Below are 72,089 nucleotides of genomic sequence, written 5' to 3'. Positions count from 1 at the left end.
ACATTGGTTGAGCGAATTTGGTAAGACGACTCGAACGACCCCTGCTTTTTAAGCAATGAAATTTATGGCTCAAATATAAGTCCAATGCACTGACAAAATATGTCAAAAAAAACCATATCAGTATTCCGAAGGTCCGATAGACAATGTTCATATAACACAGGTACATAGTTCCTCGAGGTGTATGATACCTAGATAACGTTCATACAAGACTTATATTGTGTTCAAAGTGGTGTATGACCCCTCGGCAACGTTCATATTAAACTGCTACACAGTTGTTCAAGGCGTGTGACTTTACCAGATATCTTTCATACAGCAAAAATACTTACAATTTAGTTCCAACAGGTCTATGACCCCTGGGTCACGTTCATATAACACTGGTACACAGTTGCTCGAGCAATATCACCACTAGATTTATGGATTATAACATTGAATTTTCCATACCGGCCAGAGCATCAACTCGAGACTCCCATATATAGCCCGAGAGCTGTGCGCGAGGGCTGATATGGGTCAAGGTGTGATGCGAGGGATGATATGGCCTTTTTCATATTGCCCTTGTTATCAGCCCTCAACTGATATCGTCCCTCGGACTAAAGCCCTCGGGTCCGAATTCAATGTCTTGGGCTGATAACAAGGGCAATATGAAAAAGGCCATGTATTAATCTATTAATGCAAAGTCATTACTTTTTTATCACATATTTTCAATGAAAATGCAGTCTCATACGGACTACGTCAAAGCGTTTTTGATTCGAATTCATTCATTTATATACACTTTTTCAGATTTCTAGTAAGAACGTTGCTTTCCTTAACCGATGACATTACAATTGACGATGGGCTGATATCGATAACGTGGCTATTATCGACGGACCGATAACCGGTTATCAACTCGGGGTGATATCGGCATGCAATTTCTGGTCTATAACCTGGGCAATGCATCCATTTTAAATAAACTGATATTAAATGCTGATAAAAACGTTTTTGACACTGATAATGAGTTCCTATAGACGTATAACCCTTCATAACATTCATATAACACTGGCACTATAATGTTCGACTCGCCTGATCCCTAGATAAGGTTTTTATACCTGTCATACTGTGTTTCTCGAGGTGTTTGAACCACAGACATCCTTCATATAAAACTGGTACTGAGACCTTTGTGGTGCCAGACTCTATATAACGTTCATATAACAGAAATATTGTGTTCCTGAAGATGATTGATCCCCCGACAACGTCCATATAAGACTGATAAAGAATGTCTTGAGGCGTATTACCTCAGATGACGATCATATAACAGTGATACGAAGTCTTCGAGGTGATTGACCTCATGACAGCGTTCATACGATCGACACTCGTACTGAGATACTCGAGTTAAAAGACCCCTAGATAACGTTCATGTAAGTTATCCTGACCTCCTCGAGGTGTATGACTCTTTGATAACGCACATACAACAGTGGTACTGTGTTCCTTTGGGTCTATGATCTGCAGAAAACGTTCATATTACACTGATAAAATGATGCCCGAGGTTGCAACTCCTTTTCTACAACAGATATACTTAGTTCCTCGAGGTGTATGATCATTTTATAACGTTCATATAACACTTATACTAAGATTTTTGATCCCTAGATAACGTTCATATAACACTAGGACTGAGTTGTTCGATGTGTACGCCCCTAGATAAAGTTCTGTAAACAGTTATATAGAGTTACTTAAGGCATTCGACGGTTAGATAACAATAATATAACATTACTACATAGTTATTCGACCCCTTCAGTGTACCATTCACATATATAATCCATGATATTAAAATGTTTGAGAAGTATTGATTGATTGATTGATTGGTGTTTAACACCACTTTCAGCACTGTTGGCTATTTCGTGGCGGCCAGTTTTTATTGGTGGAGGAAGCCGGAGTGCCCGGAGAGAACCACCGACCTTCGGTAGGAAAACTGACAATCCTTGTCAATTAAGATTGGAGTCGAACGCACCTGCCACGTGCGGGAATCGAACTCACAACCTCAGTGTTGACAGGCTAGCGATACAGTAGTTGAACTACTTAGACCACTCAGCCACCGAGGCCCCTTGTTCGAGAAGTAGGATCCCTAGATATAAACATGTTACGTTCAGCTAACAGTGGCACTGAGGGCAACAGGCACATACGGTTAAATGGAGACTTTTTTTCAAACTGAGGACATTTTACACACTGAGGACATCTGTCACAATCGGAAAAAAATATACATTGGTTGAGCGAATTTGGTAAGACGACTCGAACGACCCCTGCTTTTTAAGCAATGAAATTTATAGCTCAAATATAAGTCCAATGAACTGACAAAATATGTCAAAAAAAACCATATCAGTATTCCGAAGGTCCGATAGACAATGTTCATGTAACACAGGTACATAGTTCCTCGAGGTGTATGATACCTAGATAACGTTCATACAAGACTTATATTGTGTTCAAAGTGGTGTATGACCCCTCGGCAACGTTCATATTAAACTGCTACACAGTTGTTCAAGGCGTGTGACTTTACCAGATATCTTTCATACAGCAAAAATACTTACAATTTAGTTCCAACAGGTCTATGACCCCTGGGTCACGTTCATATAACACTGGTACACAGTTGCTCGAGCAATATCACCACTAGATTTATGGATTATAACATTGAATTTTCCATACCGGCCAGAGCATCAACTCGAGACTCCCATATATAGCCCGAGAGCTGTGCGCGAGGGCTGATATGGGTCAAGGTGTGATGCGAGGGACGATATGGCCTTTTTCATTTTCCATACAGGCCAGAGTATCAACTCGAGACTCCCATATATAGCCCGAGAGCTGTGCGCGAGGGCTGATATGGGTCAAGGTGTGATGCGAGGGACGATATGGCCTTTTTCATATTGCCCTTGTTATCAGCCCTCAACTGATATCGTCCCTCGGACTAAAGCCCTCGGGTCCGAATTCAATGTCTTGGGCTGATAACAAGGGCAATATTAAAAAGGTTATGTATTAATGTATTAATGCAAAGTCATTACTTTTTTATCACATATTTTCAATGAAAATGCAGTCTCATACGGACTACGTCAAAGCGTTTTTGATTCGAATTCATTCATTTATATACACTTTTTCAGATTTCTAGTAAGAACGTTGCTTTCCTTAACCGATGACATTACAATTGACGATGGGCTGATATCGATAACGTGGGTATTATCGACGGACCGATAACCGGTTATCAACTCGGGGTGATATCGGCATGCAATTTCTGGTCTATAACATGGGCAATACATCCATTTTAAATAAACTGGTATTACATGCTGATAAAAACGTTTTTTAATACTGATACTGAGTTCCTATAGACGTATAACCCTTCATAACATTCATATAACACAGGCACTATAATGTTCGACTCGCCTGATCCCTAGATAAGGTTTTTATACCTGTTATACGGTGTTTCTCGAGATGTTTAAACCACAGACATCCTTCATATAAAACTGGTACTGAGACCTTTGTGGTGCCAGTTCCTAGATAACGTTCATATAACAGTGCTACTGTGTTCCTTTGGGTCTATGATCTGCAGAAAACGTTCATATTACACTGATAAAATGATGCCCGAGGTTGCAGACTCCTTTTCTACAACATATATACTTAGTTCCTCGAGGTGTATGATCATTTAATAACGTTCATTTAACACTTATACTAAGATGTTTGATCCCTAGATAACGTTCATATCACACTAGGACTGAGTTGTTCGATGTGTACGGCCCCTAGATAAAGTTCTGTAAACAGTTATATAGAGTTACTTAAGGCATTCGACGGTTAGATAACAATAATATAACATTACTACATAGTTATTCGACCCCTTCAGTGTACCATTCACATATATAATCCATGATATTAAAATGTTCGAGAAGTAGGATCCCTAGATATAAACATGTTACGTTCAGCTAACAGTGGCACTGTGGGCAACAGGCACATACGGTTAAATGGAGACTCTTTTTTCAAACTGAGGACATTTTACACACTGAGGACATTTTACACACTGAGGACATCTGTCACAATCGGAGAAAAATATACATTGGTTGAGCGAATTTGGTAAGACGACTCGAACGACCCCTGCTTTTTAAGCAATGAAATTTATGGCTCAAATATAGGTCCTATGCACTGACAAAATATCTCATAAAAACCATATCAGTATTCCGAAGGTCCGATAGACAATGTTCATATAACACATGTACATAGTTCCCCGAGGTGTATGACCCCTAGATAACGTTCATAAAGGCGGGGGATTCGACATGGAGTTAAAAAAAATGTTCCAGTATGTTATTGAGAAAATTTTTTTTTTTTTTTATTAAAGTATAGTGAAAAAATTGGTTTGTCCTTCGAAGAAGAATGGTCTGTACCTTTAAAAAAATCGTTCCATTGATTTGGGGAACTTTGGGCGTTCTAAATTATGTCACGATTACGCACGCTAAAGCAGCGTAACAATAAGCGAAAAAAAAGGATTTTGAAAATGATTGATCGATTGATTATTGATTGCTTAACGTCCAGTGGCAAATATTTCATACATGTTCAGGACGAGAACAAATTCACAAATCTAGAAAATTTGGACAGCCATTGGAAAATAAGAGTATGTTAAATAGGGTCAACAATTTGCCTGGCAACAGGCCACCTACGGACCCCTTAAAGAGTTGTTGCAGGAGTTCTTAACGTGACGAGAGCGTGGCACTCTCTCTACACGAGGGATCGGATTTACCGTCCCCAATCTGATCATACGTGGCTGCGTACTTGTACATCCCGCACAGCCAAACAGAGGCTCCGCTTTGACAACGGTTTTACTGCCGATCGGAAGAAGACCTTATTGACCATATTTCTATTACCCAGTCATTCTTGGGGTGATTTTGGAAATGAATTCTAGACTGGTACTTACTGTAAAATATAACCTTGCCCAAGACAAGATGAAAATGAATATTTTGTCCTACAAAATGCAGGACTTTGCAAAAAATTGTTGTGTACAAAAAGCGAAAATACTTTTCGCGCTAAATAAATAAGTCGAACTATCAACAGGTGTAAAAATGAATATTCCATCAGCAAAATATTCCCCCTCCCACTGAAAATCAAATGGTCCACTAAGGCTATTTAAATTCAATCATGTTTTTAACTGATCAATTTTTTTGAGTTTTTGTCATATAAATAGGTAAAACACTTAATTCATAATATTATTATAATCATTTTATTCAATATATGTAACTTCCTTAAATATTCATAATAAAATTCACGTTCTTAATATCTAGTTTTATGTACACTTAACCCACACAAGGCCTACATTGAGTATCGACTGCATGTGGTCAAAATCTGATTTAAACTGCATGTAAACATTGATTTTTATCAATAGGAACGTAATAGAGTTTAGTTTTAGTGTTAGTACACTCACACCACATCGAGTTATCTCAATGTGAACACGGCCTAAGTGCAGTGCAGGTTTAGTCTTCATAAAACAAAACACAACAGATTACAATAAAGTCAATTTCTTTGATACAAATGATAATTTTTTGAACGGATTAACAAATTTTTTGCAATTTCGGAAGTTTTTAGAACACTTGTTAAGTACCGACCCATATATACCGGGTAAATTCAATAAAAAAGGGGGAACACCCAATATCTTTACAGGAGATTTTACTTCAAAATCATACAACCAGAGGACAATGATAATTTTTTGAACGGATTAACAAATTTTTGCAATTTCGGAAGTTTTTAGAACACTTGTTAAGTACCGACCCATATATACCGGGTAGATTCAATAAAAAAAGGGGGAACACCCAATATCTTTACACGATATTTTACTTCAAAATCATACAACCAGAGGACAATGAATTCCGATTCAAAGCTATTTTGATACTTAGTACGTAATGTAGGATAAAACGAACTTCATAGATTTAGTAAAGTCCTTATCCCTTTAAAGCATTTTCTACATTTTTAGTATGTAAACGTCTTTCGATATAGATTCAAGCCCGTGCCCCGGAATTTTAATTTACTATTTCGCACCCCTTTGTGTCCGGTTCCAGGTTCTGTAACGTTGTGAAACAAGAGCATAGCTAAACTTTTACAAATTTCTACAATTTGTGTTATAAAAGACAATCTGGACAGACATTGTGGCACAGCTTAAAGTAAATCGCGGGATCAACGTATCGAAGCCATAGGGCGCATTGCATTTGTGCACTATTTCTTTTTTTTTTTACATTTGTGCATCGACCGAAATGTCGTTAAACATGAAAGTTTAAAGCTTAATGGTAATTTTCTGGTCTTTGTGCCTAATATATTATGTCAGAATGTAAGAAATTTGCTGATTATTTAGTTACATTACCACCGATTACAAGTTCCCAAGTGAACCATGAGAAAAAAAAAAAAAGAAAAACAAAACGTAAATATAATGGAAAAGAAGAGTAATGGCATTATATATGAATTTTTATCATTTACCCATATTCAAATATAGTTTATTATTACAAAATTTCAAAATTTTCATTGGATGAAATGCTGACACATGACATTCTGTAACTTCTGATATTGTTTAATTTTAAAAATCATATTGACTACCTTTCACTTTCAAGTTTTCTCTCATCAAAAAATAGAAGAAATGTATCAGATAAATGTGGATTTCATGAGATATAATAGTATTATATCTGCTACATATCAAGCATCAAATTCATTTGTGGGGAAAATCACAAATTAGAACTACCTGTAATTGCATCTGCTATTAAAAGACTTGTAAAAAGTTCAAAAGGATCTAAAGATATGTATTTTGTTTTAAATAAAAATAAAAGTGTTCCCACTTGTCAGTTAAGATGGACTGAAATTTTTGGCTTTGATCAAAATCATTGGGAAAAAAATTATAACACATTCCAATTACATTATGCATGACGTCATAATATCTTGATTTACTTGGTTTCACTTTCATATCAAATTGCTATTTAATAAAACAATTAAATTCTTCTGTATTAGTCAATATGAGTTTTATGGAATTTGAAATCAATATTAACCTCACCCTACTAATTCGGTCAATATCAATTTCTTTGGTCCATAAAATCTCATATTGACTTCTACAAAAGACTATAATTGTATAATATTTGCTCCAAGTTAGGCTACCGGAAGGGATAACATAATTGTTTTCTGTAAAAAAGCCGCAATTGATATGAAAATGAAAGTGCGCAAACGAGAAAAAAAAAAGGAAAAGCTATACGAAAGTGCGCAAATGTTAATTTCCCACGCAATATGAGGTTTGAACTCACATTCTTGCAACAAATAAAAAAAAAAAACACTGACAAGGAATGGGACATCACTTTAACATGCCCGAGGGATTCGGCATTGATCGCGGCTGGTCGTGGCAAAAAGTGGTCGTACTAGCATAGTGATAAGGTCGTAGAAAGATCGTAGTGGCAGCGGCGAATAGCGTAGCAACGTCGTGGTGTCTGCGTGGCATGATTGTCTATTATTTCAGTCAGTTTCTGATTACGCTCGCCCTACGATCATGCCAAGACAGCACAACGACCTGTACGATATTACTACGCTTTTACCTCGTTTGTGTAACGTTTTCACTTCGCCCCCCCCCCCCCCCCCCCCCCCCCCCCACATTCATACCACGTCCTTACTACGAGTATGACGATCGTGATACAAGTTTTCTTTGACTTTCTGAAAATGCATCAATTTCCCGAAGATAACCTTGGCCTTATCCAAACTATTTAGTGATTCTTTCGTCTACAGTTTCTTCAGCTCGAAAAATAAACAAAAAATTATTGCAACGGCAAGGCCAGTTTTCATTGCATATTATTAGTTTAAAGAAAACTGTATTATTCATTTGTTTCCATAATAAACATAATTTATTTTTTATCTTTTTTATGAGATAAGCAAACTAGATTTTTTTCATAAATGTGACGGGAAAATAGAATGAGGTCGATGTGAACGTGGTACAACCGCGTGGTACACTTAGGAGAAACGTGATGCGTGTGGTTGAGACGTATAGATCGTAGCTGTACCGTTAAAGGCAGACTATGGCAAGCCGTTCTCGTCAAAACTATGTTTAAGCCATTTTTCGAAAAAAATACACACTGAGATTTAAGAAAAACACACTGAGATTTCAAAAATACACAGTGAGATTAAATAAACTGAAAAACACACACTAAGAATTGAAAATTACACACTGAGATTTGTGCGCATAAAATGTGCGCACAAATCTCAGTGTGTAATTTTCAATTCTCAGTGTGTGTTTTTCAATTCTGAGTGTGTAATTTTCAATTCTCAGTGTCTTTTTTTTCAGTTTATTTAATCTCAGTGTGTAATTTTCAATTCTCAGTGTGTGTTTTTCAGTTTATTCAATCTCAGTGTGTATTTTTGAAATCTCAGTGTGTAATTTTAAATTCTCAGTGTGTAATTTTAAATTCTCAGTGTGTGTTTTTAAGTTTTTTAATCTCATTGTGTTTTTTTAAATTTCAGTGTGTAAATTTTTCCAAAACTGGCTTAAACATAGTTTTGACGAGAACGGCGTGCCATAGCAGACGCGGTAAAATCGTGACATAATCGTGGTAGAAGTGTACTGGTTTTGTGTAAAACGTGGGCAACAGGAGAAAATTAATTGTAATGTAATTATATAGATTCAAAAGTAGACTAGATACATGCTTTATTTAGGGAAGGAAACTGTTACAATGTCTATTACTAATGACTAACTACCACAAAACCAAATTAAACATAATATACAACATCCTCAACATTACTCAACGTTTCAATAGGGTTGTCCATGTTGCTGGTAACTTCCTGTGTTGTAGTTTCAATACCGGAATACACACATTCACCGATGTCCGTGGTTCTATCGTTCAAAACTGAATGATCAAGATTGTCATTGTTTATTTGTTGTCCTGTTGGCCCTAAATGTGGGATTGATACAGTAGTTTCGCGTCCATCAGACAGTCTAACATGAGCATAAGATGGATTGGCTTCCAAAAGATCTACTTCCTCGACGAGTGGACCATACTTAGTCGCACGCACAAGCTTTTTCATTAAAACCGGTCCAGGGTGCGCAAGCCAAGACGGAATGCATTGGCCAGATGATGATCTTCTTGTAAAGTTGATAAACCTTTTATGTGGAGTAGTGTTTATTGAAGTACATTACAAACTTCGAACAGAGTGCAGTGCATCTGGCAATACAATCTCTCACTGACTCTCTTTCAGTCCAAAAGATTCTAACGCTAGAGTAACAGCTTTCCATATGATACCGTTATAGCGTTCACATTGCCCATTGCTCTGTTGGCTATATGGCGTTGTCTTGCTAGTAGCTACTTCATGCGATTGGAGAAAAGTTTTGAGTTCGGCGCTCATGAAAGACTGACCACGGTCCGAGTGAATATAAGCAGGCATACCAAAAAGAGCAAATAACTGTCGTAAACACTGAATAAAAGTTGCGCTTGTTATATCGGTGCAAGGAAAGGCAAATGGGAATCTTGAGTATTCGTCAACAACGGTAAGAATGTACTTCTTCGTACTAACAGACGGCAGTGGTCCTTTAAAATCAATGCTTAAACGTTCAAAAGGTTGTGTAGCTTTCACAAGAGGTGATGCATACTAAGGTTTCACTTTTGCACAAATCTGACATTGTTTGATTGTTCTCGTGACGTCATCAACAGAGTAAGGTAAGTTCTTTGAACGGACGAAGTGAAGAAGTCGGATTGATGCCCGGATGGCAAAGCGCACTGTGCAATTCAGAAAGAGCATCTGAGCTGACGGAGGAGCAGTAGGCTCGAGAGAAGCAATCGGCTGACTCATTGTCTCGTCCAGGACGGTATTTTATATAATAGCTGTAGCAGCTCAATTCAGTTCTCCATCGAATTATTTTGTCTTTTTTCACTTTATCGTGCTTCTTTGAATCAAACATATAAGAAACTGCTTCCTGATCAGTGACAAGAGTGAAGTGTTTCCCACTAAGTAAGTGTCTCCACAGCTTCTACTATTGCACATGCTTCCTTTTCTACAGGTGAGTGTCTTAATTAATGAGCATTTAAAGTTCTCGAAAAGAAAGCAACAGGCCTTCAGCCCTGATTGAGACTTCCGGCTACTGCAGAATCCGAGGCATCGGTTTCTACGACAAAATGAATAGCTTCATCAATTGCACTGGTGCTTGCGTTTTCAAGATTGGATTGCAGATCATCGAATGCTTTCACTGCAATAGAGGCTAACGGAAAAGATTTAGCGTAGCATTAGCCAAAGGGTTGATTTTGCCTGAGATTCTTGGAATCCATTGACTATAATAAGAAAACATTCCTACGGCTCTTTTTACCGATTTAGTACTGTGGGGAACATGGAGTTCCTTTAGCGGCTTCATTCGCTTAATGCTAGTACTTTACGTGATAAAAGATCTGCAGCCGCAGATGATTAGACCCTACCTACAAGCCTGGATGAACGCTCTCAGCAGTTTTTGACTATGCAGAAGTAGCTCTTTGATCATATCCGACCAGAAGGTGACAGGGAGCTTGATGAATTTGTAGAATGGCTTAAGTCAGCACTGCGCAATCTTGAGCTACCCCTCTGGAGGAGATGACAGCGGGAGCTGTCCGACGTTATGTACCGATGTATAATTGATAATGATGCTTTCAGGACAAAGAACAAGCTTCCTTGTCAGTCTTCTGCCGGTCTATTCAGTCAGCCTGGAAACTACAGCTATCCTGGTACGTCTGTGAGTTTTTTTTCCAACCTCAGCATCAAAAACCATGGCAGCCTGTACAGAATCCGACCTCGGTCTGGGGCTCGATGGACTCACCATGGATCCAGCAACAGTTTCCAAGTATGCAATCCATCTGCCAATCAGAAGACCATGAGGCGACCTCACCCATTTTAGTTTTTTATTCTCATACATTATCACCACTGTGACTGTATGGAAAGTGTGAACACTAATCAATCATTTTCTGGTTCACACTTTCCATACAGAGGTCATTGAACCGTTGCAGCAGTAAGGTTTAAATGTATAAAGAATATAGTTAATTTTTCTATGTCCTGTATTCAGATGTGTGATACTAGTAGATGGCAATTACAGAGGGAAAAACTTTTTATCAATCAAACCATTCTGACTTAATTCCCTGGTACTTGTGCAGAACATTTCATTCAAATTATATTTAATTTGGACACATTTAATTCTACTTCTAAAAGAGAGGCGAAAGATACAAAGATACGAATGATGCCTTGTTAACCTTGCAATAGGACAAGGTGTAGTACAACTTGATAGTACATTTTACACGTGCTTTCTTCTATAAAGCAATATGAAAATGAGAGCGGAGATCCACAAACTTCCCATATATATATATATAGTAAACGTCCGCCGATCATGAACGTATGATATCGTAACAATATCGGGCTCGCAGCGTAATTTGTCGTGGATGATCGACGTAAAGAGCGTGGCGCAGGCGCAGGAGGACGGCGTTGTAACGCAAAGAAAAATACGGAAAAGCTTATTTGTGCGTAGTAGAAGCGTAGCAGTGTCGTTCTAGTCTTCACACTGATGGTGGTTTCCCAAATTTTTCACGATCCCGCTAGCACTGTTCCGGTCGTGGAGATCGTAGGAAGCGAAATAGAGTTTTCGTCCAGTGTGAAGGGACCTGTATACTCCCGGTATACGTCGGAGCTATACGCTAATGTGTAACAGCGACATAACACAAGGCTGCCGTTTCCCCATCCATCTCTAGACTCGTCATTTGGTTCTGCATCTCTAACCCCCCTTTTTACTACCTAACTCACTATTGCACCCACATTTGTATAAATCCCTATAACGTTTAAATGGTAAATATTCGGCTTCGTTAAGAGTAAATGAAGCAAATTTTATCTTGATAACTCTATCTGTGACTTTTGTTTATTGGAACAGGTCATCATATCGAATGGTGAGTGGCTGATCAATAAATATCCTTTGAGCGTCCCCATTTTGAAATTTTTTCCAATTTTTGTTCCGTTGTGTCAGAAGCCATCGGTGTGACACTGTCCCCGTGCATTTTTTAAATGTGCGTCTTAAGTCCCAGGTGTGAAAATGTCCCCACTGTTAAAATGTTTCAGAAGTCCCCAGTGTGAAACAGTCCCCAATTTTATAAGTGTGTCAGAGGTCCTCGGTGTAACAGCGTCCTCAATTAAGTGCACGATGTCATGTATAAAACTGCTGAAAACGTCAATTTAAACTTCACAATCTTATTTTTTGGATCTGATGCTAAGCGTCTGCAAATTGTCTTTGTCGTAATAGGACGAAAAATGCATGTCCTCAGTTGAATGGTAAATTATAGGTGTCCCCACTCACATTCCAACGCTCGTATGTGTGTGTGTGTGTGTGTGTCTTTTTTTTTTTGTTTTTTTTTTTCTCAAAGGATTCTACATTTAACCCTGATCCTTGCTGCCAACTCTCTTTGATTTTGATTAGCACACAAACCTCGAAATCTCAATTCACAATACCAAGCGATTACTCAAAAAATCTTTGCCATATCAGGCAAATTTTTAGCTCCAACTGAGAATTTTACTAAAAGATCGAAAGACTTTTTGAAAACGCACTGCTGTGAAATAAAGTCAAGAGAAGTGGGACTACCAGTTGAAGTCGTAGTTTTATTTTGTCCAAGATATAAAAACCCAACATAAAAATTCTTCCATAAATAAATAATCTTTGATCATATCTGTTTTTGGTAAGACTTGCAGCTTTTAAACATATTGTATAGATAGAATATGTCGACTGTTGAAAACTATTTATTGCCTTCTTATTCGTTGTCTTTTTGTTATTTTTGTCGTGAGGTTGCAGTGTCGTTGACCTATACCGCACTTCTCCTTCTTTTTATATTCATAAAATCTATTGAAATTCACAAAATAGCAATTTTTATGGGGAATTGTAAACTAAGTCGTAGCTATGTTTGTTCTATTCCATTTTCTGGGTTGAAATAAACTTATGTTTTTTAATTGCTTTAAAAAAAAAAGCAAAAAATAAAAACAAACAAAAAGGATTTTAGTGTCATAATGTCATTTAACTTTTTAGATTTGAGGATTTATTTGATATTTTTTCGTTGGACGCACCCTTTCCCCACCCTCTACCCTCCAAAACAATAAAAGACAAATTATAACACACAAACGAACATAAAACAGGAAACGGCTATTCAGAATCAGAATAATTTATTATAGTGTCACAAACCAATATAAAACACAATGATTACATAGTTACATAATATGCAATTAAAAATTAGATATTACAATTAAAATATTGGTACCTAGCCAAATAACTCACTTATGAGACACTTTTAAAAATAACACATACTATTAACGATCAAAATTTAAGCATTAAGAATACAAAAATTTGGAACACTTAACTGAATCATGTCAATTGTTTTAGCAAACCATGTTAAATTTATTTTCGATAAGACGCTTTACGTTTGTTAATTTTCAACAACATCAACTAAAATATTGAAAGTTCGACGTAAAACATTGGATTCAAACAGACATTACTTTTTGTATGCTTATTTAAGAGAACTAAGGCAATCGACCTGACCAAACCATGACCAAATAGACTAAATCATGAAAAAAAATCACTGTACTAAACACTCCTTGATATGACGTGACGACGTTACTACCCGTGTTTATATCAATTTAAAATTTTGTCTTTGACAATTCCTAACTTTACTGTATTACTAGAACACACCCGCGAAATCGCGGGCATTTAGAGCGTGGTTGAAAGTATGTAAACTGTTGTAGGATGATGTTTTGTAAAAAAAATTATGACTGGAGAATTTAAGAAAGGTATCAAATTCTTAGGTACTTGGGGACAGGATAATTTTTTAAGCCCTCCCCTTTTTCAAAATCCGTTATTTTTATTTTTTTTCTATTAATTTCAACTATTTTCGCGTTAATCTGTATACTATGAACATACGTATTCTATAATCTCTATATGATATATGCCCGCCGTTGATAGTAAACTTGGAATTAATAGTAAATATCAAAAACATTTTATTTATAGTATATGTATTATCATAGTATACAGAAAAAGCGAAAATAGACTAATTGTCCTGTCCCCAAGTACCTATGAAAATCATGTGTTATTTTAAACAGTCCTAAATGGAAGTCTTGTCTATGCCTTAAAAAGTCACTCCGTTGACGGAAACAAAATCCGGACGCCTTTATTTTCGTTTTCCTCCCAAAATAACCCAATCGGAATAATCATAAGCGAGGATGACAAATGCGACTATGCATGGTACCTATAGGACTCAAAGGAATGATGATTAATTTATTGTGGAAGGAAGAGAGGCGACACACAAAATGAGCTCTTCTCATTTAATAGTATAGATATCACAGGCAACTGTCTCTGAAAAAAATTTTCGCGAGTAGAAAAATAACGCTAAGATAAATCGTCGCGAATATGTAAAATTTGATCTTTTTTATTCAACTTTATCAAGTAAATTTGAAAATCGCGAAATTTAATCGCCGCAAAGTGGTCTAGAAAGGGCTGAACGCGAATAAAGTATCCGCGAAAATAAGTTCGTTTACAGTATTTTGATTCCGCTGTTGTCTATCCCACTGAAACTTGTTATGTTGTAAATCTACATTAAATTATCTACAAATTGGTTTATAATACGCCTATTTCTGTTGTCGGAATCATACGTAGCAGGCCTCCTCTGTAGATTAACCGTAAAGTATGTCTTCTTTTCACAATGGCAACGTAAATCTCGCAGTGAATCATAGTTTATATTTTAAACACAAATTTCCACATTCTATCAATATCATTCAGACTACCTTGACTTTACATATAAAATTGAAACAGCTCCATAAAATATCAATTTTTAGCAAGAACATTGACCAATCGGAAACCGAGATATATATTATATATATATATAATTAATCATTAGTTGCGAGATAAACATTGCCATTTGACTGATAGATGACAAAATAATTTACGGTTGACCTAATTAGAAGGCCTCGCGACCGAGTGTCAAATATGAAAATAAGAAGATGTGCTATAATTGCCAATGAGACAACTCTCCACCAGAGACTAAATGACATAGAAGTTAACACCTATAGGTCACCTTACGAAGTTTATAGATAATTTCTTTTCAGAGACAAGTGCCTGTGTATTATATGACTAGGAATTTTCTCATTGGCTTAAAGCTCAGGGAATCTTCTTTGCAAAACACTTTATTTTATGATATGATTAAGTCTATTCTTATACTGATAAATCAGCATGTCCAATACTGGTGACGTTGCCCTGTTGATGTTAATACAACTTTTTGGCCCAGTCCAATACAGAAAAAGTAGTATTGGCACATGGGCTAATTAAGAAAAAAATCATGCAAGCCATAGATTTATTCGAAATTTTCACACGACCCAGGCCATGTGAAAATGATAACAAATCTATGGCTTGCATGCATTATTTCAATTCTAATAGGACAAAAACGGTAATTTGAAAAACGGAAGCGAAGGTAAGATTGCCGTATGTATGACTGTTTTATCCCCCCCTTGTAAGATAAAAGCTACAAATTTCAAATAAATCTGAGGCTTGCATGAATTATTTCTTAAATAACCACTAGAAAAAATGTGTTCAATCCTTATAATTCTTAAAAAATTTTTTTCGTTGGCTACTATTAACTGTCAAATCCACGGTTGACATGTCGTAACTAAGGAGTGAGCCGCCATGATGACTTGCTGAAACCCATGAATGTGCGAATGATGCAATAGAATAGAAAATGAAACAACGCCTACCTCAAAACTTCATTTTGATGCAATATTTTCCGAATTTAGAGAGTACACGTAACGGAATAATCTTCAGCTTGCGAGATTTCATTCGTTTGACGTCATGTTTTGACATTATGTTAATTTGCCAAGATAATTCATGAAATTTCGCGGAATTTTATTTCATTTTGATTTCATACATTTTTTAAGATCTTATGCATTAATAATTTTTGTTATGCATTAGAATAGGAATAACGATTCTGTAGTTTCTTTTTCAATTTCAATTTGAACACAACGAAATCCACATAGTGTTTGCACATAGGTTACGATACATGTGGATTTGCGTGGGAGGTAAATAGTAACATCCATCAATATGTACATCTCTGAGTCTGCAATAAGTATAGATATATCGAGAATTTTATCACGTCATATTAGAATACAGGACATTCACTTTCGGTTGCAATTTATTTACGGTTCACAAAACTTTTGACGTATTATGGTGGATAAGATACATTTTAAAAAGTTCAAATATGATTTCTTGTGCCCTGCTTCACGGTAAGTCTTATTTTGACAACACAATTATAATTATTTTATTAAAGTGTTAAGAACTGACTGTTTCTGTATTCGCCTTGGTATATATTTTTAAACAGCTGTATTATGTAGGAAAGCAATTCCTAGATAATATATAGAAGATATCCGTCGTCGTCAAGCTCTATCAGCACCAATAACAGGAGGAGATAATTAGATGACGATATATTAGTCGACAAAAAATGCGCAAAATTTTATACTTAAAAACTAACGTTTTAACTTATGTTTTGAACTTGTAATGATTCTAAAAAAAATAAATTGTCGGAAATAAATTTATTCAATTTGATATCGCTTCATCGTGTCAGTTTTTTAATCCATTCGATTATCTTTTTTTTTCTGTTTTTGGTAAAACAATCTCGAAATTAATTAACTTGACGCTTGTGTATCCAAATACGGATGATAAGAACTGTTTCATTTAACATCTTGAATAAAACCGGAGATCCTATTTTTGCATGCACATGATTATGAAGCCATCATATTTATTTTACTGATATATTATAATTTCAGTAAACACCGACATGTCATTTTGTTACTTGTTTTGGCAAGCCATTCCTGGTTTGAAACAGTGTAGGATCCGACTTCATTACGTTCTAGCTTATTTATGACGGTCACGAATTAAGGACAGTTACAGGAAAATGGAACAAAAATTAATCATTAGACAAAATATTCAGATAGACAATGATGATGATAATGATTAGGTGGAGGAAGGATATCTGTTTAATGTCCAGTGGCAAATTAAATGCATATTCCTGACGCCAACATGTTATTGTAATATAAATATGAACCCTGCTTTGTACTTGAACGACACACTGAGCCAGGGTTCTAACGTGCTAGTTTACAGGAGGACATGTCACCCTACCCGGACACATTATTCTGATTCCAGACCAACCAGCCTTTGCTCTTACTCATAAATACCACGTTCTTAGTAGAGAAGTATCAAAAATCAATGGTAAATATTTTGTCTTGACATGCTCTGGATTCGAATCCTTGACGTCACGCAATCGATGCGAGCACACTTCTACGAGACCAACAAATCAGTTATCAGCGTTTGAATGCAATTGCTAAACACCATTATGAATTGTACAATGATTTAGCATTTCATGTATTTTTTATTTCAATTTTATGTTGTTATTCAAGTTCATTCGATTCCCACATTTTTGTGTTTTAGTTTTTTGAGATTTGATGATGACCATGATTGCCTTGAATTTTATAGCACATTTTGTTTTTCTTGCAATTATGTTTTCATCTCAAAATAATAAATTAAAGTTTTGCGCAAAGAAAACTCAATAATTCCAAACGTACCCACATACATTTGTATATTGTCAAAACTTGAGATGTTAAAGAATATTTTAAATAAACTCAAATTTATACCCACGCACAAATAAAGGTGAAAAGCTTATCGTAACCTGATGGTATAGTTTTTTCTATTTACTTAATGTATGATTCATTACTGTTTTGATTTAAAGACGGTAAAAGTGTCTTACAAATTGTGTTCTAGTAACTATCGTTCTTGACCTTCGACCAAGTGACTTCAAAATCATTAGGGATCTTCCTCTAATAATATATGATGAATTATCCAAGTAAGGTTCAGTGCCATATATAGTATTTGAATGTGCTAATTTCCGTGTACCATTAACCTCAAAATCAATAACAATTTTTCTTTTGTTATATGTGACCATATTTGCAAGTTAGGTTGTAATCTCATGTGCAGTATTTGATTTAGCATCCGGAAAACAAATGTTCTGTACAAATTTCCATCTATTTTCAGTAATTTAGACCTTGACCTTATATTAAAAGTATTAACCTCAAAATATATAAGTTTCTGTCTCTCCTTAAACAGGCCGGGAACACTACCTTATATGGATATGCATAAATTAGCATACTAATGTCCTCGCAAATATGATTGTTTTTTAACGTATGACGCAATCTTTTTTTTACCTGGGTTTTTGACGAACATTGAGCAATCCACTAAATGAGTAACAATGCATGATGGACTACTACGTGTTTACGATCAACTGAGAACACTTGTTATTTACTGAAATACAACAGATTTTTTCATGCATTGCGGATTAAACAATTTTGCTTAGTTTTTCATCTTTTGTATCTACATTTGTAGTCCGTGATATAAAGTATTCGTTCCATACTCAGATTAACGAATAATTCTTTCTATGCGAAGAAACGAGTGTTTGAAATACCCGAAATGTAGCCATTAATATTATTGATGATTAATCAGAGATTTCAGATATTCGTCCACAAGACAGCAACTATACAACAGTGAAAAATACAATTAGTCATAAGATGAACTTTCATTCAGATAGTTAAAAAATAAGAGATCCTGCAATTTTGAGTGGGTTCGTAAAAAAGGGAAAGACTTAGAGTGTGTCAAATATCTGTTGGGGTCACTAGAATGTCCCATAATTGATGTAATGACATTGTACCTACTTTTATGATTAAAAAAGTCATTTAAATCGAGGAAGGGTATGTATTTATTACTTTGTCTCTAAGAAACAAACACAATTTATTTATTTTGTATTTACATTGTGTCATAGGTCAAATTTATTTGTTCAGTGTATGTTCAATGGTGTTAATATGTCCTTTGATTGAGTTAAGCTATTTCAGTTGATATTTTATAGTGTGTCTTTCTATGTTGTGACGTTACACTATTGTTTCAGAAAAAGGGTGAAGGTTGGGTACCATTAAAACATTTAAACCCGCTGCATTTGTTTGCACCTGTCCTAAGTCAGGAATCTGATGTTCAGTAGTTGTCGTTTGTTGATGTGGTTCATAAGTGTTTCTCGTTTCTCGTTTTTTTATATAGATTAGACCGTTGGTTTTCCCGTTTGAATGGTTTTACACTAGTAATTTTTTGGGACCCTTTATAGCTTACTGTTCGGTGTGAGCCAAGGCTCCGTGTCGAAGACCGTAATGTGACCTATAATGGTTTACTTTTATAAATTTTGACTTGGATGGAGAGTTGTCTCATTGGCACTCATACCACATCTTCTTATATCTACAAACACGTTTCAGAAAGATTGGTTTTCCATCATCTTGAAAAGAGATATTTACTATGGAATTCTGTGTAATATTTATATATTTATAATTTGACAGGTACAGTACATGTATGAAACCTATATCAACTATCATAATTCATCGAAGCTGTTCCAGACATTTCTTAATTCTTGTCTGACAATGTTAAAAATCTACAAGAATTGATTTTTTGGCATATTTCAGTATTTTTGGATTTTTTTTCTATCTCAAAATGTTCCCTTTGTTCTAAAGGTAATGAAGCAATATTTTCTTCAATCATTGCAAGAAGTTGTAGTTTCGTTTTGTTTTCGTCTTTACAAAGTTCATTTTCTGCTATTGAAGATATTGGCATTTTTGATATATTTAACGGACTCGGATATTCGGCAATCTTAATAAAAATCATTTATGATGCTATCCATGTTTATGTGCGACAAGGACGTGAACTTTGATATGTTTTGTGAAAATTGCAGCGTTGGATCTTCTTTCATTTATTCTCGAAACAGGTCCCTTTGGGATTTTAATTCCTGTATTTGACTCGGTTGCTTCATATATTCCATTCTTCCAAGTAAGGAGTTAATGTTCTCCGTCAAATTTCAAGAGTATCGTTAATGTTTAGTTATTGTTTTCCATTTTATACTGTTAGCCACATCAGACGTATGACTTTTAATGATACGATTATATTCCCCTCATATGAAATTTAAACCCTGATGAGCATCTATGCGACCACTACGGGAAAAGAACTCGTGTTTATTTAAACAATTTCGAATTTCTGGTAGCATGAGGAATCTATCGCAAATCCGAAACTGTAAATCCACATGTATTTTGTGTGATGTCTTCCATACCAAATTTGACGAAATATTTTACGAGCCGTTTCTATGTTCTCTCTTACGTTTTTTCGGAACATGAATATCGATTCTAGACATGGTAACATAAGATTACAAATAAAAAGAAAAGATTTGTCATTATTACAATTAAGCCATTGGACATACCATTGAAATTCTCCTCTACGCATTTTTTTTTTTTTTTTGTGTTTTTAAAACTATACACCAATTCCATTCAGGCTGATTCTCTAAATTCAAATAAATTGTCAGAGGCAATATGCTGTTCTGAGCATCCTTTTTGCGAAAGCAAGTGCTTTAGGTGGTTTTATATCCCAGAGTTTCGAAAAACCTTATTTTTAAATATGAAATAAAAAAACATCTCTGTAAAGGATTTTACCATGATGATCTCCTCATGACCATGACCTGTAAGTAGGACGATACAAGAATATTTCTCTGGTTCCTCCATAATAAGTTGCCAAAGTAGTGTCATGGGAGAGCCAGCGCATACAACATACACAAAATGACGTAATCCTATAATATTTCCGGAATCTGTAGCAATTTTTACACCAATTCCATCCAGACTGATTCTCTACATTTAAATAAATTGCCAAGGCAATATGGTGATCTGAGCATCTTTTTGCGAAAGCAAGTGCTCTAGGAGTTTCATATCCCTGAGTTCCAAAAAAGCTTTTTAATATGAAATCAAAGAGCTCAATGTTTTTATACTGGACAGTGGTACAATGCATAACAATGGACAACACATGTTCAACTACTTTTCCAAGGCGGAAAAGAAAGTCGAATCGTGGAGCCAGTAAACAATATGTTTTAATCTGAGCATGACAATTGAAGATTATATTATATATATTGTACATTTAATACATTGGCTGAACAAAAATACTTATTATGAGAGTCCCAGACACTACATACGTTGACAGTTTTCCCACTAATATCATGTGTTTTTAAGTCGAAGTAAACTTGTAGTAGCCCACAATGCATTGTAGTTCATTGAGTCGATTGGTCATTTTTTCAATGCCATGTTTACCATCTATTTGGAAAATAAATATGCAAATATATACTGACGTCAGGAAATCTAGTGTCCCTGACCTGTTATATGTGACCACATATCTAATTTAGATTGCAAGTCCATATGCAGTATTTGATTTAGCATCCGGAAACCACTTTTCCAGCAATAATAAAATTGAGAATGGAAATGGGGAATGTGTCAAAGAGACAACAACCCGACCATAGAACAGACAACAGCAGAAGGTCACCAACAGGTCTTCAATGCAGCGAGAAATTCCCGCACCCGGAGGCGTCCTTCAGCTGGCCCCTAAACAAATATATATACTAAGTCTTTTTTAGTCACTGTGACCTTGACCTTTGACATGGTAACCTCAAATTCAATAGGGACCTTCAATTCATTATATGTGACCATATATCCAAGTGAGGTTGCAATTCAATATAAAGTATTTGCGTCAGCATCCAGAAACGAAATTACTGACTGAAAGACTGAAGACGGATTGGTAAAAAACTATATACCCCTCCCACTTCTGCGTATATTGGGGTATACCAAAAATGTCAAATACCAAAGTTTAGACATGATATGCTTTAGTTTTGATTAATTGATAGTTGGTTATCGAACATACCACAATCTCTATGACAAATCTATCATACACATTTGTGTCGCAGGATTAAGTTACAACCTTAAATTATCTCTATTTGTTTTAGGAAAATTCTTGATGCCAACTATTTAATCACTTTTAGGGACAAGAGGTCAGAAAGTAAGTTGGCAAAATATGAAAAATTACAAAACATATTTAGTTTCACTTCAGTTTTAAATCTTCAAAAAATTACAATGGTAACGTGTCCTTATTTGATAATTTAAACCGCAAAATTTTCATAATATGCAGCAATCAGTTGAGTAATATGTGATTGCACAGGCCGTTGTTTTTTATGTTCTTATTTGTTTTTTTCATCTAAAGTACTAATTAACAACATAAGGACATTAACAGAATAATCAAACGAAACTTTAAATACAATACAATGTAGCAAAGGATCAAATTGTCAGATTATAAAATAGTAAACTAGTAAAAACAGAAAACGTTTGTTAAAAATGTTCAAATAATAGTTAGTAAAAGAGTCACGGAAAAACCACTATCATCATCAAACTTCTTATCTGAAGACTGGCAGCAGGTTTCATGCATTAGCATACACAGACTCACTGCTAAATTATTCCTTCACAGCAGAATAACAAAACTCATATTGCACCTAAAATAAACAAAAGATAAGGATAAGAAGATAAGTTGTTATTCATTTTCCGGAGGTTACTTTGATTTATCTTTCCTAATGGACTTTTCTATATTAAATTGACGGTTAAACAATCACTACTCTCATTTTCCTGTGGCATTTGAAATTCCCTACCTTCATGCAGTCGAACTACTTTGCAGAACCTACCTTTTTAATTTATTGTTAACTTGTTCTCGTTCTGAATAACATGAAATACTTATCAGTGGACACTAAACAAGATATCAAACCAATCTGATGAGATGCCAGAAAGAGAATAGTAATTATGTATCCGGAAAAATATTACACTATCTGTGGGAAATTGTCATTATGATAGATTAACACCTGTGTTTAGCTAGGTTTTATTTTGGCATTTATTCTTGCATTTTCAAATTCGACTATACAAGACCTTCTTAAGTTCCATGTATAATTTTAAGATTCTAGTTTTTGAGTATGTATTGAGTTTTAAGATGTTCCTTTATATTTACTATATATAATTTGAAAAAGTGTCCCATGTAAGAATACCTATATTTTTCATACTGAAAAAAAAACATTGGCCAATTTAGAAATATATTTCTTCGCTCAGTCTTTTAGATGCATGACAATCGGAGTATTATTCTCATTATCGTTTTAGTGTTTCCAAAAAACTTACGATATTGGACAAAAATTTGAGGCCGTCGAATTTGAATTCGCCTTGCAACTTAATAGATGTCAACTTCTTCATCTGTTTCCATTTTCTCCAAAACAAGGTCCAATGTAACAAAAATGCCACCTCTGGTACATCCATCCCTAAATTAAATATGGTTCATTATTCTAGTTTACTCATTTCAGCTTTCAACGCATTTCAAATATAAAACAACACGGTGGTGAAGAGAATAGTAGGCTTATTAATATAAAAAAAGCTCTCGTAATTACTACTGATTTTGATATTTTGGTTACTTCCTTCTGATCTTTATCAATAGATTGAATACTTAACATCAATTCGAAAGCACATACTCACTAATACAGGTGTGCTTTGGTATCATTCTAAATTGAAATATGTAATCGAGGATCAGAAGCGCATCAACAACAAATACACTAGTCCCGAAAAAAATGTTTTGGTATATTATATTGGTGTCTCCGGATCATACTGTGTGATTTTGAAAAAGTCATATTATATTCTCCATATAATGTATTAAAAACCTACAAATGACGAGTATGGGTTCATTATCTTCCCGTGTAGTCTTTTAGAACTTTTGCATGAAATCAACCATAGTGTTGTGTTGAGTTTGGTATCGTGTCAACATCTTCCTAGTCGTTATAGATAAAACATTTATAGATCTTTCTTCTTTCTTGTTCTGCAACATATTTTGAAATGTATATACATGTACATACATAAGTGTTATATTCAACACCACATCCTATGACAAAATTCTTTCGAATGCTTTCCTATTTGTAATATAGTGTAGTTTGCAGTGAAATGTTAATATAATAGTATGAAAGTCGCCACAATCCATCTTTGTGATAGATATGTGATTCAAAATCAACATTAGGAAGATGAAACTAGAGCTAAAAAAACCCGTTTCGCTCAATACTATGCAAGATGAATATTTGTGCTGAATAGAAACTGTTGGCAAAAATCTTGTCTCGCTCATCCTTTTGGCTGGACTAATTTTTTGTTAATCCATTATAGTTTTGAAGATAATAAGCAACAATAATATGTTTGCATATGACATCATGTCCTCTTCGCACTACCACTTTTCCATGTTCAGCGAACCTCGATATTTGGATAAAACACTAATTTAGCATTTGTTTTTTTTTAAGTTCACATCAAAATGTACTTGCGAACTAAGTTTCAAGGTGATACCACCTCAATTTCGTGGTAAATTGCCTTAAATCGAACCTTTACACTGAAATGGTACGGACAGACAGACACACAGACCAGTAAACATAATACCTCACTACTACTATCGTAGGTGGGGCATACAATGGAAAAAATGTTATTGAAATTGTAAATAAGGGGGAAAAAACTTATGTAAAGAGTCGACTGACGATTGGCGATTTGTAGATCTAAGTTGCTGATCATTTTTGCTGTTCAGTGTTTAATTAACAAAACAAATAAGAAGATGTGGTATGATTTCCAACAAGAGTCCGAATGACGTCGACGTAAGAGGCTATAGGTCATCGTTTGACCTTCAACATGAGCAAAACTCATACCGTATAGTTAGTCTTAAAGAACTTACATTAAGTCTATCTATTCTAGTTTTCAGGTATAAGGTAAACACATAAAAAATAGTAAAACATAGCATTAAGGCCAATAACTCCTATAATGAGTCGATTGAAGATTTGTAGATCTTATCTTGCTCTTCATATGTAGGGGATTTTTATTTTTTCTCTATTTATTAGATAGTCTCCACCATGAACGCAAAATTGTCATTAAAGGGCATTTATAAGAAGAGATTTGTTTTGCCGAACTCGTCTTGCTGGGCAATAATTAACATTAAGAGTCGTCTGACAATAGACTGGATAGGTAGATATTGACATTCTGAACATGTTTGTTCTTAGCAGATTGTCTCTAGCTAAATATGTATGATACTTGCATCTTATCCTTTGACCAACTTCTATCAAACCCGCCTGGTTGGTTGTATACGTAAATGAGACAGCAACCCAATGACACAAATAACAAAAGCCGACATACGGTTTTCAACAATTGACAGGTGTGTGAACACGTTATCAGGCTCTAAATATATATGTTTCTAAAACCGTTACTTGTTAACTTTAGAGGGACAATCACAAAATACTATCGGGGATTTGTGTTCCCTGATCTTTGACTGTGCAAATCACCAAGACTCTTAAAATAACCCCGAAAAATGAAAAACATTACACATTAAGATATTACAAAACACAAAAAAACGACCATTTATGTTGAACGGTACCCAGACTTTAAGGATTTGGGTTATGGGTTGATTTTTGCATAAAGTCATGGTCCAGTAGCATATTTAATGCATATTAAGGACAATCTAGAAATTTGTGACGCCTGTTCAATATGTGTGACGTCTTTTTTCAATATTATGATTTATTCAAATGGGCTTCAAAAACACTTGACCTATTCTTTTTTATCTTGGGTTTAATTATGTATGGTTATTTCAAGATGCTAGCTCATTCTGTATATATGCTAGTTTATAGAAGATTGAATTTTGCCTTTTGGATTGAAAATTAAATTATAACAGTAGTGTTTGTCTGTTAACAAAGTTACGTACTTGAACAGTACAGTGAAATTTTGAAATTGGTCGTTAACATAATAATCCGAGTGACAATCATTACGTAGATACTGTAAAATGTATGTTATTGAAGGCGAAATCATTATGTTCTAGTTTGTCCAGCTTATAGAACTGTGAGACACAACTTTTTATTATTATCATTCTTGGCCTAATAATCATACATTTGTGTATGTACTTCAATGTAACTTATGTATAAAAAACACATGAAATATGAGATCTCATACAGATCCCTCACTTTACATTTGACATATAATTTTATTATTATTCTCTAGTGTCTATACATGCGTATTATGTTTATGTCCTTAGCATGTTAATGCTTTTGCAATGAAGATTCATTCATTACTAGCCTGTCAAATACTTGGCCATAGATAGTTTTATAGTAAATACAGTCATTGGAGAGGCTTCATAAAACTATTTATGTCCCAGACTTAAGACAGGCTAGTGTTAACAGATTGATTTATAAAGATAATTAGTATTTTTGATTTATTGAAGATGAAAAAACACAAACACACACGAGTAATGTGGTAAAGTATGCAAGGGTAAGGTAGTAACACGTTAGTTGTCGTGTAGGTATGCCAGGCAAGGTAAGAAATGTACGTTGTCGTGTAAGTATGCCAGGTAAGGTATAAAACGTTATTTGTCATGCAAGTATGCCAGGGCAAGTTATAAAACGTAAGTTGTCGTGTAAGTATGCCAGGGCAAGGCATAAAATGTTAGTTGTCGTGTAAGAATGCCAGGACAAGGTATAAAACGTTAGTTGTCGTGTAAGTATGACAGGACAAGGTATAAAACGTTAGTGTCGTTTCAGTATGCCAGGGCAAGGTATCAAGCGCTATTTGTCGTGTCAGTATGTCAGGACAAAACATTAAACGTTAATTGTAGTGTAGGTATTCAGGAGTAAGGTATAAAACGTTAATTGTCGTGTTAGTATGCCAGGGCAAGGTATAAATTGCTAATTGTCGTTAACGTAATCAAGGACAAGGTATTACGCGCTAGTTGTCGCGTTAGTATGCCAGGGCAAGGAATAAACGCTAGTTGTCGTGTAAGTATGCCAGGACAAGGTATAAAACGTTAATTGTCGTGTAAGAATGCCAAGTCAATGTATAAAACGTGTTGTCTTATAAGTATGCCAGGGTAAGGTATAAAACATCAGTTGTCGTGTAAGTATGTCAGGGCAAGGTATACAACGTTCGTTGTCGTGTAAGTATGGCAGGACAAGGCATTAAACGTTAGTTGTCGTATAAGTATGGCAGAGCAAGGTACAAAACGTTAGTTGTCGTTTAAGTTAGCTGGGGTGTCTTCCTCCACCTTAGATTTTGAAATAGCAGATAACAATCGTTCTAGATCTTTAATGAAATGTGCAAATTTCGAGAGTAGTATGTAATTTATGTGTAAAACTTTTCATGTTGATATAGAAAAGTATGTGTTTTATCATATTTACGGCTGCATTTTTACCAAAAACAGAATATTTTTGTTTGATTCACTTTTTTTCACTTTTGCCATATAAGGGGAGATAACTCAGATAAAGTAACTTTTATAATAGGATGTGTTGTGAATTTACCTATATTTTTATGTAGCATGAAAACGAGTCCGGTGACCCCATTTTTTCTTTTTCTAATCTGAAAGCATATTATTAGAGCTATCTTCTCATATTTTATCTTAAAATTATATGGTGTAGTTTTCTTTTTATCACACAAAATTGGGTTTTCCATGCATAATCTATACAAAATCTGACAATTTTGCACAACCTGTAGCGTGAAAAAAAGGCCCGGTGATCTATACATTTTATTATATTTTTGAAAAAAGCATGATATAAACTACATTTTGACAAAATATTAAAAAAATTCTTTGGATTTTAATTTAGACCCTCCATCAACCTTAAGTATGACAGAGCAAGGTATACAACGTTTTTTGTCGTATAAGTATGCCAGGACAAGGCATAAAACGTTAGTTATTGTATAAGTACGCAGATTAAGGTGTAAAATGTAAGTTGCCGTGTAAGAATGCCAGGGCAAGGTATAAAACGTTAGTTGTCGTGTAAGTATGCCAGAGCAAGGTATAAAACGCAAATTGTTGTGGAAGTATATGTTGGAAGTGAAATGTCAACATTTATATCTTTTATCAAGCAGTTGATATAATGTACTTTACAAAATAAAACGATATTGTTTGGGGCTATGTCTACAGGGATAACGGCATATTTGTCATGGAGGTAGGATAAGTGCTTACCAACATTTGGGACTCTTTGCAGACCCATTTTTCTTGATTTGTAGCAATGACCTCATATAGCTGTAACAAAAAAAAATCATTGCATACCAAAACTGGGATGTATTATTAAGTTTTTATCATTTGTATACCATGTCATAGCCAAGGAGTGATAAAGGGTTGTCAGTTCCTTACAACATATTTATGGGAATCGTTCCCCTGACACACTGGAACACGAAAACTTCAAAAGTTTAAATAGATGGTTCTTCACATAGACATAAGTGTTCATGTATAGCTTCGTTTTGTTACTGTGCGTCTCTTTCAGTAATGCTTTTGTACATTTATTTAAAATTATTGTGTAACACATTGATTCATGTACCTTACATGGCTAATTTGACCAGTTAAAATCTTGTGTTACTATATGAAAAGTAAAGCAAACAAAATGTGTATTTTTAATTTTGGGAAGTGATCAAAACATCTGATATTTTTTTTATATCCACGAAAACAAGAATTCAGGGAAAAAAATACACCTTTTAAAATGTCATTATAAAGGAATCCACTCGATCTACCTTATTACACATATTTTTTACCGTTTGGTCTGGTCATGGTAAAAACTGGCATTGAAACTTCAAAATGATATTTTTCTGTTACATTCACATTTTCTTTGAAACATTCATGTACAAAAAAATGTACATGAGTATTCGTATTGCATTTTTATAACAGAACCATAGAAAACAGTATACCTAATCTCAGAAAAGGTTATCAGAAAATGCCCCAAAAAGAAATTTCAATTTTTCGGTCGAGTGTTTGGACTGGATTTTTTACTCCAGAACCACAACTAAAATATCAAAGTTACATTAAGGATGTACCAATGAACTGTGACAGGATTAAAGATTTTGAAATAACTAAATAGTTTATACAGTATTCTGAAAAAAAAAAAAACATACATAGTAATACTTTGGTTCTCATGCTGAAGAATTGGAAACAATATCATAATTGAATTGTTCCCATGTTACTTATGCACAAAAGTATTTAAATCAGTAAATATAATTAATTAATAGTGATATATGTAAAATAAATACCTTACAATGACATCTCCCGAAATTCATGTAAAAATACTTACATCAAGTGATTCTAGCAATATTTACAAGCATGACACCTGAGACATGACAGTCACCACCTTTCGTACTGGTATGGAAACGAATAAGTTGCTCACTTTCATCTTTTTTGCTCTCAAAGATTCTTGAACGTCTTCTCTATGTTTATTACATATATATATTTCTGTGTGAATTCGGACGGAATACCTCACGATTCTGACAGAAAACATAGTTTTTCATTATGATCAAACAATGTTATAACTAATAATACTGAACTCCAAGTTGAATTGAAAAAGGGGAGAAATACACAAATACTTACAAGACCAAACACTCGACTATATCAACAAATAGAACAACTGGAACATATCTTAACAATGTGTCGCAGGAAAAATTGGACACCAAATCTAATCGCAAAACTGGATGAGGTAAGTCACCAAACCACCAAGACTAAATTGTAAATGGAGTGGTAGAAATCATGGGCCATTTTCTGCATTAAAATGTGTCATCTAAACATATAAACTTTATTAAGTATTTGTAGCGACTTTCATTATCTGCCCTTCCTGATATGTATGTATAACGATGACTAACTTCAAAAAGTGCTTTATTAGACTTAAATATGGTTAGTATTGCCGCGCTTTGAGTTCATGCATAGCTCATGTCATTAGAATATAAATATTTGTCATTAGAATATTGATATAGAATTGCATTCATTTTCTGTAGTACTGATTTGATTGATTTAAATAGTAAAGACAAAATTTAAATATTCAGTACGTATAGTCAAATATAGCGTACACACTACAGTTTGTTTCTGATTACACAGCGCAATAATTGCCGTCAATCATCAAGTGAAACATGAATATGAAATATGAAAATGACATGAATGTGAAACATATAACACCGTAAACACAAATAAGATAAAACGCTAAATAAATGTTGCAAACTATATTGAATACATACATCCGGTGACAAATGTCTTTCATAATATAAAACTTTCACATTTTCACCCGTTTTATTCTTCGTAAATTTATGAATAGACCACACGTTGAAGTTCAGTTCTGTGAAAAGCTTTAACAAACATCAACAAGGGCAAATTAGCATGGAAGAATATATCAAAATTAAATTTTCCCTCCTTTCATTCGTGTTGCTCAGTCTTTGGTTTTCTATGCTCTGTTTGTCTTTTTCTTTTTTCAGCCATGGCGTTGTCATTTTATTTTCGACTTATGAGTTTGAATGCCCCTTCGGTATCCTTCACCTCTTTTTTCGTAGTTTTTTTTTCTTGTTTATACTTAATGATGTTTTCAATTGAGAGTTTTATACGGAGACGTAATTGAAAAAAATACGATTCCAGTTTTTACTTTTGCGACAACTGTCTCGTACAAATTTTCGCAATGATAAAAACAGCGCAAACATTTCTGTATTTGCAAATTGTACGTCTAAATTTGTGCATCTTTATTTCTTCAATTTTTCAAACAATTGTAGCTAACAAGCTTTTATCTATAACAAAATCTAGATAATATCTACTGCAATTTTTACATAACTATTCGAAAAGCTTATTCAGAAATCCTGTCTTGTTATGCATTTTTAGTCTTTTATTAAGCCAAGCAAAAATGATTTATAGGAAAGGTCTTCATCTTTTTACGTCATAAATGATAGATCGTTTAGTACCTCAAAAAAGGTTGATAAGTTGCTGTTTAAGAACTTGAATAATCACAGCAGAGAAATATAACATTTTTTTTCATTGTGAATTTGCTTGATTAAATTTAAATTTCAAGATGATACGATACATGCCTGTAGTGGAATTGCATGAATTTCCTCCGGGTGATTAATGTAGTTTTCAAAACATATATAATTGATGATTTATCTCAAAGAAAATTATAACTTGTAGGTGAAAATATTTCTACAAGTCATCCGCTGAAGCAAGGATCTTATTTATTTTACCTGGAAGATGGCATCTATATCCTGTATAATCATTACGACATCCATCTTTAGTACAGTTACCAGAAAATGGTTCACAATCTCCATCCAAACATCCAGTACACTTGTTTGCGCATTTATACCCAAAATGTCCAAGGGAACATGCTATGATTATCAAAGAGAACAAAAAAAAAACAATTTCACTACCAAATCATTTATAAACACAATCAATTTTAACGCTTTCAGACCTATATTGATGTATATGAATTTTATAAAAGAACAATTCACCTAGTTTTTCCTTCTATTTTCTGTTAACAAATAGATAACGTGTATATAATAACACGAAAAAGCCAACACAGGCAACACTTAAGTATCCCAATTGTGAAAATTCCATTTCTATGTAGCAACATTCCAGCAGCGCCTCCATATGGAATATATATCGCCAAGATAAGATATTACTCGGGCTTGCTTTGCTATCATGAGTTCCTTGATAGAGAGTTGCTGCTCAAAAGGAAGCGTCTAAACCAGGAGTCCCAAGTAATGAAGTTAAAATCATTCCTTTGAAAAATTCACGGACGCCATCACGAGTTGGTTGACCGTTATGGAATATCTGTTCCAATCGTCAAACCCACAATCCTCCTTTTCCCCGAATGTGATCTACCGAATTAGACTTATCCCCGTGTGTGTACTTACATTAGCATTACGACGGGTAGCACGGAACACCTGAGATCACTCCCGGTTTTGTTGGGGTTTGTGCTGCTCAGTCTTTAGTTGTCTATGTTTTGTATACTGTTGGTCTTTTGGATATTTTTCCTTTTTGGCCATGATGTTGTCAGTATATTTTCGACTTGCGAGTTTCAATGTCCCTTTGGTATCTTTCGCCTCTCTTTTAAATGTACATTATACTGTTTAAGCGATATTAGAACATTCATTGTGCTTAAAGCATGACACGACTAACATATGTTTTTTTCTAAAATCTCATCTGCCTTTTTCCTACCAAATATCAGGTGATATCTACTATACCATTATTTAGATTTAGTTTTCCTGTACAGTTTTTTGTTTGTTCGATTATAACAATTAGAAGATATGGTATAATTCCAAATGAGACAACTATCCACCAGAGACCAAATGACGTAGAAGTATACAATTCTACGTCATCGCACGACTTTCAACAGTGTTCAAAATTCATACCATACTGTAAGCTATGAAAGGCTCCGACATGAAAACATTGAAAACAATTGAAACATAATTTTTTTTATGTACATTTTGTTAGTCCACTTATCCAGGTTAAACGGAGGTGGTATGATCTTAAAAACAATTGTAACCAGCTAAACAAGCATGTGCCTGTTCCAAGTCAGGAATCTGTGCTAATCATACTGTGTCTCATTTTTTATTTGGAGAATTTGATCATTGATAGCTTTTAACAGTATGTTGATAATTTTCACAAGTATTTCACAAGTATTTGTTGGCTCGTATTGACCTAGAACTTGACATGTATGTAGCCCTCTAGATACTTTATGGTCATTTGTGGTGTTGAATTCCTGTCATTCGAAATGTAGAAATGTATTTATTAATGTTATATTTCAAGAGATGTCATCTAATTGTCGAAAATAATACAAATATAAAACACAAATTGATCAAAGAATTCAAGAACTTTAGAACAATTAAGTTGCTATGGTCCCGTGGTTGTCATTGTGAGTTTTCAAGCAAAACAATGTATACGAGAATTCATGTTGTAAATGTTTAGGAAAACACATACATGAATCTATTATTTTCTTGCATAGCCGTTTCGTTGGTCTCATGCATAGTGACATGCTTGCCTTGAGTGCAAAAAGTCATTGGTTTGATTCTTGGCCGTGTCAAAACAAAGAGTTCAGAATTAGGTTTTTAACACTTTCCAGTTTAGAACTTGGAAAATTTGAGAAAGTCAAAGGTTCAAGTAAAGTTTTCTAGTTATATGGTTGCTATTTTCAGGGTGATTTCTTTTTTTAAGCTAAACATTTAAACAGGTAACGACGCTTTAAATCCATCAATTGGAAATACAACTTCAAGATACTGATGGATTCAGTCGAGGATTATGCCAGGCAATGGGCTTAACGCGAGAAAGAAGACGTAGATACTCTTTCCGAATGAATTAAGGCTGTGAGGTCGTTTATACAAATCCGAATTAAGAAACTAAATGGGTCTATCAATACCCACGCTACATCAATTTTTAAAGACCCAAATATTGCAAAAAACTTGTCCTACCTCCATAACAAATATGTTGTTGTTCCCGCAGATAAAGCCCCAAACAACATCGTTTTTGTGTGTAAATATCATTACATAAACTGCTTGATAAATGAATTAGGTATTGACAATTCTTTTGGAAACTCAACATATACCCTCACGACACTTACCAAAGAGGAAATCCTGGATAATCATAGGTCTGTTCTATGTTCCTTTGGAATTTCAACCAAATATGAAGAACTGGATCTTCCATCACTGTATTGGATACCTAAACTACATAAGTGTCCTTACAAACAACGGTATATTGCTGGGTCTTCCAAGTGCTCCACGAAACCTCTTTCTAAATTATTAACATCTATTTTATCAGCAATCAAACCCGGACTCCAAAGTTATTGTGAAACTGCCTATTCTAGAGGTGGCGTGAATCAGATGTGGATACTAAAAAATTCCAAAGATCTTTTAGAGTACATACAATCTAAGACTCTCTCATCTTGCAATAATATTAAAACATTTGACTTTTCTACACTTTACACAAGTATTCCCCATTCCAAACTAAAAGACAAATTGAAAGAGTTGGTATTACTTTGTTTCATTAAAAAGAATGGCGAACGTAGTTACAAGTATCTTGTCTTGGGGAGGGATAAATCCTACTTTGTAAAGAATCACTCTAATTCAAACAAAAAATTCTCTGAAACTGACATTATCAAGATGCTTGATTTTTTGATTGACAACATATTTGTTACGTTTGCAGGACGTGTTTTTCAACAGAGTGTCGGAATTTCAATGGGAACCAATTGTGCCCCTCTTCTTGCCGACTTGTTTCTTTACTATTATGAGGCTGCCTTCAAAGAGGAACTTCTTAGGAAGAAAGATAAGAAGTTAGCAATATCCTTTAACTTTACGTTCCGCTATTTAGATGATGTTCTCTCACTAAATAAAACAAAATTTGGTGACTATGTTGAACGAATCTATCCCATCGAACTAGAGATAAAGGATACTACAGATACAGTTAAGTCTGTCTCATATCTTTACTTACATCTAGAAACTGACAATGAGGGTCGGTTGAAAACAAAACTTTACGACAAAAGAGATGATTTCAGCTTCCCAATTGTGAACTTTCCATTTCTATGTAGCAACATTCCAGCAGCGCCTGCATACGGAGTATATATCTCCCAATTGATACGATATTCCTGGGCTTGTATTTCCTATCATGATTTCCTTGATAGAGGATTGCTGCTCACAAGGAAGCTATTAAACGAAGAGTTCCAAATGGTGAAGTTGAAATCATCCCTTCGTAAATTTTACGGACGCCATCACGAGTTGGTTGACCGTTATGGAATAACCGTTTCACAGATGATATCGGATATGTTCCTTATGTCGTTACTACAATACCTTTCCCTTTTCACGAATGTGACCTACCGAATTAGACTATTTACCGAATTTATAATAACATAAGCAACACGACGGGTGCCACATGTGGAGCAGGATCTGCTTATTCTTCCGGAGCACCTGAGATCACCCCCAGTTTTTAGTGGTGTTCGTGTTGCTTAGTCTTTAGTTTTCTATGTTGTGTCATCTGTACTATTATTTGTCTGTTCGTTTTTATATTTTTGGCTATGGCGTTGTCAGTTTGTTTTCGATCTATGAGTTTGACTGTCCCTCTGGGATCTTTCGTCCCTCTTTTGAAAGGTACTGGCATTTTAAGATTTTGTATTTCCATGCCGAGTTTGAGATGTCCCGTTATAATGTTTAGTGTATTTTAATACTTTAATGAGTTATTGTTTTGTATGTAGCAGTCCTTTGTGGACAAATTTGACATTTTATTGGTCTGATTTTCCCTTCTTTCAGTAGACAACTTATTGTACATGTTTAAGCATGTAAGGACCAGCAGTTATGCATAAGTTTTGAACTTTTCTACTTGATGTCAACACCCTGACAATATCAAGGTTACGTTGAACAAACACATGAAGTACCCATCGAACCATGAGCACATGAATCTAAATCACAAAGACCATAAACATTATTACATAATACTCCATTCACGTAGTGGCATGTTTGCCGGCAATTGTATCCACATAAAGGTGATTTACAAGTTGAAAGGAAAAAATGGTATCAAATATGGATTAAATTGTTAAATAATTTAAATTTCAAATTTTCAGATAAGAAAAATGCTATCTTTATATACAGTTACATTGATTGATATATATTTGTTAAATGTCAAGCGACAGATATTATATAGAATAAAGACTTTTTAACCAACCAACCCCAACCCCCCCCCCCCCCCCCCCCCACCCCCCGTGGACGTGTTTTTCAACAGAGTGTCGGAATTTCAATGGGAACCAATTGTGCCCCTCTTCTTGCCGACTTGTTTCTTTACTATTATGAGGCTGCCTTCAAAGAGGAACTTCTTAGGAAGAAAGATAAGAAGTTAGCAATATCCTTTAACTTTACGTTCCGCTATTTAGATGATGTTCTCTCACTAAATAAAACAAAATTTGGTGACTATGTTGAACGAATCTATCCCATCGAACTAGAGATAAAGGATACTACAGATACAGTTAAGTCTGTCTCATATCTTTACTTACATCTAGAAACTGACAATGAGGGTCGGTTGAAAACAAAACTTTACGACAAAAGAGATGATTTCAGCTTCCCAATTGTGAACTTTCCATTTCTATGTAGCAACATTCCAGCAGCGCCTGCATACGGAGTATATATCTCCCAATTGATACGATATTCCTGGGCTTGTATTTCCTATCATGATTTCCTTGATAGAGGATTGCTGCTCACAAGGAAGCTATTAAACGAAGAGTTCCAAATGGTGAAGTTGAAATCATCCCTTCGTAAATTTTACGGACGCCATCACGAGTTGGTTGACCGTTATGGAATAACCGTTTCACAGATGATATCGGATATGTTCCTTATGTCGTTACTACAATACCTTTCCCTTTTCACGAATGTGACCTACCGAATTAGACTATTTACCGAATTTATAATAACATAAGCAACACGACGGGTGCCACATGTGGAGCAGGATCTGCTTATTCTTCCGGAGCACCTGAGATCACCCCCAGTTTTTAGTGGTGTTCGTGTTGCTTAGTCTTTAGTTTTCTATGTTGTGTCATCTGTACTATTATTTGTCTGTTCGTTTTTATATTTTTGGCTATGGCGTTGTCAGTTTGTTTTCGATCTATGAGTTTGACTGTCCCTCTGGGATCTTTCGTCCCTCTTTTGAAAGGTACTGGCATTTTAAGATTTTGTATTTCCATGCCGAGTTTGAGATGTCCCGTTATAATGTTTAGTGTATTTTAATACTTTAATGAGTTATTGTTTTGTATGTAGCAGTCCTTTGTGGACAAATTTGACATTTTATTGGTCTGATTTTCCCTTCTTTCAGTAGACAACTTATTGTACATGTTTAAGCATGTAAGGACCAGCAGTTATGCATAAGTTTTGAACTTTTCTACTTGATGTCAACACCCTGACAATATCAAGGTTACGTTGAACAAACACATGAAGTACCCATCGAACCATGAGCACATGAATCTAAATCACAAAGACCATAAACATTATTACATAATACTCCATTCACGTAGTGGCATGTTTGCCGGCAATTGTATCCACATAAAGGTGATTTACAAGTTGAAAGGAAAAAATGGTATCAAATATGGATTAAATTGTTAAATAATTTAAATTTCAAATTTTCAGATAAGAAAAATGCTATCTTTATATACAGTTACATTGATTGATATATATTTGTTAAATGTCAAGCGACAGATATTATATAGAATAAAGACTTTTTAACCAACCAACCCCAACCCCCCCCCCCCCCCCCCCCCCCACCCCCCCCCCCCCCCCACCCCCCTCCTTTTGTTGATTTATGTGTTTACAACTACTTGGGTAGCAAAACTAATTTTTTACAAGTAGTAATTCATGAAGACTTTTTGGCAGTTTCAATTATCCTTGGTTTAAATATAAAGTAAACACTTTTGCTCTTACATAAGCGTGATGATTGTCCTGCAGTTTCTCCAATATTTTCATGCTGTCATTGATAAAAACACTGGATCTAGAGACGACAACACTTAGATGATGACGAATAATACAGCCTTTTATTTGCCTTTATTTGTATGTCATTTTTGTCAATGATTTGTGTGGTTTAATGAAATGCTAAATTGATTTTTTAATTATAAACATAAGATGTGTGATAATTTCTGTTGTCTTGTTAATATATTTTGTTATTGGATTTATATTTAGATATTATGAGACATAACTCAAATGTATTTTTACATGTAATTTGAAAGTTATAGTATTTCATTCCTATTCGTTCCTTGTTTATATCCGGTAATGACACGTAGTAGTGAATATAAGTAGGAATTGAAATATTGGTAAACATACATTGGTTACATTTTGAACCACGATATCCTGCTTTACAAGAACCAACAGTTTGACATATTCCTTCAAGATGATCACACGACTCGTTTATGCAATTGCTGCAGGATAAAGAACAGTTAATCCCGTAGGATCCTGTGTCACATTCTACAAAATACAGAGTGACGTGGAATTCAGATTGTGAATTCAATATTTTAGTATTTTTATTTTTTTATAATAAATAAACATCATTAATCACTCTTTAATATAACTAAAGCACATGAAATATTTCGCTTATTCGGTAAGAATAGAAAATGCATCTATCAATTTCATCAATATTATTCAGTTAAAATTTTAATATATTTGTTTGTACTTATACAGCTGGAGTAACATGCTCTTGAACTATTATTGCATCTTCTATTTACTAGTATTATCTTTTGACATGTCATTATGTTTAACTGGAAATAAAATCAACTTACTAAAATTGCAGCCTTGTCCACGCCATCCTGATTTACATATTCCAAATGGATCACAAGTTCCATTGAAACGGTTACAATTGTCGGTTATGCAATCGGTACATTTTTTAAGACAGTTCTTCCCAAATGTTCTTTTAACACAGCCTAAAAAAAAATTAGCATATATGTTTAAACTAATTTCAGGATGAAATGCTACAAACATTCATACAGAGAAGAACCACATAACGATTTCATTATCATGAATGATATCTAAATTAACTACATTATATATAGCGAACTTAAATTGATTTTTTACAATGTTTTCTCTTTTTTACTACATGAAAATAGTTTCTACTAATATTTTTATTGTACTTACTTTGACTACAACTGTTTGATTTCCATCCAGGATCACATAATTCATGAGGACAATGACCATTTACGTCATCACACGTATTTCCATCCAAACAGTTACATACAAAACTACAATTCTCTCCAAAAGTACCAGCACTACAGCCTGCATAAACAATTTAAGTTTTCTTTTCCCCTCTAATGTTGCTATGCATGCCCACTCAAAGAAATTCTATATCCTAGGCCATATCTGTAAGATGTGATGGTCCCAAATTCCGTTTTCAATAGAAAACATGACATTCTGTATGTGCCATTCCAAGTCAGGATTCTGTAATTGAGTGGTTGTCGTGTTTTGCTGTTTTTCGTTTTTCATATTGCATAGTTTGTTCTTATGTTGTGCCGATTTACCACTGTCCAAGGTGAGGGGAAGGTTGGTCGCATTGAAACATGGGTAATCCCACCACATTCTTTATGAGCCTGTTACTAGTCAGGAGCCTGTAGTTCGATGGCTGCCGTTGGTTCATCTCTGTCATATTTGTTTTTTGTAAATTGTTTTGTTATAATTTAGGATGTTAGTTTTCTAAAATTAATTGTTTTCATATTTTTCATGTCCGGGACTTTTATAATCGATAGTACTGTATGAGGTTTTCTCATTGTTGAAGGCTGTACGGTTGCCTATAATTGCTTACATCCACTTCGTTTGAATTTTGGTGGACATTCTTCTCATTGGCAATCATATCATATCTCCTATTTTTATATAAGTGTCCATATTCGAGTCATGCGAACTAGAAAGGTTTAAAATAAGGAAAACAAGAATGAACTTCTGATCAACATATGTAGGAAATACCTCAGCTTATTATAATAAGGGCTTTATAGTCAGTCAAGGTCGTTAAAAAAACCCATAAACAAGCTTATTATAATGTAAATACTATTGTAACAATGACATGTAGGTTTATTGCCGCTTTCGGTTTGCAGTCATATAATACAGTGATTTTCCATTAACACGTACACTCCAACTAAATAATGTCCAGAATATTTCCTGACATTAATTTATGAATATCTTCATTGTAATGTTTTCTTATATTAAAAACTCACATTAATGAGGATCTCTTATTAAAATAAGGACAATGGCTTTTCGTAAAAGTTCATAACTGGTAGAGGCAAACTAAAGTTTCAGGACATACTTACAGACGGACAGATGTACTAGATGACTAAATTGCTAATTCTCATTAATTGAAATGTTTTGAAACCACACGTTTAAAGTTGATGGTATTCAAATATCTACGGTGCTCTTATTTTCAATATTTTCCAAGAAAATGCATTGAAAATATGTGACGCTACTTTGACAAAGAATTCTTACAATCACATATTTAACATTTAGAGGAATTCTTTTTACGTAAGTATATTATTATTTAAAGGGAAAATATCAATACATCTAGAGGTCAACATACTGTTTGAAACAATGGACACGGTTCATTACAATATGTCACACCCTAAACTTCCCCGAACTGAGAAAATTTGTGAATGTATTTGACAGCGATTATCACAGATTTTCAATCAAAACTCATATCCATAAATGATCAACAAAAGTACCTTCTGACAACCACTATCGAGGTTCCTGCATATAAAGCTTTTCATTTAAAAATTAGAATTCCAAAGACAAGAATTTGTATGACTTTGTAACAGATTGTGTTAAAAAAATTTCAGCTCTGCAACATTTTTATTAAGTTTTAGACTTCCAAAGATTTTGAGCTCATGCATCACTGAAGAGACATTAATTGTCGCAATGGGCATCTGGTGCAGTAAAAATTTGCACCGTTAATGTTATTTCACTGAAATTGTTTTTTGTTTCCTAATGGCTTTAGAGGTAGCTTGCCCTTCGTTATACAAATTTCGCGTTTTCTGTCCACGTTGATGATCATGTCCTGACCGATGAGTTATTCTAATTTACATAAAAATTACTTTTAAATAAATGCAACGTCTTTTCTTTCAAAATTTCAAAAAGAAAGATACACTTTGCGCTACTTTCAATTCGAAGACGGCTTTAAGCAGTGTATTACCTTACGTCATGACATCTCATTTATTACATGGAAAGTGCGGCATAATAGAAAGTATAAAATTTCTGCTGAACGTGCTGTGTGTTTGATCGTCATGGTATGTAGTGTAAACCTGTATGTTCCCCATGAATTGAACTGATCAAAGTATATCAAACATACGGATTTGACAGCTGGAACCTTTCCATCCAGCAGAACATCCATGTGTACATCTACCGCAGAACTGGTTGCAATCTTTGTTTTTACAGTGGTTGCAAGTATTCACACAGTTTGGCCCATAAGTACCAACTTCACATCCTAAAATATATAAATTGCCTCCGAAAATGTAATCGTTATCTATATGTATATATATTTACTAGTACTGTTGACAAGAATTGTTCAGATGACAATATATAAAAGTTGTTTTTGTCTGGAATCATTTCTCTTCATGCTTCATATTGTAATGCCGATTCAAAATTCGATATGATGAAGCCAACTCAAATCATAGCTTAATTCGGCATGGTATATAACTTATGTTCAACTTTTCATGAAAGTGGTTAATATTGTGAAAAGCTTAGTTAAAAACCTTACGAATAAGAAATTGTTTAGAAGTACATTCTGTTAGAATGCTCTATAGGCAAAAAAAGTAGAGAAATGAAACAAACTTGTTTTGTCTTTGATGGATTGATAGCTGATAAAGAATGAAACCAACATCTACGTTTTTTTCTCATAATTAATTATCATTTGAATGTAAAGAACGATTGAACACTAGACTTTAGTTTTCTGGAAGGATTTAAATTCAAAATTTAAAAAAGAGATTTTCTAACATTAAAGTGTTTGATTTTAGATAATATACAAAACGGAGACTTCCGTGATACAGATAAATATTGGTGGCATTTTTAACGTAAGAGCTATAATTTAAATAAGCAAAAATAATGATGATATGTTGCTGTTAGTGGTACGAATTAGCGGATCTTTTTGGGGTATCTCCTTATTGTTTCTAAATATATTTTAACAAATGCTTTCTTATGCTATGGTTCACTCGTTGTTAACCTCCCTTATTGTGTCTACCAGATCAATATTGCAGATTAGTTTCTATTATAACCAAAAAAAAAGGAAAAATAACTAAAAATAGTCATTAAGGAGCAATCATTTCTTTACAAGTCAATTGATAATTTCGCTTTTACTGACTTATTTGAAGATGTTGTTTTGATGGAAAGTTTTGCTGTTCATAGTTTCTCGTTTTAAATGGTAGTTTCAAGATCGTAGCAACAAAAGGCAAAAAATGGTGAATAAAATGTGAGAATAAAACTATATAAATTTGATTCATCCAAATGTCCATACCATTAAGGACAATAACGTCTATGTCGAGGTTATCGACAAATTTCGATCACCTTGACTTTGTGTACATCCTATCTTGATGCTAGATTGTATTTTAAATTTTTTTCTCTATGTATTATAGCAACAACACAAAAAGGTGAAAGTCGGCATTCAAATGACTAACAAGTCGACTGCCACTAATGGAGCAGAAATTGATTACCTTTTGGAGCACATGAGTTCACCCACGGTTTTATTGGGTCTTATTTCGCTCAATATTTAGTTTGCTGTAATTTTGGTCTTCTTGTTTTGTTTTTTCGTTGTTTCCTTTTTGGTCGTCTGATTTATTGAGACTAGCGATATTTTATTTGCAGTTTGGTATCTTCTCTCTCCTTTCCATGCCAATAACTCCTTTTATATTGTCAATTGAAAATTGCTATTATGTTGACCTTTTTGTAGATCTCATTTTGTTGAGTTTTTTTTATCTCTATGAAGTTTCTCTCTTTTTTTCATAATTTTTCAGACAATTGCAAAAAAATACAAACAGTACAAGTTATCTTTAAAGGACAGTTACTTCTATAAGGAGTACATCGATAATATAATTTATCATTGGACTTATGTAAACACTACCAAGAATTATATCACAAGTTTATTGTAATTTTGTCTACCCTGTTGTAAATTAAATCAATACTGAACGGCTACATGATAAAATTGTAATGTTCTACTTTTGGTAAATTCAGTACTGATTTTAAGAAAAAATAGTACTGTCACAGTACAGCAAAAATCAGTACTGTTACAGTACTAAAAAAAATCAGTACTGTTATAGTAATGATAGACGGAAACTTCGTAACATAACCAAAAACGCATCTGACTACTATTATTTGTTAACACGTGATTTCCTATTGTAGCAGTTGTTAGCATTATTTTTTACGTCAGGACAAACAAACTTTCATGTTTAAATAATTGAAAGCAACATTAAGTAATATGGACAATGTAAGATAGGATGCATATATGTGTTCTATCGCCTTTATCTTCAATTTAGTCATATTTTTACACGATGCCATCAGATATATTCATATTCAATATGACGAATATTTAAACCACACAAAAAGTTTTATAGAATTCATTACGTAATCGACTCTTTAAGGTAACTATAAGTTTTTGTTTGATTTAGTTACTGCACATCCTTTCTTGAAATACATAAAGGGTTGTGTTTCTGTCGTATCTTGCTTGTTTGTGTCTTACAAGCTACGTGTTTTGACCTACATACATGACAAGAAGTTACTACGGAAAAAATAACTACATTTGTTAATCCATCTTATATTATGCCCTCATTACGCAAATATATTTATATAGGACAGCATTAGAGCTGTGTTTTAAATACATACATATGGTTGCTGTCAATGTTTCAAACAGCTTGAGTTCGAATTCCGCAAAGGTAATGATATAGATTTGCAGGTGATTCATTTGTAATATAAGTATATTTACCTTGATCACAATGGTTCCCCTTGAAGCCTGCTTTACAAGATGTACATGATCCACCCCAAATACTGCATGTACCATCATTGCAATTGAGCGAACAGTTAGACTGGCACTGTGATCCATATCGTCCTAAGTAACAACCTTGTTAAAAATCAACAAAATGTTGTTATTCAATGATGTGTGTTCATTATATTCTATTTTTGTTGTTGTTTATTACATTAAGATGGGTTTTTTTTCTCTGTTTGTTCATATAAGAGGATATTTTCATGTCTTCAGTGAAAATTTGTTCCCTGTTTCTTGAATGAATGTCGTTTTCAAAAATAAGTCTTTCAAATTTTTCGGTATTATGAGCTTTTGTACTATCAGTTTACATTTTATTAAATGTTCGTTGAATTAAATGTGTATTAAGCTATACATATAGTTATCTGCCTTTGCCTACTTTTCATGATTGCTCAGTCTTCTTACTTTACGTATGTACAAGTCTTTTATTATAACATGTACTGAATCATGGCTAGGAACGACATGCTAAAAAAAATTATTGTCACAACCTCCTAATAACACCTATCGTTCTCAAAAGAACAAAAGTAAAGCAAAATATTTATTCCTCCCACTGGGGAGTCTTCCTATATAAGGGTATACACATACGTGCCGCTGGTATGGGTTACTTTTTGGAATGTTAGATATATCAATGGGGTGCTATTTCACGGTGGGTATATATCAATGGGTAGGAATTTACATGTCAATTGGTCATAAATGTTCATCTTCTCTTAATATGTATGTAAAAACTGTGTTCTGATCTTTTTATCTAATAATATGAATGATTCCACGTGGTTAATGTCTAAATAAGATGTCATAATAGCTGGGAAATATATATAAATGGGTTGTGATTTTTCTATGAAATATATGAATGGGTGGGGATTTTCGCGAAAATCAATATATGAATATATGAATGCACATTTTTAAATATGATATAATAGCCTTCCTAAATTAATTATATGAGTTATGAATAATTGAATCTGTTATAATATTATTATAAACATTGCATACTGCTTTTATTTTAATAAGACATTGTCGATCATTAGAGGGAGTGCTTGGATTTGTTTTTTATATAAACAATGCTATTATATCTGTTCATGTTTGACCACATATTCTATACCCTTTATTCCGTCAGGAACAAATACTATAATATGTCTTCCAGTGTAAACAATATTCCAGATTACTTTTTGTCCATTTGGAACTTATATTATATAGAAAATTCTATTTCATGACATGTTCACGTTTCTCCAACATTTGATATTTTCGTATTCAATTAAATTTTTTTCATATTGGAGAAACCTTATTATTATGTAATATTGATTAGTGATTTTACCTGTAATTAGATATACAGTGAATCCAATATAAATTAGTTCCTTCATAAATCGTAAATCAACAAATGATCTGACAGATGAAAAAAAGTCAAAATTTTAAGAAAAAAAATCTCATCAAAATGTATTAACATAATGTACGTCAACTATGGTATACATAATATCAGAAGGAGTCTATTAGAAGAAAAAACGCTAGAAAGCACTAGTGGACAAAATGCACTATCAAATCATAAAATGAAGCAGAAACATTATTCATAAAACTACAAATAATATTCTGAACACATAAACATGCACAGGAGTAATTCTTGGGTAGAATCTGTTTTGGCGGACCCCGGAAGTTGGAAGATGCACAATTTATGCGCATGACCGATAACCCCAATTTACGTTGCTATGCTAGAATATAAACAACGGCCATTTTTGTTAACGCTTCAAAAGACGAAGATGCAAATGATTTTTTAAGATTGCTGCTTTTAACTAGTGTAACTGAACAATTTAAAATAAATCTAAAGCACTTACCCATTTAAGCTTGAAAATCATCCAGACTAGAATTTAATGTGTTTGTTATTTCGTGTAGTACTCTGGGTTTTTTTAGTTGCAGGTTGCGGTTCACTGATGGTGATAATTTCTGTCGTAATCAATGTTTGTTTTTGTTTTTCTGGATTATACACTTTTTTAATGAGGGTTATAAATGCTATGAAAGGGTCTTCAGAGCCGATTATATGTTTCTTTCGTACACAACATTGACTGAAATAAGTATCATAAAGTGATTTTACCGTGCTGTATTTTGGTAGTGATTTTTTAAGTGCACGCCAGGTACTTTCAATGGTGTTTGTATGCGCTCCTGTTTCTGGGTCTACAAAATTTACGGAATGATTGACTTTCAAATGCTCAAATCCCTCTGAACCTAGACAATCATATGCTTTCCAACAGTCACTAATTATTGTTGTTTCTGGTTTTATATTGTCTTTTATTAATTTTAGTTATGTTTCTTTTGTTCGACTTTCCACTGTTGCAAAAAAACTTTTTTTGCTGTCTCTTTCAATACCTCCAAACACCCACTGACCTCCTACTTGACGCCCTTTGTGGTATTTACTTTTCCCAAATTTACTTTCATCTATTTCAACAATTACGCTATCTCCTCCTATTTTTTCACTGTCAATTTTCAAAATTTCTATACAGACTTCACGGCAATAATTGTACCAATCTACAATTGTTTGGTTACAAATGGAAAGTTCATGCTTTACAAATTCTTGGTCTATTTTGTAAATCCAGAAATACGTAATAAATAATATTTTTTCCAAACTTAAATTATGTCATTGAAACGAGGATCCGTTTCTGATAGAAGCTTTTTTACTGCATTTTTTGTTGCTGCACTTCCAATAAAAAATTTCGTTTGAAAAAGAACTGTCTTTTCTTAATCCAAAACGTCCATGGCTACACTTTTTACATACCTCTCCAGTTAAATCTAGAATTAATCCTATAGAAATACACCACTGAATAATTTTCTCAATACTTCCACAAATAATAAACAAATCTTTTAACTTGATCGGCATTTCCGTATTTACATTGTAAACAAACACAGCTGATTTTACGTTACGGTTGACAATGACGTAACTTATTTCATGAATATTCATGACGTAGAGGTCACCGATAATGAAATTTTTATGACGTGATATACCTACCTGAGTAACGGAAGCGTGGACATTTTGTACACTTACCAAGACGTCTTTCTGTTAGATATTGTAATTCTAATTTAAAAAACTGTTTAAAACAACAGTTTTTTAAACAAAATTTCACCTGGGGAATTCGATTTTGACCTTATTTTGATGATTTTTGGGCTATTTTCGTTTTTAACTTTTTGGCGCGACCAATCCCTATTTACTAGTATTTACTATAGTTTCCCGTACTTTTTATGGGGTCCGCTAAAGTAGAAGTACTCCTTATTCTTTAAATAAGGGTATAGTTATCATATAATCTAGCAAATGATGGACGTTAATCACCGGCTTTTGGTGGGGTCCGTGTTGCTCAGTTTTCACTGAAGTGTTTTGTGGAATTGTTCGTCTCTTCTAACTTTCGTTTTTTGCCATGGCGTTGTCAGTTTTATTCGATTAACGAATTGTTAATGTTCCTTTGTAATCTCCAGTCTGTTTTTTTTTAACATTCAAAATCAAGTAATGAAATTCACAAATACTTTTAAACACTGTTAGATAATATAAAGAACAACAGGCCCCAAAGATCCCGAATCGCTCACCTGGTAACAATATGCCATCTTGGTATTTTTTTTTACCCTAGTGTAATCAGTTTTGTTGGTTTTTTTGCTAATATTTTTGTAGAATTTGTATTGATTGTATTTTTTCTATTGTTAACAGTAATATCTACGTATTAAAGTTAAAGAAAATTGGTAAACTTATATAAATAAGTGAAAGATCGTCATTAAGGGCAAAAAGTAATATCACACAAATAATGAACTCCGAGGAAAATTCAAAAAGGAAAGTCCTTGATGAAATGTCAAAATCAAAAGCTCAAACACATCAAACGAATGGATAACAACTGTCATATTCCTGTAGGAAATGGTGGATTGAATATTGATTATACATTCTATAAGGAATCTGACAATTTGGTCATGTTAACTTATTCATAAATCTTGTTTGGCTTTTAACGTTTCTCTCTAGCTACTATACTTTTTAACAAAAATTCAAAAATTGGGTGAAAATCATCATGCAGGGAATACAACTCCCATAAGGAATCGGTTGACAATTTCAGACATGTTGAATTATTTGTAGTTCTTATTTGTAGTTCTTATTGTTTTTAATATTTTTGCTATTGTCTGTTACTGTCTACCTATTATAGTTTCTGCCAAAAAAAAGTAAGAATAATTTTTCAAGGGGAATAAATCCTGTAAAGGTCAATTGACGATTTCGAACATGTTGACTTATTTGTGGTTCTTATTTTCAGAAAAAAGTTTTGCTGTATCTTTTTGCTCTCTATTCATTATAGTTTGCATAAAATCAAATAAAATGAGGAAAAATATTTCTTCAATATACCATTTGGCAATGTTGAACTAATTGTAAATCATTTCGAGCTGAACATCTTTATAATAACAATTTCTCTCTATTTATTATGGTTTCTGTATAAAATGAGTAAAAAACTTTTCAAGGATAATAACTCATATAAATGGGTCAATGAAGGATTTCGGCCATGTTGACTTAATTGTAGATCCTACTTTGATTAACAATTTTGCTATTACAGTCTTCCCCTATCTAATAATTATCATTTCTGCAAACATGGACAAAAATCATCTTCCGGGAAAAAAACTCCTATGAGGGTTCAATTGACGATTTTGCCATCTTGGCTTAGGCGTATTTGCAGATTTTGTTTGCTGATTATTCTTGCTTTTACTATTTTTCTCTATCGATTATAGTAAAAATGCAAAATAGGTAAAAATCGTCTTTCAAGGACAATAAATCCTAAAAGGGGTTGATTGTCCGTTCATGTTGACTTATTTTTAAATCTTATTGTTCAAGTCAAATTTAATTTTTAAAAAAAACTCTCTATCTATCATAGTATGTTTTCAAGATGATAATGTAAAACTTTGCAAAAAAGTTAACATTTCAGAGGCCTTTACTCCAAAATGGATTGTCCTATTTATCTGAAAATGTTATTGGAGATACACCTTGACCTGCTGATATTTTTTACTTAGTCAGTTTTCAACGCCCATATTTTTTGATCTATCAAATTTGCGGATACAATTTTTGAACTAGATTTCCTAACTTAAAAGAAACATTCAGGTAAAGTTTGGTAACATTTACCATATAGTAGATTTAGATAAAAAAAAAAGTTTACAACGAATGATGAAAGACGGACGACGACGGACCACCAAGTTAGGCCAGGTGAAACAAAAAATATGTGCATATCACTAAACCACATGAATATTCATAGAAATATACGTGTAATAAGAGAATACAAGAATTTGAACAAAAAAATAACTACACAGTGATTCAAAATATTTCGCTAACGTTTAATAATATACACTAGACACTACTGTCGACTTAGTAGTTATCGGGTGAGAGTTCCGTTGTCGAAGTGATTCCATTGCTGATTGTTTCTTCCTTCTACCTAGTACTGGGTGACAAAGTCGGGAGAAGTTATCGTTTCAATATCAAAATTTACAGCGTCTTCACGTGAAGTATATCATACGCCTTTAACTAGCTTTAGTGGGCAAGGGATAGAACTGCTTCACGTCCTACCAGTGCGGTCGTCTGTGTCTTTGATAGCAGTAGCAAGTCACAGTTTCGGTGTCTTTTTCCAGATGCATTAAGAATAGTGGAAATAAAACAGCTTCTCATAGAGGCATTATCAAATGCAGGTTTGTCGGAATAGGACTTTGGGAAAGCTATTTAAAAGTTAGTGAACAATATCTGCGGTGTTAGTTGGATTTGTTGTTGTTCGAAAGGAGTCTGCTGCAACTGCTCATTAAATTATGATTTTGTCAAGTACAAGATTACCATGAATATATTATAATCAATCACTCAATTTGAATTGATAAAATATTCATTCTAGTGTTATAAATGATATGAATAATCTATACTATTCTATTTTTCAAATAATTCAATATATCTCCAAAACTTTTAATAATTGTAAAAATGGTAAGAAAAAAAATTAAAATTATAGCATTTTTAAAACATATAATATTGTCTTCCCACCGTATTCATATATTAGTGGAAAGCAAACTGACAATGCCATGGCAACAAAAAAAAATCGAAAAACGATCAAAATACAAACAACAGTATATAAAACACAACATAGAAAACTGAAGACTGAGCAACATAAAAAAAAGACGGACATTTTGAAAAGATTGAAATTTTTATACTTGATATCGATAAATTTTTTTTTTATTTTTGTCGAATTTATTCATCATTTGAAGTTTATTATGAAAATAATATTATGCATCATATACAGGTTGGGTTATACCTTCCCTTTACACCCATTTGTATTCTATTTTCATTGTGCGACATTTGTTAGATTAACGTTATTTTTTTTAAATATTGAACACCTGTGAAAAAACCCTTGGTAGTCATTAATAACCACACTAGTTAGAACACAAATAATAAAATAGAAGCATTGAAGAACATTTAAAAAATGTCGACGTGCTTACCAAAGACTTCTACTTCACAAAGATCTACGAACGTTTCTGTCCCGTCCCTTTCATTGTAGTACACTACATATCTACCAGTCAAGTCACAAGTTTTATTCTGTATTGTGTTTGGCAATTGACCACTCATTGGGTAGTGATAGCATTCATGTCCTGAATTTGGATTCCTTTCACTGAATGAGTCCGATACGTATAGATAATATCCTTTGATCCTAGGACTTTCTGAAATATATAAATTACATAATCTCTGTTATGGAAATAAGTTACTTGGCATAATCTTTTTGAGTAAAAAAAATAATTTTAGGTTTCCATTAATTCCATAAAACATTTATAATCTTAGATTGAATTTGTCTGTCCAATAATGTATGCATAGTATGAGACGCATACTCTCTCAACGCACACAGTTTCGCTCCTTTTGGAGTTCATGCGATTCCCTCGTGTTTTGTTTGTTTCTTTGATTTGTCTTCTTAATCGATTTATGAGATTTGAACATCATATAACATTTTTGGAAGCGCTTAATCCTCCTAACCTGGAACAGTGTGTAACAGCACAACATAAGAACAGACAGTTCAGATCAGGTCAGCAAAAAGCATAAGAAATGATAACAACAGGACAAAAACACAACATACCTATCGCAGTACTCACAGTTATTGAAAGTTATTTCGAAGTCAATTGCGACTCAGAAACAGATCATGTTTTCTCGGACTAAAGTATCAATCAGTACACACCCAAATAATTTAGCATGCTAATCAGTCTGAGAAAAACATGACATTGTTAATAACATAAACGGTACCAATTTTTCTGCACCAGATGCGCATTTCGACAATCAATGTCTCTTCAGTGATATTCGATGCCAAAATATTTGAAAATTTAAAGCTTAGTAAAAAGACGTAGAGTAATCCGATAAATTAAAAGTATTACCGACTTGAAAAAAAATCATAACAAGTCAAACATGTTTAAAAGTTATGTTTTAATCTATTATCAATGTTAGTACCGATAAATCAAATATTCAAGGATTTAACTATACTGTTGAAGTTATAACCTTTAACTATAATTATAATTATATAAAAAGGATATAAAGAAGATTAGATCAAAGGTATCTAAAATGTAGGACTCTGTAAAATTTAGAATGTGATATCCCGTTTTTTAAGGTTTATACAGGTACAGCAAAGCCAAAGTTATTAGCCAAATCTTTGTATCTATGAAAGAATTTAGTAAAGGTTGTAAGCCATTTCAGTTTTATGAAAAAACAAAACCCCTGACTTAATAGTTTACCAGTAATATATAGATAACGTTCATTAAATTCTTAATTATTACAAACGAGTATGTAAACGAACGAGTTAGGAAATATACACAATAGGGAATGAAACATTTTTTCTTTTGTCGTAAATATTTGTATAGAGATTCCCAAGTGAAACTGTAATATCCAAATTTAGAAAAGGACAATTAGTGATGTTTATCTTTGATTTATTTTAAATCAGTTCCCTATAGGTATGATTAGAAAATTCTTGATTTTTTAAGCAAAATTATCACAAGGTTTCGGTAACTGTTTGATCTAATCGAATTTAGACGGATCTTTATTGAGTTTGTATATCAACTGTAATTCATAACAATACAGGAACTAGTTATCTATAATAGTGGCGGAATAAGTGTCCATTGGCAAAAACACAACCTGTCGGTAAACTGTTTTGCCGAGACGTACATGTTGGCAAGTAGAAATTATCAAGCTCTAATCATATCATCTCAGTTCAAGTAAGTATATCTTGCATATTTAACTTTCCATTACACAAGAAGGCTTTATATGAATTGCAGCAAATAAACTTGTGATAAGTTTTTTTTTCTCCAAAAAACATTTAATTATATAAGTAAAAGAGGCAACGACTGCCAAGGGGACATTCAAAAATCTTAAGTCGAAAAAATCTTACAATGCCTTGGCAAAGAACAAAAGACGACGAAAAGACGGACAAGTGTCAAAAACACTACATAGAAAATTAAAGACTGAGAAACCCAAGCCCCACAAAAAAACTGAGGGTGATCACGTTCTCTGAAATGATAAGCAGATCCATCTCCACTAGTGGCTTCGGTCATGATAATTGCAAATTCGGTTATATGTCTCAGTCGTAAAAAAGAGGTCAAGATTGTTTCGACAGTCATCTGTGACACAGATATTCCATAACGGTCAACCTACTCTTGATATAGTCTGTAAAATTTTTGAAGGGATGACTTTAACTTTATCACTTGGAACCCTTGGTTCAACCTTGTAAGCAGCAAACACTATCAAAAATATCATGATAGGAAACGCAAGATCTGTTGTATTATATCAACTGGAATATATATATATATACTCCATATACAGGCGCTGCTGGAATGTTGCTACATAGACATTGCAACTTCTTAACAGAAACTCTGAAAAACTTCCTTTTGTCGTAAATTTTTGTACTGAACCGACCCTCATTGTCAATTGCTAGATTTGAAGCAAAATATGAGGCAGCCTATAGTGTATATGTGGTATTCTGTATTTCAAGTGCGAGGGGATAGATGCACACAACATAGTCCCCCAACTTTTAATTATTTAGTGAACCCAAATCATTTTATAGTGGAAGGTAGAGATAAAGGATAAGACCAACTTCTCTTCATTCTTCCTTCGATGGTCCTGTATGAATTCTGCCTCATATGAATTAAGGAACAAGCCGGCAAAAAAAAAGTACAGTTTATTCCCATAGGAATGCCGATTGTTTGTGCATAGCATGCCTCCAAACTTAATCGATTGCTCAACATCCCAAATGCTCCTCAAATTGAGATATTCAAATACAATTATTGGACATGTTGCTATTTTGAACAAGTGACTGAGCTTAACCATGTGTGCTGATTTGAAACAATAATATATATAATGTGCTTAAAACCTGTAAAAAATGGCAAATAACTATCAAGTCAAGATGTTATTCAGCACTACAATGTTGCAGATGACTGTCATCTAAAATTTTAATTTTACACGTTTTTGTCGATTTTTTCATCGAAGGACATATTTCACAATTATACACAAAATAATTGGTTTATATCTGTAAGACAATTATGTTAAAGCCCCCTTAATCTGCTGTCCAATTTGTTTGTTATATTTACAGGAAATTGATAAAAGTATATAATACCTGAAGTCTTATTTTTATATTTTTTAAGCAATAGTTTCCTTGCGGAGAACCTGCTTCACATTTGTTTTTTTTATCACCAGACTTGTCACTGAATATACAACTATATATAAGGATCAGCTCAATATCTTCAAGAAAAGTATCCAGATAACTGATATAAAGTTAGGTTCATTTGTAGATAGAAGGTTGGAATGATGGACGGATGTATTTAAACTAATACGAAATCTTTATAACAATTACATAACGTATTCTATGAAAATTCACTCTGATTCAAACAAAAACTTCTTTGAAACTGACATTATGAAGATACTTGATTTCTTGATTGACAACATATTTGTTACGTTCCGAATGTGTGTTTTTCAACAAACAATCGGCATTCCCATGGAAAAAAATGGTGCTGCTCTTCTTTCCGACTTGTTCCTTTATTCTTATGAAGCTGACTTCATATAGGAACTTCTTGGGAAGAAAGAAAAGACTTTACTTTACGCTATAAAGATAATGTTCTAACACCAGATAATTCAAAATTTGGTGACTCTCTTGAACGCATTCATCCCATCGAACTTGAGATAAAGGATACAACAGATACAGTTAAGTCTGCCTTATTTCTTGACTTACATCTTAACAATGATGGTCGGTTAAAAACAAAACATTACGACAAAAGAGATGATTCCAGCTTTACAATTGTGAACTTTCCATTTCTATGTAGTAACATTCCAGCAGCGCCTGCATACAGAGTATATATCTCCCAGTTTATACGATATTCTAGGGCTTGTATTTCCTATCATGATTTCCTTCGTCCCTTCGTAAAATTTTACGGACGCCATCACGAGTTGGTTGACCGTTATGGAATATCCGTTTTACAAATGACAACGGATATGTTCCAATTGTTGCAACTACAATCCCATCCCCTTTTCCCAGAATGTGACCTACCGAATTAGACTTATAACCGGGTTTGTACTAACATGAGCAACACGACGGCGCCACATGTGGAGCAGAATCTGCTTACCCTTTAGGGGCACATGAGATCCCCCCAGTTTTTGGTGGGGTTCGTGTTGCTCAGTCTTTAGTTTTTCTATGTTGTGTTTTGTGTTCTGTTGTTTGTTTGTCTGTTTGTCTGTTTGTCTGGTTTTTTTTTAGCCATGTCGTTGTCCGTTTTTTTTTCGACTTAGGAGTTTGAATGTTTCTTTGGTATCCTTCGCCTCTCTTTTTATTCCGCTTTATTTTTGTTTGTGACGAAAGTCTATGGTGGTTCAATGCCATTGGATCGAATTATTTGATAATTCAACACCGACTAGTTGCAATTCAACAATATTAGTCCGTCTGTCCGTCCTTCATAAGTTTTATGACGTATAAAAATTAAGATTGTCTCATCTAATTTCCATTAATTTGTATGCACAGTCATATCTATAAAACTAAGATCATATTTGATTTTTGTAAAAATTGGAAAAAAAAACATTGTTGAAAAAAAGCAGGAAAACAAATTTCATATTCCTGACTTGGCACTGACATTTTCCTAAGAAAACGGTGGGTTAACCCTGATTTTCTACCTAGTTAAAATGCTCACTTGTATAAAAACTGTTTAATGTTTCGTAATATTGCCAAATTAGGTGAACAACCCAAACAAACATTTTAGAATTCATTCATACATTTTTGTATTATTTAAAATTATCAGTCAATAGGTGTTCTACAAGGATCCCCAGTCCTTCATCTTTCATTTGATACCTTAATTACTGAAATATATTCTACATAGTTTTATATTTACACCTATGCGTAGGAACTATTTTGTTCTTTTTTGACCGGACCCGATTTGGTGGTGTTACATCTTACAAAGTCTATCCGAATATTTTGCAAAGAATTCAGCTCAAATCGGTGCTAGGGGCCGTCTTAAATTTGCACTGAGGTGAGAGGTTTTCTTGCTCCGTGTTGAAGGCCTCATTGTGATTTTGAGATGAAGAATTGCAATAAATGCGCTGTTCCTTTGCTTTTTGTGTATGTTTTTGCTGTGCATGTACTGATTTTTTGTCATGGATGGATACCCTATATCCCTTGTTTTTTTATATATATATAATTGGTTAACGTGGCCATAATTTGGATCTCGCAGCCATAAATATAGCAACCAAAACTGTGTAAACATACATCACAGACATACAACACAACTGGATTAAACGTTCAAACACACTTAAATCAAATAAAGACGCCAACAAAATCGTTTTTGTAGTTGATAATTCAGTCAGTATAATCCGATAGAATATAAAATAAGTAAAATATAAATACAAGGGTATACAAAATAAAAAAAACAACACTATAAAACATCATGTATCCGAATCGCATAAGGAGCGTAAAAAGCAAAAATCCCGAAAGCTGGATGCATATATACCGAACCAAAGACAAATAAAGGTAAAACTGTAGAGTAGATAAAATTCTACACAAAGTCGTCACCTACAATCTATAACTCAAGACCACCCTGTATTATTTGTTCAGTAGACACTAAATATTTTTCTATTAAATATTTGTACTTTCTAATGAACTTTTGAGGAAAAGGACGAAACATTCTTTCACAAAACCCTGGCTCATTATTTTTGTGCTCAAACAACGATAACGTCTTAGAAATTCTGAGTAGCAACCGCAAGCTCCTGAAAATCGTATGAGTTGAGAAATATATACTCCATACAGGGATTAAGTAAAGTGCTGCTAAGGTGGAGAAAATATATAATTTCAAAATTGAAATCATCTTGTTTATCATAAGACTCTGGTATTGAGATGACCGCTGTAGTCAATCTCAAGGTGTATGTCTAAAATTAGGCTGAAGAAGCTGTATATGTGTTGTCTGCAATCTCTAGTTCAGGAATATTAATGGAACCCCCAAAAAAAAAGTTTGTATATATTGTTTATGGAAAAAAACATCATGCAATACACCTGTATGTAAATTAAATGATATAGTTTCTTTCATCTAACCCTTACGAAAACAAAAACGTACACATTAAGATATTTCCAGGGGAAGACCATCTGAATCCCTCTCGCTTCACTCATTCGTGGATACATTTAGCATTATACATACAAAGATATTTACTTTTCGACAATTTACGCTCCTGGAGGTCCTATTATCTTGGATGCCTAGTTACATGGAGCAGCGCGTCTTAAATAAAAACAGGTCAAAATATTGGTCTATATGTATATATATATTTATATCACACAAAAAAAAAATATGAAAGCATTAATTTACGTTCTTAGTAAGTAGTTACACCCTTCAACTAATTACAATTATATCAATTGGTAAAGAAATATTGTTTTCTGATCATTAAGTTTGGTCACGCCTTGTCTTTCACGATCAAAATAATGCGTTGCCTGATCTTTCAATATCAATTTTGATTAAAAATCAACAAAACTATACTTTTCAAAAATGATATGAATTTAAAGTAATAAAATACTTTTATTTTACTGGACTATTTGACACATTAAAGATTACGTTTAAATATTTCAGGTATCCTGATATATTGGAATGTGACCATTATAGATACAAAACGTGTTTTTTTTCTTAATTATTCTCATAGGATTGTGTGTCGCCTTTTGTGTTTTCTTAAAAAGTACTGCATTTTTACTTTAATTTAGTGTATAGTATTATTTAGGAAGCTGAATCGTTTTGACAGACATATTTCTTTTTTTTCTGATTTGTTCCACCTTCTAAAAATACAGCAGATTTTTCACAGATTTTGAAGTAGAATCACACTTAATTGCATTAACGATCCGATCTCAATGCTTGACCATCGTTAGTTATTCTTTACCGATTTTTTTTCTCGATATACCGAATGACACCCGTGTAGTATGTCCGTCACATTTTTTTACGCAATAATTTTAACGATAAGTTTTAGTTTGTATGACAATCTTGGGCGTCTTCTTGTATGGGTGTGATTATTGGTGAACTTCCGGGTTTTTTTAAACTAAAAATTGAAAGCTACTAGAATAAACATCGACTTAAGTCAAACCCATTTATCTAATAGTTTTTGAAAAATCTTTTTTTAAAGGATGAAATTTAAAAATTGAGTTTCATTCACACAATTATTCATTATAGAAATAATTACTGGATTTTTATACTTTTTATAAAGGATGCAAATGTGGATATCTTCATTGAAAAATCTGTTCTGGGTTGAAAAAAGTAAAATTTGAGATTTCCTTATTTGTATGTACGAAATAAGACAGAAATAAGCAGATGCGGTATAAAGAACTTAAGCACTGTGGAAATATTGGGGATGGGGGTTGGTGGAGGGGTAGGGTCCGATGCGGCACTTTCAATCGGACTGCAGTGCATTTATTCTATCGTGTAATAACGAAGGCTTTTACTGAAAGAGGTACTTCAAGCTATAGAGTAGCAAAAAAATAAAGAAATCTCAAAGAAAGTCTTCATTTGATTGAACGATCTTTCAATAAATATGGTGGTAAATATATCTATTGCAGTTGCTACATATTAAAAAACAATCTAGTTAAAAAATGATGAAATAAAGGATTGATCGAGGCAGTAAGATTCCACTTACAGGATTTTACCAAAGCACGGTTTTTCACAACCAGTTTTTAATGTTATTATAATAGTTAACGGAATGAATTACAAGAAATTTCCATATTTTACCGAATGAACAACATTATGTATGCAGTTGTTTTGAAATCATTACATCTTGTATCTTATTGGAAATAATTCTTAAGTGCTTATTTACATCTTTTTCCTTCACTTTATTATAATAGGACATTGCTTGATGAAATCTACTTAGATTAGAAGTTCGGCGTCAGAATATAAAAAACTTATATCAGAAGATTAAGAACTTGCCTTATGTATATGACTGTGGACATTCATACATTCTGTGATACTTTTTATCTATAACGATTAATTATTTGTAAAAGAGAGGCGAAAGATACCAAAGGGACATTCAATACTCATAAATCGAAAATAAAATGATAACGCCATGGAGAAAAGGGAAAAGACCAAAAGACAAACAACTGTCTACAAAACACAACATAGAAAACTAAAGACGACTGTTAACGTGTTTTTATCGCCTTTAATGTGATAGCGTGAAAGTATTTGGTAGTCTCAGTTTGTGTCATTCAATTTTTTTTAGAAAATTAAAAGTTTTTACATGTATTGTAATTTGTTTGCGTTTCTCAATAAAATTAACTAAAATAGTCAATCGTCTGAAAACATGAAGAACAAGAATATGTGTCCGTAGTACACTATACCCTGCCTGCTCTATCACATTATAATATTCAGGGATCCATGAAATCTGGGTCAAAGCCCTAATTGGGAATTCATATTAAATATTAAACAGTTCACTTAATAATGAAGATGTGTACTAAGTTTTAAGTTGATGTGACCACAAAATACCTTAAACCAAAACATTAACCTACCTTTAACCAAAACTTGATTCCATCATTTTTCCATGTTCAGTGAACCGTGAAGTCATGCGTAAAAACTATAATTTGGCAATTTGCGCTTGAGCAGTAAATAATTTTTATGTTCATTATAAAGTGAACTGTTGAATATACACTGTATTTGCCAAATAAAGTGTATATTCAACAGTTCACTTTATAATGAACATATGTGCTGCTCAAAGTTTCAAATTAAAATAACAATAATGTACCGTAACCTAAAAATGTTGACCTAATACGGGAAGGATGGACAGACCAAAAAACATTTACCCATTTACTATCGTAGGCGGGCCTTAATAACGAATGACGAAAATTTGATAATTACACTTCTTCATTGGACTCGATTTAATGTCTCTTCTGACCAACTAACAGTTTATTAATAATTTTATGAATATACTTATGTTTTTCGAGAATTTTTTCCTCTTAAAGTGAAACAAAGCTGAATCCCATTTCATTCTCTTACTCATTGTATGATTTTTTTTCACCATTAATTTTCACTCTTTTAATTTTATCGCAAATCAGAAAGATTTTTATAAAACTTTGATTTAGACCTTGCCTTGTCGTCCTTTATTTTTTCCCCGGTTATTTATAAAGTAAACACTTATAGAAATTATGAAATAAATTAAAAAAGAATATGTCATTTTAATTATATAACTACTGCAAAAGACCTCTTTTCATTTCACAAAAATAAGAAGATTTCGTGTGATTGCCAATGAGATAACTATCCACCAGAGTTCATATGACGTGGATGTGTGCAATTATAGGGTTACCGTTCGGTCTTCAATAATGAGCAGCATCCATACCGTATAGTCAGATATATGAAAGACCCCGACATGAATAGTGAAAAACAATTCAAAAGAGATAACTTGCGGACTAATTTATGACAAAATAATTTACGAAAACAAATATGACAGACACGAACCAACGACAACCACTGAATTATTAACTCCTAACTTGGAACGGGCACATATTCACTTTTGTTCTCGTACTAAGAACAACAAAATCATTTATTTCGTAAAAATTATTTCCGTACTCCATGTATACCTTACAACAAAATCAGTTTTATTTACCTGTGTACGTTATTGTTTTTAATGGCATTTAGTCCAAGGTTATGGTTGTCTTTCTAATATTGTTCAGACGTGCATATATCCCAAATTACTATATTGTAAACTCTTCAGAATATAAAATGAAAGGTTTGATGTCTTTATGTAATATAAAAGTCTTGAATAACTTGTAAAATTTCACAAAAAAATCGTATGAAATAATTATGATTATGAATATATTATCATCACTTACATTTATTCGACTTGCGATCTTAAATCCCATTATTATAGCTCTGAATGATTTTCACGTGTTATTAATGTTTATATTTGTGTACAGAGAATTATGTATAATGAACTATTGAGGTTTAGAGCTGGCATGTCAGTAATTGCTAGTAGTCCTTTGTTCATTTATGTATCATTGTCATTTTGCTTAGTTTCTTTTGTTACCTATTCTGATATCGGACTGGATCTTTTTAAACTGAGTTTTACTGTGTTTTATGTGCTATGTGTTTCTTTTTTCTACATTGACTATAGGTATAGGGGGAGGGTTGAGATCTCACAAAACATGTTTAACCCCGCCGCATTTTTGCGCCTGTCCCAAGTCAGGAGCCTCTGGCCTTTGTTAGTCTTGTATGTTTTTTAATCTTAGTTCATTTATATGTTTTTGAGTTTAGTGTGACGTCCATTTTCACTGAACTAGCACACAATTTTATTTAGGGGCTAGCTGAGGACCACCTCCGGGGGCGGGATTTTTTCGCTGCGTTGAAGACCCATTGGTGGCCTTCGGCTGTTGTCTGCTCTTTGGTCGGGTTGTTGTCTCTTTGACATATTCCCCATTTCCATCCCCAATTTTATGTATGTATTTTTCTTTCTATCTGTTCACCATTGTAAAATATTATTTGTATCAATTGTCTGCCTCTTGTTACAGTGTAAATTGTATAGAGTATTAATAAAAGTTCTTAAAGTTCTTAAGTTAAACATCTAACCCCCTTGTTTTATTGATTTTGTATTTACATTGTGTCATAGAACAAATTTATTCGTTCAGTGTATGTTCACTTGCTTTTGTTGATATGTCTTTTGATTGAGTTAAGCCATTTCAATTGATATTTTATAGTGTCTTTCTATGTTGTGATGTTACACTATTGTTTTAGGTAGGATGAAGGTTTGCGCCTATTAAAACGTTCTAACCCGCTGCATTTGTTTGCGCCTGTCCTAAGTCAGGAACCTGATGTTCAGGGGTTGACGTGGTTCATAAGTGTTTCTCTTTTCTCGTTTTTTATATAGATTTGATCGTTGGTTTTCCTGTTTGAATGGTTTTACACTAGTCATTTTTTGGGCATTTTATAGCTTGCTGTTCGGTGTGAGCCAAGGCTCCGTGTTGGCCTATAATGGTTTACTTTTACAAATTGTGACTTGGATGGAGAGTTGTCTCATTGTCACTCATACCACATCTTCTTATATCTACATAAACAATGTGGTGGCATTAAACATGTTACTGAGCGCTCAACTCTCCTCTTACCGGGGACAGTTGTGTACATACAGCATAAGAACAAACTGTGAAATGAGTGCACACGCTGAAATGTCTCACCTACTTTACTTTTTATGATTAAATTTATGTTGAGAGTGTGCAATATGAAAATTTTACTACAAGTATCATTTAAATATTATATTATCAATGATCGATCTAAATGAAGTCAAATTCATATGAACCCTGAAAAAACAGACATTTACACCTTACAATCATTCCATACACCAAATATAGTTGATCTGTTGCTTATTATACATGTATCTGATAAACGGACAAAACCATGAACAATCAACATTGACTAATGAACAATGGAAATGAGGTTAATGTCAGATGAACCCTGCCAGACAGACATATACACAATACTATCGTTCCATACACCAAACATAGTTGACCTATTGCTTATTATATCTTAGAAATGGCAAAACCATGAAAACTTAACATTGTCCAATGCACCAAGTATAATCATCATATTGCTTATAGTATCTGACAAATAGACCAAATCAGAAAATAATAACATTGTCCAATGATCTATGAAAATTAGGTCAAGGTCAGATGAAACCTGCCATACCAGTCGGATATATACACATAAGGATTATTCCATATCCGTAATGCAGTTGACCTATAATTGCTTACAGTATCTGAGATCAATAAAAAGTGATAACTTTGCATCACAAAAAAATATATTTTTATTTTCAAACAGTCGCTGAACCACGGAAATAAATGAGGATACTAGTAATTGGCATTTGACAGACAAACACTTCGTAACATAAGGCATCTGCAAACAAGATATGAAGCATCTTGGTCTTCTAACTTCTGAAATATAATGCTCTATACAAATAGTTTACGCCATAACCACCGCAGCAGCAGCCGGATAGTCATCCCTATGTCTTGCATTCTGTGACTTTCGTCGCAAGCGAGACACAAATCGGTTGTAAATGGATCATCTCAATAGAACAGTATAAAGCACAAAAACAATAAATATAAAAACAATACACACAAAGCATCGAGACAATAGAACTCGCAGTTACTGTAAGCTATTCAGAGCCAATTAAAACAAATAAACAAATTCATGGTTTTCCAGACTAAAGTATCAGTCAATACACATCCAATGGATTCATTGTAAAGATATCATAAACTATCTGAAAAACTGTCACTCATAACCTTATGTAGTGTCAAACACAAGTAAATAATACTGACATGATGCAGGATCATAAGTACTCATAACTGTTTAGCGTTATATATTAAGTTACGTTTTTATTTCAAATACAAAATCAATGTTAGTCCGGATAAAACAATATTTAAAGATTTCACTATGGCGTTAATACAAAGGATCAATGGGTTAACATGAATCGTAACTTCATCTAAGGTCTTTATAAACAATATCACCGTAAAAATTATGATCCTACAGGTACAGCTAAACTTCCCAACCAAAATCTTTGTACCTTCGAAAGAATTTTGATTTTTTCTTTTATTAATTTGTGGTATGAGTGACTTAACTATTTACATACCAGTTATACCTCTATTACGTTCATTGAAAATAAAATGTCACTACAGATACGGGCATATAGCGAACAAGTTGTTAAATATACACACCGTTAGAAAAAAACAATTAGCCCTCACAGTCCTAAAAGGGAAAATTAACTATAGGGAACGAAAATTGTCTCTTTTATCATAAATTTTCTATAGAGTTTCCCGTGTTAAACAGAAATATCCAAAATTAAAAAAGGACAGTTATTGCTATTTGCTTAATTTCTCTTGTGTAATTTTTATTTATCTATTTTTGTCAAAGTTTTCAGGTTGTATGTACACCAGGGATGGGCACGATTACTGACAAATGTAATCGATAAATAATCGATTACATGAAGGTATTTTGTGCAATCGATTAATAATCGATTACTCAGATTTTGTATGAAATCGATTGCTGTCGATTACTTTATCAAAAGTTATTACATTACTTTTCGATTACTGTCAATTACATGCTTCAAAATTTAGAAAAAAAATAAAGTAAGTTAAACACAATTATGTTGATCAACGTTTGTATAGTGGAAATTTAGAACTTTACCAAAAAAACAGCATTTAAAGCATTGTTTCCAATTATAAGTTGACAGTTGTAATCTAGATGGAATCTCTTACTGAGGATCAGAATTATTAAAAAAATCTTGAAATTTTGACTTTCAACATGAATTAGAGATGACATCGCATTCCATCAATCACTTAGATATATGTTTAAGTTTTTTTCAATAATTTTGCTTTCGTACTGAATTAAGTTATCTTTTTTGTTTTTATTCATTAAAAGCAGGTATATTTTAGCATAGTTATTTACAATGTTGGAAGTTTTCTCTGAAGAAAATATAAAAAAGTAGAATTATTAATTAGTTCAGCTAATTATAAAGATCAAAATTTATAACTATAATGACAGACATGATTTAATCCTTTTGTTGAATAACCACCTTAATTATAGGTTATAAAACTGCCAATGGAGTACAATTTATAACCTGGGGCAAAATAATGTGAATCTCCATCTTAATTAGACAAACAGTAATTAAAATAAAAACAAAGTATGTGTCTTATAAAGTGATTAGAAGACTTTGATCATCTGATTAGTAAAGACAAGAAGTTTGTTAAGATTTTTTTATTCTCTAATAAAATTATAAACAGTATATATTTATAGTGTCAACGAGGGATACATGTATCTTTTTCTGAAAAGAATTTCAATGCATAGGCATTGGTTCATTGTTAAAAGGATTTTGTGTACTTTCTTATTTTTTATATGCATGTATATCATAACATTATAAGAAATCAACTGTTTATCTATTCTAAGCTTAAATCTTATTGAAAATTATGCTTTTAGGAAATTTATTACAAATAAGCTTACTACTTTAAGGAAGTACAGAACTTAACTTAAGACACATTTCTTATTTTAAATCTATTTTCTTATTTTAAATCAACTTTCTTATTTTAATATAAAAAGTGTGTGTTGCACATAAATCCATTTGTTTCAAAAGCTAGATATAAAGTAAATTATGGTAGGGGATCTGATTGATTATAATGCAGCCTGAGACAATAGATAGAAATATAAAGGCAGTTGATAAACTCTTAAGTCATATCAGTACTTCAAAGTGATGAATACATACATGTTTTCATTTAAAATAGGTTATATTTTATCAAACTATTTTACTAAAGTAATCGAAATGTAATTGAAAGTAATCGATGATTACATCATTTTTGCTGTAATCGATCAAATTACGATTACATGTAATCGAAAATGTCTTTGATAACAGATTACTGTCGATTACTGGAAAAAATGTAATCAATTACAATCGATTACGATTACAGATTACGATAACCCCATCCCTGATGTACATCTAAAAGTTAAGATTATCTGAGCACTGTAGATTGGTTTGTATTATTTTAGTATTTACGTAGACACCATGTATGTTTTAAGTACACCTTTTAGTTAATGTATTTGTAGGCTTTAAGAATAAAATTTTTTTTTAATTCGAAACAGCTATTCAGTTATTTTTAAATATAAATTTCTAAACTTATTATGCTTACGGTCTCCCCTATAATACATAACAACTCTATGTATGTATGCTGAATACCCAAGATCCAGTCTCCACCATGCTGATGAGAAACCTATATCAGTATGACAACAGCTTCCCGCAATAAAAAGTTGATTTGTATTTCCATCAATTACTTTCGATGCACCATAATTATTATTATAAGCATCCCGGTAAACACTACTTTGAATCGCTGAACCATTGGCGGCCAAATTAGCTACAAAAACAATTAATACCAAATTCGAAAATTTAATGTTAATACAGTCTTGAAATTTTGAATAATCTGGGGCCTGATAACAATTATAACCAGTATTTACAGTGTTTTACTTTTAGTTTTGCAGTACAAAGTCAAAGAGTTTTTTTTTATATGTCAGATTTTTTATATGTCGGATTGATTATGTGAAGCATAGTGCTAGTTTCCTTAACAATTTATAATCTACGTCTTTAGGAAAAGTTCGTTGGAAATTTCAAATTAAGGTAGATATTTGGAATTATACATTTAATAAACATTTGCAATGTAAGAACATGAATAATAATTTCATGGTAGATATTGTGTCCGACGAAGATCGTGTTTTTTCGAGTGAATCGGTCCACTTTTCTCGATTGTAGATCAGTTTATTCAAGACTGTTCATCTTATTCTGAATACTAATATATATAAGAAGATGTGGTATGAGTGCCAATGAGACAACTCTCCATCCAAGTCAAAATTTATAAAAGTAAACATGTTTTGATCACAAACGACGCACAATTTCCTTGTAGTTCACTAATAGTTCAGTGTTTTACATTGTTCGTGTTTTTTTTCGAGAGCAACATTTAAAACGTCTGGGTTTTAAAACAAATGGTCCGGGTTTTTCAAAGAAAATGTGAAAAAGAAAGAAGGCATTTTTGGACTTAAAAACTAACTTCTTCTATTTTGTAACTATAATTTTTCCGAAGAGCAATATTTTAACAAATAAAATAGAGAATGGAAATGGGGAATGTGTCAAAAAGACAATAACCCGACCAAAGAGTTAAAAACACAGCCGAAGGCCACCAATGGGTCTTCAACACAGCGAGAAAATCCCGCACCCGGAGGCGGACTTCAGCTGGCCCCTAAACAAGAATGTGTACTAGTTCAGTGAAAATGGACGTCATACTATACTCCTAAACATATAAATGAACTAAAATAAAAAAAACATACAAGACTAACAAAGGCCAGAGACTCTTGACAGGCGCACAAATGCGGCGGGGTTAAACATATTACTATGTCAATCAAATTCAACCCTTTTCAATTTAATGATAATTTTCTGTTCTGAAAATATTTAACCATAACCTTGCAGTATTAAGATATATTAGAAATTACTGGATTCTTTGTAAAACTGTCTTTAGAACCGAGAACAGGGGACTCATAATCTTTTCAATATCATTTCATGCTACAATATTTTTAACAGTAAATAATAGAAAAAAAGTAAATCACAAAAATACTGAACTCCGAGGAAAATTCAAAACGGAAAGTCCCTAATCAAATGGAAAAATCAAATGATAAAACACATCAAATGAATGGACAACAACTGTCATATTCCTGACTTGGAACAGGCATTTTCAAATGTAGAAAATGGTGGATTGAACCTGAATTTATAGCGCTAAACCTCTCACTTGTATGACAGCCGCATCAAATTCCATTATATTTACAACGATGAGTGAACAAAATGTCACAAATAGTGTATGATTTATATGTATTACAGAGACGAAACCTGGAGTCTAAAAAAAAGGGTTATGAAACCAAAGGGACAGAAGTTATAAATTCAGTAAAATGCAATATACAATGAAATAAATAATCTATAAGCTTTAATATGATCCTTTTGAAATAATAATAAGAAAAATAATACTATAGCGTACACATCGTGTATTTAATTCATGTCCTTCGCAGAGTTCCGTAGATATACATTGGTAATTGTAATGTCTAGATAGAGATCCTTATTTTTTTATTTTTTAAAGCACTGTTAACTGATGGAAAAGAAGTATCATGGTGTTTTATTGCTGTGTGACCAAGTATAACATACGCTTGATCATACTCCTCATCACAGTAGAGGCATTTGAAATAAAACAAATTATCATCAATACAAATAGTAAATAAAACATTTGGGATGTATTTTCTGTTAAAAAGGATACACATCCCCGCTATACACATAATATACGTACGTTTCAGTCCAACACTGTACTGCTTGATATTTTAGTCTGGGAATTATTTTTAAGTTGTAAATGGCTTTGACCTTGCTTTCAGTAAATGCGAGTACTCTTATATCGATACGTTGTATATATTGTGTTTATGTTAGTTGGTTTGTTTGTGCTTCGTACTGATCTATTAAGTAAAGCCAGTTGTAACTGATTTTTACAGTTTGTTCTTATTGTGTGCTGTAACACCACTGTCCAAAGTTAGGGGAGGGTTTAGGGCTTACAAACATGTTTAACCCCGCCACAATCTTTATATGCCTGTCCCAAGTCAAGAGCCTGTAATTCAGTGGTTGTCGTTGGTTCATGGTGACCTATATCTACTTTTATCTTCGTCATTTGAACTCTTGTGGATAGTTGTCTCATTGGCATTCATACCAAATCTCCTTTTCTTTATATATAGTTCTGTGTTCACATTAATATTGTTTAAAACTCGAATATTTACTGTATGAGATCCATATTTCGTTCATTCGACATCGATATACGTATGTTTCGATCGATACAACATGTGTACCTGGGCGTTGACTTGTTGGAAAGTTCCACCATATTTACATGGGCTTGGACATTTTGCTCTATCCAAATAAACCAATGCCAGCGTCCATGCAAGTTATAAGATGTAGCAAACAATAATATATACAAATATACGATGCGTTTTACGATTGTACGTGTTACGTACTATAGTAATTGCACTGACATATAACATTTTAAGCCATTGTAATTTTGTTTAATCACTCGATCAAAACCTTGTAAGCACTCAAAAAACCCGGACTGCTCTCGAAAAAACACGTACATATAAAAATGAATTTATTTTTAAAATGTCCTTCTCAATGCAATAACAAAATGTTTTGTAAAGTGTCTGTATATCTAAAAAAAAGTTGAAATTTGCACTCGAAAAATATGGTCACACTAAAAAAAAAACGATCAAATCACTCGAAAAAATCACGATCCAAGACGGACACTATACCTTCTGTGTGTTCATGTCACTGAACTGTTATAAAGTATACACAGCATGTAAAAAAATGGTATGCAAACAGTACTTACGGAATGCTAAAGTACGACTGAACAAGACAGTAATTACCAAAATGATAGTTTTAAAGCGCATCCTTAGCTGTTCCTGTAAATAATTCAAAAATATTAGATTGTTAAAAGATTGATTGATTTTTAACGTCCAAGACTTTAAATATTATGCAAATCATTTCTATTGTACAAATGTAAACGGTATTAGCCAATATTATGAAGACATAAACGATTGAACATGCAATGAAATAACTCAAGATTTTTAACGAATCGGGGTTGCTTGTTATGATCGCCTTTACATATCAAGGATATCACTGATGCAACATAATTTACAGTGTGTAATTGGTAAGAACTTCAATAAATGTCCGACGGGTAGGAATATCAAGTTCTGGCTAAACTGTTCCGTGTATTTATATATTGTAATACCATTTCTATTCTATTAGGTAGACTATCGGAAATATGTATAAAAAAGAAGATGTAGTATGATTGCCAATGATACAACGCTCATCCATAGACACATGACGTAGAAGGTTAGCAACTATAGGTCACGGTATGGCCTTCAACATGTTTGTTGAACGATTAGGAAGTTTTGATATTGGACAATATATTTTCTACGCTATTGCGAAGTTTGATATTTTGACATTTTCATTTGAGCAAATCGTCTGCTTTGTTCATTATTTAGTTAACATGTGAAATCCAGCTCGGCCGGTTACTTCGTAAGGTAAAAGTAAACCTGTTTTTGAAAAGCAAACTAAAGCTTGATTAACGCATTGTGACTGATAATTTCTGAACGGCGCAACAGTGCTTATTGGTTATTAGGGCGATAAATTAAAGTTTACATACGAATGACATCGCTGTTTGGTTCATAACTGTATAGTGAGTGCGACTTGGTGCATGGTCAAACATGATACTCATCATTATAACTTTTTCAGCCTTTTCTGGCATAAATTGTCGAAACTGTCTATTAGAATTTAATATCAAAATGTATTGATCGTGTGTTTTTTATTCAGAAAATATCCCATTGAACCTAACAACGACTTCACATTTGTTTTTTTTTTGTTTTTTTTTTTTTTTAAATCTAGTTTGTACTGTCTTGATGTTTATATGCGTCTCCACTCCTTAAATCATTTCTAGCATTAATAAACCAGGGAAATAAGCTTTTATTAGCTATGCGCTTTCACTTCATTCGTTTCATTAACTCGAAACTACAACGAAAAAGTCGTCTGATATTTGAAACTTTTTTTTGTCAGATTTCAAGGTACATGCAATAGTAGAGGTTTTGCTTAAAACATATCTTATGTATGTCAATAAAGCGCCGAGTTTTCGCCGGAAGACATGAATCAAACAGCCATGTAAAGCTGTATACACATCTATTAAATGTTGAAAGTAGACCATATAAAAATAAGAAGATGTGGTATGATTGCAAATGAGACAACTCTCCGGACAACTCTCCAGACAACTCATCTGATCGATGCAAAGCAGACAAAACATCTAACGTCTCACAGACCGGCAGGGTATTTATACATCCCCACAACAAAAAAGACAATAAGTACAAACCTGAGATTATTCGCGGTTACTGTCAGCTAATTCAAAGCCAATAATAACTAATGAAAAAATCATGCCTCTGAGACTAAAATAAAATTATTAGAATAAAGAAAATGAATTTCTTATAAAAGTAGTGTAATTGAAATTTATTCATTTATTCGTCGTATTCAACGAATGAAGATTCTTCTAAAGTCTACCTTGGAGGAAAAGGGGGGGGGGGGGGTTACAATAAACACGAGGAATTTTTTTTTTTATAAATTTTAAAGAGACGGTCCTTTTAAGAACATCATGTCGACCAAAGACGTTAATTTAAAATTTAATGTACAGGCCAAAATATAATACGAAAAAACAGATAAGTTATGTGAACATTATTGAAATGTCTTTGATACAACAAGACATATTTACATCTTGTGCGGTTCGCTATAGATTTACAGCATCTATTTATATATTATTATTTATGCTTGTTGTATTTAGCACATCGATTACAATTACAAATACATGCATGTGATATAAAACCTAAAAAGACAAATACAAAACTTCTCCAGAAATAGACGCCGTAAGATAATGGGGGAATGGTACGTTATGAAAATAAGAAGATATGGTTTTATTGACAATGAGACAAGTATTCCAAAGGACCGAAGGTCAGAGATGTAACAACAATAGCTCGTCATTTGTCCTTAAACCGTGATCAGAACCCGTACCATAAGGTAAGTTGTAAAAAGCTCCGGGTGAGATAACAAACGGTCTGATTTAGGCTAATTATCAACATATAATAAAATATAAAGTAAACCTTTGTCAAGCGTGTCGGACTCCCCCAAGGTCGTTTATTCATAGATTGTGGAGGCATCGAAGTGTCGTTACTACCAATTATCCAAAATGTGATAGTGGTCTATTGATGTTTGTCGTCGCCTCAAAAACTGGAACGGGATGTACTATCTATTTACTACATATTGTGTAAAATGGAATGAAAAGTTGGTGAATATGTCCTTTTTATAACTCTGAAGTCATATCTAGGCAGAAAATACTGAGTGAAAATATGCCAGTTCAGGTCTTTCCGTAAATAATAGGGGGAGGGGTTAAATTTTTGCCAAAAACTACTTTTGACAAACGGCGTTAAAAAGAGTTGTGTTTAGCAGTTTAACTGATGGAGGATAGTTTGTATTGTACATGTAAGGAATTTTTAGAGCTTTTACAAGGATTTCTCTGTAGAAAATAGTGGGGTTACTTGGATGTTTTTCACAATTAATATATATTGTCCTGGTAGAATAATTTTTCCTTATGGCCAAAAAATAGGTAAAAAAAACATAAAATGTTTGATTCGATAAGAATCTGTCAAATATATTACAACATTAAATCAAAATCATATACAACGAATTTCCCTTTTATATATTATCCTGAATAAACTCATAGATACCAGGATTGAAATTCTGTATGCCAGACGCGCGTTTCGTCTACAAAAGACTCATCAGTGACGTTCGACTAAAAAATGTTAAAAAGGTCAAATATAGTACGAAGTTGAAGAGCAATGAGGACCCAAAATTCCTTAAAGATTTGCCAAAAACATCTAAGGTAGGTTTTGTAAACAGTAAATATGACCATATCAATGATAATTTATGTCAACACAGAATAATACTTTTAATTTAAACAGTTAGAATAATTTATTCGATTTATATGTGTACTACATTGTGATAATTAAAACATAAAATGTTAAATGGCAATTTGTTATGTAGAAAATGTTCTGCCCCGGTACGTCACGCGAACCAAAATATATAAACCTGACAAATATGAACAGTTAGTTCATATTTATTCAGGAACATATTTATTTTTCAGACTACTTATACTAAATCGAAGTACAAAAGAAAAAGGATTTAAGAAAGGAACAATTAAAATCATAATATTGTTTTGACTGCATGGTGAGTAAAATAATCATGCATTAAGTAGGGTAGGAATGCCCTTTATCGTTAACGTTATTTTAACAAATATTTTACTGTCATTAATCATGAAGGGAACCATATCCCTACCCTCTTTAAGACAGGCAAAACAGCTGATCTGCAACGTAAATATCTACCTGCCACAATATATCATGTACTGTGTCACAACCCTAAATAAATCCGACGACGAAAGACATTACTCAACTGTCGAAAGCAATGCTGGTCGACAGAGTGTTGTAGAGCGCTGGACACATTGCAGAAGGTGTTGCAACGATGTAACAAAAGCAAGGCTTCAAAGCCTGCCGAGTGAAAAAAAAACTGCTAACGCTAATTTACACAATTAGCATTGCTAATTTCTAAAATATCAGAAGAAATAAGAAGTATATACATATATATATATATGAGAGAGAGAGAGAGAGAGAGAGAGAGAGAGAGAGAGAGAGAGAGAGAGAGAGAGAGAGGAATGAATGAAATCTGCATGTTACAAGTTTTCTATTCGTATCATATAAACATGATCAAAGAACTTACGTTTCAACACCTGTTTACCAATGGATGATTCTTCAAATCTTCTCAAGTAGTATGTCACTTTAGGATCCAAACCTTAACAAAGCTTTAATCATTTTACCCAGTTTTTGCAGATGTCTCACAAAGTTGAAAATTTGCCTACATTTGAAACAAGGAAGAACGTAAACACTGAAGAGAGGGTCTGTTTTCCAATGCTATCATGTTTACATCATGTTTAAGAACAGGAAAATGATATAATATTGAAGCATCGTTTAAAATGTCTACTTTAGTAATATTACATGGAAATGGTAAGATCTTTAAATTTCTGTATTTGATCATTCTCTACTTCCTTCTTCATGTTTTAATCGTGATTTGTTTTAACTTTATTTATTTTTTTTTATGTTAACTTGGAACAAACAACAAAAAATGTTTACATTTACCTATAGACTCTCCTCTTATATTTAACAAATTAACAGACGATTCTCGGTACATATGATTGTTGTTTGCTAACAAAATTCTATGAACACTATTAACAATTATGCTGTCATGTCGAGGCCG

The 72,089-nt window shown here is 33.3% G+C and overlaps 1 protein-coding gene across 1 annotated transcript; it reads right to left on the bottom strand.

Moving 5' to 3' along the window:
* Nucleotides 1-30,505: 30,505 nt before the first annotated feature.
* Nucleotides 30,506-71,724, bottom strand: LOC127728962 (multiple epidermal growth factor-like domains protein 11). The gene is made up of 10 exons (XM_052236545.1): nt 71,556-71,724; nt 67,576-67,648; nt 64,318-64,539; nt 49,640-49,858; nt 43,127-43,261; nt 40,505-40,639; nt 38,317-38,454; nt 37,965-38,105; nt 37,513-37,653; nt 30,506-31,056 (listed from the first exon to the last, which is right to left on the bottom strand). The coding sequence occupies exons 2-10, from the start codon at nt 67,634-67,636 to the stop codon at nt 30,875-30,877; spliced, it is 1,374 nt and encodes a 457-aa protein (XP_052092505.1). The 5' UTR covers nt 67,637-67,648; nt 71,556-71,724; the 3' UTR covers nt 30,506-30,874.
* Between the last annotated feature and the right edge of the window lie 365 nt (nt 71,725-72,089).

This window comes from Mytilus californianus, unplaced genomic scaffold, assembly GCF_021869535.1.
Source record: "Mytilus californianus isolate M0D057914Y unplaced genomic scaffold, xbMytCali1.0.p SCAF_1, whole genome shotgun sequence".
Classification (NCBI taxonomy): domain Eukaryota; kingdom Metazoa; phylum Mollusca; class Bivalvia; order Mytilida; family Mytilidae; genus Mytilus; species Mytilus californianus.
Note: the sequence above shows the minus strand (reverse complement) of the source record. Positions and strands in the feature narration are given on the sequence as shown.

Excerpts from the sequence above, each read along its gene's own strand:
- LOC127728962 (XM_052236545.1), bottom strand. The coding sequence starts at position 67,636 with ATGCGCTTTAAAACTATCATTTTGGTAATTACTGTCTTGTTCAGTCGT. Across the intron at positions 40,640-43,126 it reads GGGGAACCATTGTGATCAAG|GATGTGAAGTTGGTACTTAT; the intron begins GTAAATATACTT and ends TATATATTTTAG. Across the intron at positions 37,654-37,964 it reads TGGACAAGGCTGCAATTTTA|AATGTGACACAGGATCCTAC; the intron begins GTAAGTTGATTT and ends TGTATTTTGTAG.